The 72,089-nt window shown below is 38.7% G+C and overlaps 3 protein-coding genes across 6 annotated transcripts; 2 read left to right on the top strand and 1 right to left on the bottom strand.

The window, feature by feature from the left end:
- The first annotated feature begins 25,792 nt into the window (after positions 1–25,792).
- Positions 25,793–26,293, top strand: LOC142163205 (zinc finger BED domain-containing protein RICESLEEPER 1-like). Its single transcript, XM_075220466.1, has one exon. It carries the CDS (start codon positions 25,793–25,795, stop codon positions 26,291–26,293), a length of 501 nt encoding a protein of 166 aa, XP_075076567.1.
- Positions 26,294–31,089: 4,796 nt separating this feature from the next.
- LOC107826291 (DDT domain-containing protein PTM) lies at positions 31,090–39,625 on the top strand. 3 transcript variants are annotated; one of them, XM_016653253.2, is made up of 10 exons: positions 31,090–31,226; positions 31,517–32,456; positions 33,144–33,848; positions 34,013–35,258; positions 36,585–36,876; positions 36,998–37,122; positions 37,231–37,694; positions 37,773–37,801; positions 37,904–38,362; positions 38,461–39,625. In XM_016653253.2, exons 2-10 carry the CDS (start codon positions 31,648–31,650, stop codon positions 39,126–39,128), a joined length of 4,797 nt encoding a protein of 1,598 aa, XP_016508739.2. In that variant the 5' UTR covers positions 31,090–31,226; positions 31,517–31,647; the 3' UTR covers positions 39,129–39,625. The 3 variants fall into 3 exon arrangements, with proteins under 3 accessions (XP_016508739.2, XP_075075567.1, XP_075075568.1); XM_075219466.1 differs by having other exon boundaries at positions 36,995–37,122; XM_075219467.1 differs by having other exon boundaries at positions 36,995–37,122; positions 38,534–38,705.
- Positions 39,626–40,797: 1,172 nt separating this feature from the next.
- LOC107826292 (AP-2 complex subunit alpha-1) lies at positions 40,798–53,633 on the bottom strand. Of its 2 annotated transcripts, none has more exons than XR_012694134.1 (27): positions 53,113–53,633; positions 51,119–51,250; positions 50,617–50,742; positions 50,217–50,279; positions 50,039–50,136; positions 49,751–49,958; positions 49,409–49,480; positions 49,201–49,293; positions 48,608–48,709; positions 48,341–48,438; positions 47,653–47,734; positions 47,449–47,537; positions 46,482–46,587; positions 46,316–46,381; positions 45,065–45,171; positions 44,886–44,990; positions 44,661–44,781; positions 44,310–44,489; positions 43,965–44,210; positions 43,542–43,622; positions 43,296–43,460; positions 43,107–43,193; positions 42,847–43,029; positions 42,179–42,259; positions 42,008–42,079; positions 41,466–41,545; positions 40,798–41,378 (listed from the first exon to the last, which is right to left on the bottom strand). XR_012694134.1 is itself a non-coding variant. In XM_016653255.2 (27 exons), exons 1-27 carry the CDS (start codon positions 53,242–53,244, stop codon positions 41,234–41,236), a joined length of 3,063 nt encoding a protein of 1,020 aa, XP_016508741.1. In that variant the 5' UTR covers positions 53,245–53,633; the 3' UTR covers positions 40,798–41,233. The 2 variants fall into 2 exon arrangements, 1 of the variants encoding a protein (XP_016508741.1); XM_016653255.2 differs by having other exon boundaries at positions 42,904–43,029.
- Positions 53,634–72,089: the final 18,456 nt, after the last annotated feature.

Raw genomic sequence — 72,089 nt, 5'->3', positions numbered from 1 at the left:
GCTTGCAATGTGAATCCAGACACCGTCTCCGATCAGGAGTGATATTTCAGGGAAGTTCCTTTACCTCACTGTTCTTTAAATTTTTATGCCATGAGGACATGTCTACATTTTAAGTGTGGGGTGGGGGATACTTCAATGTATGTATGTATTTGTAACAATTTGACTGTTTGATGTTTCTTTGTTTTGCTTTGATTGTTTTTGGTGTTTTGAGTAATAGTTTTATTAGGTAAGTTTAAAGTAGGTAAGTGGCTTGTCCCGACGACAGATCTCTTTCGGCAGGGTTCTTGAGGGACTAAGTCGGAAAAAAAAGGGAATATGGAGACTCTTCCTGATGACGGATCCTTTAGACAATTTTCTTGAGGGAAGTAAGTCTAGAGAAAAGATCAAAAAGATTTTTTATTTTTAGGTAGTGTAGTAACTCTCCCTTGGTTTTTCTTTGGGCCACGGTTCTTTTCCAAGGGTTTAGCTTGAACCGAGTGTAGGTAGCTTTTGTTTAGTTTGTTTTTTTTATTTAGTTTTTATTTAGGATTGATGGGCTATGAGCTGAAATCGAAAGAGAAACCTCTAGCATTGATACACCTGAACACAATAGACACTAGGGTGTAACGCTTGGTCTCAGTGGTTGATTCTTGCTAAAGTGCCTTAAAATTTTATGTTTGTCACTGACTTGAATACTCAGAAGAGAGTGTCTTGATAAGCCAATCTGGAATGAGTCATATCGTGTGTGTGAGTTTTACTATATTCCATGATTCATATTTGATGCCTAGAACTTGCCCCGTGTGTTTCCAAAGCGAAATAGTAGTTTCAGTCAGTCTTAGAAGTGATATAGGCATTTCTTTGTTAAGCCAGACATATAAAGTAAATCCACCTAACTGTAATACATCGTAGTCAACCCCGTTGAGCCTATAAGCCTATTTCTTTGGCAACCACATTGCAAACCTGACCCAATTGTTTGAATGGACATCTGTTTGAACCCCTTTACCTCCCATAAGCACTTGAATGGTATTGAAATTATGCAAAAGTAAAAGTATGGTGTGGTGGTGTGGTTTTTGAGTGGAACCATTGAAATAGAGAAAAGGTGCAGTGTTTGAATAAGTAAAAGAATAAGCATCACTGGAAAAAAATGAGTAAATGTAGTAATCGATAAGTGGTAGTTATTACAATTACACCTAATGGATGGGGATGTTGTAAATAAAAAGTGGTGGAGTGTTCAGTTGACATAAGTATGGTTTTGAAGGTTAATGTAATTGTATTAAAAGTGCGTAGGGAGGTTAGTCACTATATCCAAATATATATTACCCGTCCCTTAGCCTATATTACAACCAAGTGAAGTCATATTGATCTTAGACTGAGTGGTCTCGATTAGTAGAGTAGTACACTACGGGCAAGCCTATGGTGCATCTTTGTGGCATGTGAATGTTCTTTTTGAGAGTGAGTGAATTTTGTCTATCTAAGTTCCTAATTGTTCTAAATATCATTATATGTGAAACTATTCTCTTGTGTGATATGAGGGCATATGATTCAAGAAGGAAAGGCAAGTCTTGACTTCTGTGGAGACTAATTTAAGTAATTATGAATAATGCACAACACGTGAGAGTTGATTTTTTAGGCGAAGATTGTTCACTACTAGGCGTAATTTATATGATATGTTTTTGGTGTGATGCGTTAGGGAATAATGCTTAGTGAAGGAACCTCTATAGAGTGTGGTGGATTGCTCGAGGACTAGCAATGATTTAAGTGTGGGGTGTTGATAATAGGCTAGATTTATGTAATATGGCGATTGTTTATGCCCCAGCTTGATTATGTTTCACTGTGATAATATAGTTAAATGATGATAAATTGGCTCTTCTTTTATATTTTCAAGTGTGTATTCTAAGTATTTAATATCTTTAGTTTTTTGATATTCTTCTATATTTTTTTCTAATATTATTTTTGACATATTTATATGATTTAGAATTTCTAACCAGTACTTAAAATATTTGTAACTATCAATTTTTGATTTGTTCATATTAATACTGAGATGTATACCTGTTGATACATATATCCATGGTTTCTATATTTCTCAGTGTTATTTCCTTTCTGTGTTGATAACTTTCAAGTTTATCTTCATAAAATTCAATTTCATTTTCTATAGTTAATAAAGCTTTATTACGTAATTTATTATATCTAATAATATCTTTGCAGGTTTTAATATTGTATTTAACACAATCTATTTTTCTATTTATGTTACTGAGGTTTTTAAGAAGTTTCCATTTCTGGGTATTATAGAATCTTATATAATGAAAAGTGTTCTCAATGGGATTCGACTCCGGACTTGTAAACCGAAATATATTTGCAACGACCGCTTAATTTTTTTTATAAGGCATAATTGGGCGTGATCAATGATCAAGTGCTTGCTCCAAGCAAATAAATGTAACATGTGTTACGCATAAAAAACAATTTACCAATTAATTGTGTTATATGATATTATTATTGAATTAATTAATATACAATTAATTTGATGTAAACATCATGTGCATGCAAATATTTTTTTAAATCAACTAAATATATACACATGTATGGACGTGGAGTATCAAATGCATATATTATTCCTTCGAAACAATAAAACGAGCTTAGTATTGATTTATACCACATAGGGGTGGCAAACAGGTATCGGGTCGGATATGGTACGGGTCGAAAACGGTTAAACGGGTAATGAAAAAATGATTAAATTATCCGAGCCGATCCATATTAAATACTGATAAAAAAATGGGTTAACCGATATTATCCAATGGCTTCGTGAATATGTTCACTTTTGGGAGAATTCCTAATCTCCCAAGCTTAAGGAATCCCCAATTTGAGGTTTTACAAATATGCGTAAAAATTAAACCCATTGGTTATCCATTTTCTAAATGGATAATGTGGTTCTTATCCATATTTGACCCGTTTTTAAAAAGTTCGTTGTCCAACTCATTTTTTAGTGAATAATATGAATGGTTAACTATTGTTTTAAACTATTTTGCCACCCGTATTCGTGAATATATTCACTTTTGGAAGAATTCCTAGTCTCCCAAGCTTGAGTACACTATTTTCAAAATATTCAACAATGTCTATACTTTGAGCAACAAAAAGTCTGCTCTCATAGTCTCACCCACTATCGAGGATGAACATACAAAATTTCATCTATCTATTAATAGTCTGCTCTGAATACGTCATAGGGTTTCAATGCGCTATTAGTCAATTCCTAGATTAACTTGCCTTTAAAGCTTTAGTGGGATATTTTCGCGGTCAATACTCATAACTTAAAAATACATTTTCTTCAACTATAACAGCGTCACATTACACGATAATGGTTGCACGGTTTGATTTATAATTTTTGCCATATAACACAAATTAGTAACATCTACAAAGAATTAATTTTTCAATCTCGAGGGGTAGAGTTTACTGTAATCCCAATCACACCTTCGTAAAGTTGCCCATTAGTTGTTGCTATGCGATGTACCGTACAGACACAGTTGCACACACTGTTGTAGGGTTAGTTTCGTCTTTTTATTATACTGATGTATACGGTAGAAATCGGGGCTATCCGATTTCATCCTTTGCTCGAGATGGGATTGTCGCGTCAAGGAGCTAGGATGTCGAATCCAGAATCGAAGCCTCTTTTCGGACCAAGGTCGATGTCAATTGCGGCCAGAAAGAGACAGACTCTGAGTGACATCGGTATAGCTTGATAAAGGAAAAGGGCGAGATATCCGCGATTACTCGAGGATCGTGGCGTGAATCTCGGAATAGATCAATCCACGGCGGTTAATCAGATGTTAATATGGTTTCCTACTATAATTAGAAGTGTACCTTATTTAGGACCCCTCTACTATATAAAGAGGGATCTCATTCATTTGTAATCATCATTGTTCACTAAGAAGAATATATACACTCGTTACTTTCCTGCTATTTTACTTACTATTCATCAGAGTTGTTTTATCATTTATTGTTCTTACTATTCTACCTCGAGACTATTCCGAATCGAGGTCGAGACCTGGCTAGCATACTGGTTTGATTTATTTTATTCTCTAATTTATTCATTTATTTTCTTGCTTATCAATCAGTATTGGACGAAATCACATATCCTTCAAAATCATAATATAAGTTTAATTGTTATCCGAATTTGAGGGTAAATAGTTTGGCGACCACCGTGGGGCTAAGTTCGGTGCTGATTCTGATAACACATATTATTTTACGCTTCTTCTTGTCAAGCATCTTTGCTCTCAGGTTAAAACATGTCAAACTCACAAAACGCACCCACACATGGTGACGATGGTCTTGGGTTTCACGGAAAAAATGACACTGTAATTGCTCTAGGAGCCGAGGTGCCACAGGCTAATCTCGGGGGAGCGCCGGTTGCCAATCCAGTCAATGTTTGTTTGCACGTTGCTTTAAATGTGGACCTAAGCGCGGACCCCGAAGGGAGTGTACGCAGAAAAGGCCAATCTGGTAGCCAAGGTACACAGGGCAGAGGAGACGGAGGAGTTAGTCTCCAAGTGATATTCGAGATGCTACAGGCTTTGCATGTCGCTATTCCTCAGCAACAAAATCAACATAGAACTCCGAGTGGGGTCGAGCCAGAAATCACTCCTCGTACCGAGCCAGTACCAGAGAGGCCGAATGGTAACGAATCGGGGACCGATCCTGCAATAATGATTAAAAAATGGAAGCATACAACTCCCGAGTTGATCAGATACCGGGGGCACCACCAATCTTGAAAGGGATGGATTCAAAGAAATTTATACAAAAGTTGTTCCCTCAGAGTGTGGCTCCGAAACTCATTCCAAAGAAGTTTCATATGCCGAACATACCTAAATACAATGGGACCACCGATCCCGACGAGCATGTCACCTCCTACACATGCGCCATCAAAGGTAACGATCTGAAAGATGATGAGATCGAATCTATTTTATTGAAGAAGTTCTGGGAAACCCTATCGAAGGGAGAAATGATTTGGTACCACAATCTACCACCAAATTCCATTGACTCGTTTGCCATGTTGGCGGACTCTTTCGTAGAGGCACATGCCGGAGCCATAAAGGTTGCGACAAGGAAATCGGACCTTTTCAAAGTAAGATAGAGGCATAATGAAATGTTGAGGGAGTTTATATCCCGATTTCAAATGGAACACATGGAGTTTCCACCGGTCACAGATGATTGGGCCGTTCAAGCTTTCACTCAGGGATTGAATGAAATAAGTTCGATAGCATCACGTCAGCTGAAGCAAAATTTGATCGAGTATCCGGCTGTAACTTGGGCAGATGTACACAATCGGCACCAATCCAAGATCAGGGTTGAGGATGACCAATTAGGAGCTCATTCCGATTCAGTGCACCCAAAGAGCTCAGCCGCCAAAAATTAGAGGGACATCGATAGGGATCCATGATCGAACAAACACCGATATCAACCGTACACCTCAGATCGCAGGAACGGTGGTCCGAGATGCAATTTCGCCTGGAATGATCGGAGAAGCGATCGAGGACAGAATTCTTGGGGACTCATGAGCAAAAATGGTTTTGATAAGTATGCCGACCCATAGAGGCACCTTGATTATCGAAGTATAATTTTAGTATCGATACGTCAGGAATTGTATCGGCAATTGGAAGAATCAAAGATACCAGGTGGCCCAGTCCCATACAGACCGATCCTTCCCAAAAGAACCCCGATATGATGTGTAAATATCATGGAATGCATGGTCACAGGATCAAGGATTGCAGGCACTTGAGGGAGGAGGTAGCCCATTTATTCAATGAGGGCCACCTTCGAGAATTCCTAAATGATCGAGCCAAGAATCATTTTAGGGAAAGGGGCGCCAACAGGAAAAATGAATAGGAGGATCCGCAGCATGTAATTCATATGATCGTCGGTGGGGTCGACATTCCATAGGAACCCATATTCAAACGCAATAAGATACCAATCACTAGGGAAAAACGAACCCGAGATTATATGCCTGAAGGCACTTTATCATTCAACGACGAAGAAGGAGAAGGCATTTCTCAGACCCACAATGATGCTCTAGTAATTTCTATCTTATTAAATAAAGTTCAAGTTAAGCGTGTTTTAGTGGATCCAGGTAGCTCGGCGAATATCTTCCAATCGAGGGTCGTGGAGCAGCTCAGCCTACAAGATCAGATCGTGCCCATAGCTTGGGTCTTGAACAATTTCAATATAGCTAGTGAAACAACTAAAGAAGAGATTATCCTACCGGTGAACGTGGCTGGAACTATCCAAGATACCAAGTTTCACGTAATTGAGGGCGACATGAGGTACAACGCCCTGCTCGGGAGGCCTTGGATCCACAACATGAGGGCAGTCCCTTCGACTCTCCACCAAATGATGAAATTCCCGATGTCAGACGAGGTAAAAACAGTGTACGAGGAGCATCATGCTGCAAAAGAAATATTTGCGATCGATGAGATAATACCGATATCGACGCTATCAACATTGGAAGGATCGAGCATCAAGGGTAAACAGGAATCCAAATAGCAATCACCACCACCAGCCTCGACCGAATTTGAGAAGCAGGAAATGGAAGAGGAAGAGGAAGATTTTTTGACCTCTCGAACTTCTGTTGTTCCCGAAGATTCCGATGCCACCAAATCAACGGTCGAAGGGCTGGAACAGGTTATATTGATCGAGTACCTGCCCGAGCGAAAGGTATACCTGGGAACGGAGTTAACCCCCAAACTTAGGAAAAAACTTATTCAATTTCTTATTGATAACATAGATTGTTTTGCTTGCTCCCACTGAGACATGAAAGGGATCCCGCCGGAGATAACAACACATCGACTAAGCCTGGACCAAAGTTCAGACCGGTGAGACAAAAGAGAAGGCCCCAATCCGAGGTAAAGCACGTATTCATAAAGAACGAGGTAACTAAACTTCTCAAAATAGGGTCCATTCGGGAAGTGAAATATCCCAAATGATTACCCAATGTGGTTGTAGTTCCTTAAAAAGGGAACAAACTTAGGATATGTGTGGATTATAACGATTTAAACAAGGCATGTCCCAAAGATTCTTTTCCATTGCCTAACATCAATTGCACGATCGACGCCACAGCCGGCTACGAGATCTTTAGTTTTCTCGATGCCTATTCCGGGTACAATCAAATTCAAATGAACCCGGAAGACCATGAAAAGACTTCTTTTATCACCAAGTATGGAATATATTGTTATAATGTAATGCCCTTCGAGCTAAAAAACGCAGGAGCTACCTACCAACGCCTAGTAAATAAAATGTTCAAAGAACAGATAGGTAAGTCAATGGAAGTACATATTGATGACATGCTAGTTAAATCCCTGTGCATAGAGGATCATTTGACACATTTGCAGGAAACATTCGAGATACTGAGAAAGTACAACATGAAGCTCAACCCCTAGAAATGCATTTTCGATGTCGGTCCGGGCAAGTTCCTTGGCTTCATGGTGTCGAATCGGGGAATCGAGATCAACTCTGATAAAATCAAGGCTATCGATAGCATCACCGTCGTGGACATCGTTAAAGTCGTGCAAAGGCTAATAGGGGAGATAGCTTCCTTAGGCCGATTCATCTCGAGATCGTCGGATCGGAGTCATAGATTCTTTTCTCCACTCAAAAAGAAGAACGATTCCGTCTGGACCCCGAAATGCCAACATGCATTAGAGGAGTTGAAGTGATACCTCTTGAGCCCACCATTGCTTCATACTCCAAAGGCAGATGAAAAACTCTACTTGTACTTGACAGTCTCAAAGTGTTAGATCTGATTTTAATGACGAAAATAATATATCTATGTAGGAATCATGGATGACCATTCAAAGATTGAAGGAATCAATTAGAGAAGATCAAAGAATCGAGGAGTTACTACGAGATAGAAGAAATCAATCAGGAAGCTTAAGGAAAGAACTCAATCAGCAAAGATCACTAAACAGCTACGATGGAAAGAATCAATCAAGCCTAAACTTAAGGCATCAATCAAGTCTAGCACATTCAATCCGAAAGATGATTAAGATGATTAAAGCGGACAAGAAGCATTGAAGATCTTGTAATCGAGCTGTTATTTTCGGAAGGACCAACAATCAAGGAGTAAACCTGCATCATCAAGATCTGTAGAAGGAAAGCTATCAATTCCCTTTCATTAAGGAAGAGCAATGGAAAGTAACCTTATTCTTGGAAAGAATCAATCTCTTTCCAAGTATCAAATATCTTGGGTTGTCAAATCTCTTCAGCAAACGGCCTTCACCAAAGTATTTATACTCAGCATCAAACCTTAGACACACATACTTTGATCGAACCAAACACCCTCTCTTTGTTTTACTGCAAACAAATATTGTAGCTCTCTAAGATCTGATGTGTAACAAGTTAGAGAAGAAAGAGAGAACAACACTGGTGAGGCATTGTATCAAAAGAGACGAGTGATATAGGAACTGAGCTATCTAGTCAATTCCATTGTACTCGAAGAAATGCATTCACTAAAGAGAACTCCCTTGCAACTCAAGGGGACGGGACTAGGATTCACATTGAATCCGAACCAGTATAAAAATTCCGATGTCTTTAATTCTTGTATTTACTTTCAGCATCTTATATTCTATTATTACAATTGTTAGTTTATTGCATACAGTCGACTAATTGAAAAACTAGTCAACTAATAGAGATTAAGTTTAAAAATATACAATTCACCCCCCCCCCTCTTGTACTTTTAATTGGTATCAGAGCAAGGCTCACATTTTTCTTTTGCTTAACAACTTGTGAGAAAAGATCATAGCAAATCAAGTTGTCATAGGAGCTCTCTTCCAGGAAGGAACTTCACAAGTTAGACCACCATACTTTAATGGACAACATTTCTCTCATTGGAAAGTGTGTGTGGAGATCTATGCCAAGGCATATGATGTTAAAGTTTGGAGAGTCATCAAAAAGGGGAACTATCCCCTGCCAGCTGCTACTCCACCACTTGCTAATCCTGAAGATATAGACTCATATACAAAAGAGCAAATGGAAGTGGTACAAGTTAACAATAAGGCGAGAAACCTGCTTTATAATGCCATAAGTGGTGAAGAGTATGAGAAAATCTCTAGCTGTGACACAACCAAAGAAATGTGGGACAAGCTTGAGGTTACATACGAAGGAACCAGCAAAGTAAAGGAAACACATATCAACATGTTGGTTCATGATTATGAACTCTTTTCAATGAAAGAAGGAGAGTCCATTGAAGAAATGTTTGCCAGATTCAGCAAAATAATTAGCAATCTAAAAGCATTTGGCAAACTATATACGAGTGGTGATCAAGTCAGAAAAATTCTCAAAAGCCTACCAACCACTTGGTAGACCAAAGTAGTCACACTTGAATCTCAGGATCTAAATAAGTTATCCTATGATGAACTACGAGGAGAACTCATAGCCTTTGAAAAGACACATCTCAAGAAGACTAGTCAAGAAGAAAAAAGGAAAATAGGCGCATTCAAGGCCTCAACTGAAATAGCTGAAAATGAAATCGATGATGTCCTAAAGCTCTATAAGAAGAGATTGCTATGCTATCAAGAAACATGGATGGCTTAATGAGAAGATTCAGGAATACGAGGAAAGGAAGAATTCCACCTAGGCGATCCAGGAAATACAACGAATAGGACAAGAATGATGGAAAATGCTATGAGTGTGGAAGATTTGGACACATTCAAGCTGAGTGCCCAGATCTAAAAAGAAAAATTTCCAGAGGCTTTAACAAGAACAAATGTTTTGGAAGTTGGAGCGATGAAGACGGTTCAGAACACGAAGAGATAGCAAATCTTTGCTTCATGACAATTCTGGAAAATGAGATGAACAAATCCTCAGGATGCTGGATGGATGAGGACACCTCAAATGACGAATGTAAAGATAACAATGAGAACTATTTCATGGCACGAGGTGAAACAAGTGAGGTAAGATTTTATAACTGTGAAAGATGCAATGAATTGCAGGATATTCTTGATTTAAACTTTGAAAGAGTCTCAAAAAATAATAAATGATCTTAAGAGAATCAATAAAGAAGTTAAAGACTAGAAACTCAAACATGAAGTATGTGAAATTGAAAAAGAAGTACTTCAAGAAGAATTTGAGGAATTGAAAATGCAACTCAATGGAATGCGCAAATCCACTAGTCACAGTTCTGTCTGGTCAAACTAGGCGACTTACAAGTCAACTTGAAAAGGACCAACTAGAACAAAGTCCACTAGTACTAACACTAATGAAAGACCTAAAGGTGGGTCAGGAGTTACGTGTCACTACTATAACAAAAGTGGACATAAATATTCTTTTTGTCGCTTTCATAAAGAAAATGTTTCAGGATAGTTTTGGAAACCAAAAACCGATTCTGAATCTAGTAATACTAACCCTCTAGGACCCAAGCAAGTTTGGGTACCTAAAAGAAAGTAATCACTATGTTTTGCAGGAACACCGCAAAATAAGCTGCAAAGGAAAATAGTACTTAGACATTGCGTGTTCCAATCACATGACAGGTGTAAAAACCTATTCAAAGAAGTTACAAAAATTGATAAAGGAAGCGTTAAGTTTGGGGTGACTCAAAGGGAAAGATAATTGGTACTGGAACAATTCCCTTCAATAATAACTGTGACATCACTGAAGTTTATCTTGTCGATGGACTCGACTACAATCTCCTGAATATAAGTCAACTATGCGACTAAGGATATGAGGTAAATTTTAAGAAAACAGGTTGTGCTATTGAAGACAAGACAAGTAAAACAGTCCTCCTGGGAAAAAGGTATGGAAATGTTTATATCCTTGATGGTTTTGAAAAGATAGATAGTCATATTTGCTTAACATATATGTCTGATGATCCATGGTTATAGCATAGGAAACTTGGTCATGCAAGCATGCATTTGATAGAAACATTGTTCAAACATGAGTTAGTTATTGGTCTACCCAAACTGAATTTTTCTACAGCTCATATCTATGATGCATGTCAAATAGGTAAGCAAACCAAAAACCCTTTCAAAAATAAAGATATTGTATCTACTTCTAAACCTTTGCAATTGCTTTATATGGACTTATTTGGGCCTACTAGAACTGTTAGTATAGGAGGAAAAAGATATGCTTTTGTTATTGTTGATGATTATTCACGTTTCACTTGGGTAATTTTCTTATCTCATAAAGATGAAGCATTAAGAAATTTTGAGATTTTCTGCAAAAAGGTTGAAAGAGAAAAGGGATATCTGATTTCAACAATTCAGAGTGATCATGGAGGAGAATTTGAAAGTAGAGCATTTGAAGACTTCTGTAATGATCAGGGATACCCTCATAATTTCTCTACACCACGATCACCACAGTAAAATAGGGTTGTTGAGAGGAAAAATAGGACTCTCCAAGACATGGAAAGAACCATTTTACTAGATCATTCACTGCCAAATCACTTTTGGGCAGAAGGTGTAAGTACAACATGTCACATTCTCAACCGATGTCTCATAAGGCCCATTCTGAAGAAGACTTCTTATGAACTATGGAAAGGTAAACGTCTTATCAGTTACGTTTATCCCTTCGAAAGTAAGTGTTTTATTCACAATAACGGTAAGGACAACCTTGGAAAATTCGATCCAAGAAGTGATGAAGGTATTTTTCTAGGCTACTCATTAAATAGTAGATCTTTTAGAGTCTATAATAAATGCACATTATGTGTGGAAGAATCTGTACATGTTATATTCGATGAAAATAACCCCTTGGTTGAGAAAGGAATTACTGCAGGTGATGAAGACCAAGCTCAAGAAACTCAGGAAACAAGCAAATCTCAAGAGTTAACAAATAAATCTGCTATGATAGAGTCAACTAATGAAATCAGCAGCAGTGTACCAAATCTTTCGACCGAGTCGAATACTAATGTAGTGTGTCCAAATGAATGGAGAACTGAACCTGAATATCCTCAAAAATTCATCATAGGGGATCCAAATGAAGGAATGAAAACCAAGGGAGCTCTCAAAAAGAAAGCAAATTTAGCATTAATCTCACAAGTTGAACCAAAGAAGATAGAGGAAGCTCTAAAAGATTCAAGTTGGGTACAAGCAATGTAGGAAGAGTTAGATCAGTTTGGTAAAAATCAAGTGTGGAAACTGATATCCAAACCTGAAAATATTTCTGTAATTGGAACAAAGTGGGTCTTCAGAAATAAATTGAATGAAGATGGAAAGGTTGTAAGGAATAAAGCCAGATTAGTTGCTCAGGGATATTCACAGCAGGAAGGAGCCGACTATGACGAAACATTCGCTCCAGTAGCTCGCTTGGAGTCTATACGAATCCTTCTGGTATATGCATCATTTAAAGGATTTAGGTTGTTTTAGATGGACGTCAAAAGTGCCTTTTTGAATGGATTTATTGAGGAAGAAGTATACGTGAAACAACCACCTGGGTTTGTAGATTCAAAGTTTCCCTACCATGTATACAAGCTCACTAAGGCACTATATGGACTAAAACAAGCTCCATGTGCATGGTATGATAGACTTAGTTCTTTTCTTATTGATCATGGCTTCACAAGAGGTAAAGTAGAAACTACCTTATTTATTAAAAGATCATCAGAAAGTAATCTCATTATTCAGATTTAAGTTGATGATATTATATTTGGTAGTGCTAACCCTCTTATGTGCAAGGAATTTTCAAATCTTATGCAAAGTGAATTCGAAATGAGCATGATGGGAGAGCTAACATTCTTCCTTGGACTTCAAATTCAATAATCTGAAGAAGGAACCTTTATATGTCAGACCAAATACACAAAGAAACTGATTCAAAAATTTGGCATGGGCAATGCAAAATCAATTGGCACACCAATGAGTCCTTCAACGAGTCTAGACAAAGATGAACAGGGAATCCATGTTGATAAAACTAAGTATCGTGGAATGATTGGCTCATTATTGTATCTGACTGCAAGTCGACTGGATATTATGTTCAGTGTGTGTAAATGTGTCAGGTTTCAGTCAGCTCCTAAGAAATCTCATCTGACTGCAGTAAAGAGAATCATTCGATATCTCATTGGGACTGTCTCTCATGGACTATGGTATCCTCGCTCTAACTCTTTTAAATTAGAAGGTTTTTCAGATACTGACCTTACGGGTGATAAGGAAGATAGGAAGAGCACAAGTGGTACATGTCAATTATTAGAGATCATGTTCTTAAGGGGGACATAGAAATATCTTTTATTGGAACAACTGATCAGTTAGCAAATATTTTTACTAAGCTATTATTAGAGGATAGATTTTGTGCTTTAAGAAAATTACTTGGCATTACTTGCTTGAATAATAACCTGTAGGACCTATATCTAATATGGTTACTTTTGTAGGTTTAATAATTTTCTTTTACTCTTGCATTAATTACGCCTCTGTTTTCCCTTTCTTTTCTTCTTCTTTCACATCAGTTCCGTCGTTCAAAGTTGGAAAGCCAATCATCACGTCTATTCATCTTACGCCTTTTTCTTTTCTGTATTCAACCGTCAGAAGGTTCTCTTCTTAAGGCGGAGATCTCTTTTCAATCACTTTCATCCATATCATCTAGAAAACCCTTCTCCAAAGCTCTGCTCAAACCACTATCCTTCAATGGCCAAACAACCCAAGAACCCATCTGCCTCCACCAGAAAAAGTACCCGCTCCAAAGCAAAACCCCCTCTATGCCCCTAGAACAAGTAGACCTAGGGTCCGACCACTCTGAGGGTTTTGTTTCTTCGCAGGGAGATTTGTCTAATCATTCTCAAATCTTAGGAGAAAAAGCCCTAGGAAAACGACCTATGGAAGACCCCCCTGTTTCCTCTACTCCAAAGAAATCCAAGACAGATCTTTCTCGCTCTCTAGAATCTGACCTGAATTTCTGGGATTCTCCAAACATGGATCTCTTCATTGCCTTAAAAGACAAGCCTATTGCTCATGGAAGGGTAGTTGACCTTGATGACATGGAAGCCCTAAATTGTAACGTAAAAAATCTTTTTGTTCATCAAGGGTGGTATAAGTTACTCTCTATTCCTCCGCCTAATGTCTATGAACCCCTAGTAAAGATGTTTTATGCTAATCTTCGCTCTAGTAAACCTGATAAGTTGGAATCCTTAGTGTTAGGTAAGTGCATTGTTCTTGATTGTGTAATGTTTGATTCACTCTTTCAGTGTAAATGTTCTGGTTTTCCTATGCTTTTCAAAAATACCTAGCTCGATGATTTTGAAATTTCCTTTGATCAAGCTAAACGGTGTATTGCTGAGTGTCCCTCTAAATCCCTTCCCAACTAGTTAGGCCCTAGTGATGTTAGTTTCGAAACTCGAGTCCTGGCTCACATTGTTGCAATTACTCTACTTCCTCGCACTAGTTCCTTTTCCACTTTCTCTCAAAGAGACACTTTCTTAGTATACTGCCTTGTAACCAAACTCAAAGTCAAGTTATCCTCCTGGGTCATTAATTTCATGATTGAAAGTGCAGAAGATCCCACCAGTTTACCCTATGGCATGGCCACCACTCACATCCTAGAAGCTCACCAAATTTCCCTGTCCGCTTATTCCTTTATCACTATTTCAAAATCTTACAATTCTAGAGCCTTTGCAAGTATGGGATATGTGACTGTGAAGGGATCTTGGGTTAAGAAACATGAAGGTAATGTAAAGCATATCACACCTCCTTTTTACCTACACCCCGTAAGAAGGATGTAAGGGAGATTTTCCAATTTAAGTGACAATCAAAACGGGATTATTTATTTATTAAAAATTAGAGTCGCCACTTGGAATAATTTATGGTGTTCCATGTCACCGGTTTAAATCCTGAATTGAGGAAAAGAATGACTCTATTTACGATCTACGAACACAGAAATCCGGGTAAGGAATTCTGTTAACCCGGGAGAAGGTGTTAGGCACTCCCGAATTCCGTGGTTCTAGCACGGTCATTTTTATCATACTTGGCTTATTAAATTGTCTAATTACTGATTTTAAAACCTTTGTGCATTTACCCTTTTAACCGCTTCTAATCACTTGATTTATTCGTAATTAAAGAATTGAGTTACGCGTACGTATACTCTTTTCTTTTGGCGCGTCAAAAATCATGTCATGCGAATGTGTCCATAATTAACAATGCTTGTTTAATTATTATTATTAAGAAATATTTAGCCGAAGTTGCGCGAACGCATACTCTGCATTAGTTTTTAGAATCGTAATTATGTTACGCGAATGTATACACAATCATAGTAGTATATTAAACGGGCCTACAGCAAACTACGAATATTTGTTGTTTACACCTAAATTATGAAATTAATACGAGGGCCATGCAATTGTCATTTTTGTTTGGCCCGGCACACCTAGATACAACTAAAAGAGTTACACCTAATTAGGCCTAAGAGATATTTCTACTTACAAATGATAGAGGAAAATTAAGGTATAACCATTTGCGGTACATGCCGCAGGTCTAGGCCCAAACTTGAAGCATGCATACGAATCCAGCATTCGTATAGACCTCAGGAATAACATCAGAGTTAAGAACCAACCCATTTCTTTCATTAGTCACATATTATTAGTACTGCAGATGTTCAATCACTATGCAAAACAACAAACTAGAAAAATTGAACTCAACCAATAGCAGAAATTCCATCAAGGCTAACATCTGGATAATTAAAATAGTTGTTGTAGGGAACTTTAAATAGTAATCGCACCAGAATAGATTCAAACCAAACAATCACACTTACGTAAAGCTAAAATTTGGGATAAACCCCAACTAGTTACCATGAAAACCAACTTATGGCCTGCACTAAGCAATTACCATACATGTTACATGACTTCATTCAATTTTCAAATCAGAAAAGACCATAACCCCCTAATTCCAAAATTTACATTCTGTGATGATTCATCAAGAATAGGGGTGATTAATACATGGTCAGCAGAAAAAAAAACTCAAACCCATGAAGGCTAAACAGCTAAACTATAACCTGTTCGGTATTACGAAACCAAGATTAAACTAAAACAAAAGTGAAAAGACATATCCAAATGGAATTAGCTGATTACAGGTTTCGATTACATCCTACTCATTGATAAATATACTAGTTGGAATCTTCCTAAAATTAAGTAGTACAGGTTGTGCACGAAATTGAGAGAAAGAGAAATGAAACTTCAATAACAAACAAAATCAAATTTCATCACATTTCAGATTCAAACTTCAAGCTACACTCAAATGATGTCCATAGTGCTGAAAAATACCTGGAGATTGAAAGGGAACAAAGAAATAATGAATCAGTGGTTGAGCAGCAATGAAACAGTAGCAGAAATCAATCCCAGCAAAACCAGCTCATACCCAGAAAACGATGTGCAACAATCAGCAAAAATTGACCAGAACTTTAACCAAACTCTCAAACTACCCTATTTAAACCATTTCAGCCACAGATAGATCAAATGCCATCTCAAGAATTCGAAATTTAAGAAATCACAAAAAAAAACACTCAATGAAACAGTAACTTTTCAGCAAAATTCTTAGCCTTCTTTGTTTTCTGAATTTTTAATTCCTCAATCTCTGCCTTGAAAGGCAAGGAAACATGCCTTTATAGGAAAGGAAGTAGGGTAGCCTAGAAAAGTTCAGCTTTGCCATTAGGCCCTTTTTCAATTTTTGTTTTTGCCTAGATAGCCTTAGTTAAACATTTGAAATCAACTTAAACCCCCCACCCAGCTTCCTAGAAGCTTCTCAAGCAGTTACCAAAAGATTCCCTATGCCAATTACCCAGACTACCCCCACCTAGACTTCCCAAGTTGCCCCTGAACCCCTGTTAATATACTAGACAGACTGAATGGGCCATGGGTCAATTTGACCCAACTGTTCAGCCCCAAATGAGCCGGAATAGACCCAAAACCCAACCCTCAAGATCAAAAATCTATTCGGCCCAACTAGCAATTATCTAATTAACAAATTGTAAACACCAAATAACACAGGACAATTAAAACTTTAGCCTAAATTATTTACTAACTAAACTTAACCAAACTAATAATTTTAAAACTAATCTGATTACAGCCTAACTATACTAATTAAGAACAAGACTCCAATTACTCATGCATGAATAAATAAACTCCAGAACAAATGAAGAATGATTCAATAAGAGGAGAAGAAACAGAAAACCTAAAAACAAACGAAGAACATATTAAACCAAAAGAAGAAAAGAAGAATACCTAAGAAAAGTTCAGAAAATGAAAGAGGGGGCCTAGGTCTTCAGATCCTCAGATTTTCCAGCCAAATCTGATGTTAATCGTGCGCTCTTACGAAGAACACACGAATAAAATCGGATACGACACGAAATTTCGCCAAAACTTGACTTGGGATTTCTGGGGTTCGTTTCTGACCTAAGATTCGAGGAACTAGGGAAATATTCGAGGGTAATAGAGTATGGATTTGGAAAGAGGGGAGTGGGGAGGCTATAGGGTGTGATTTTGGTGGTGTTTGGAGATGGCGCTGCCACCAGAGGGCGGTGGGAAAGGGTGGCGGCTATTAGGGTTTAGGTTTGGTCTCCGGTGTGAGAGAGATGCCTGAACTAGGGGGGAAGGATTCGGACCTATAAATATTAATGGGAACCTAGTTCCCGTCCGTTGGATTAGGAACGATTAATGGCTCAGATCAAAGCTTAACGAAACGATGTCGTTTTGATTTAAGGGGGAACCTGGACCGGGTCCGGGTAGTTTTGGGCCGGGTAAGGGTGATGTGTAACGTTTTGGGCTTCGAATTAATGGCCCAGATCTTATTCTTTTCTTATTTTATTCCCTTTTTCCTTTTCAATTCAATTTTCCAAAATTCTTTTAAATTAAAATTTAAAAATAAAACCTAAATTAATCTCTAATCAAATAATCCTTATAAAATTAAATTAACTAACTCTAAATAATTATCACGACTATTTAATTCGCAAATTAAAGCAAGCGACGAAATTCAAATGCGCAAAAATAAACTATTTTTGTGATTTTCTTTTTCATAAAGAAACTTAATTAATTAATTAATCCTAAAATGTCAACCTAAATCCTAAATGTCAATGTACGTATTTTTGTATTTTTCATTAGTTAAATAAAATAGACATGCACAGACAAATGCAAACATTTAACATAAAATGCCACGACAATCCATAAAATTGCAAATAATGAAAAGAAATTATTTTGTTTTTAAATTATGGGAGCAGTTCATATAGGGCAAAAATCACATGCTCACAAAGCATGCTCCTATAGATCCCAAACCTAAACCCTCTACCTCTCATCCCAACCCTGGTGATCCTGATCTTGGTGAGAAGCTTCGTGCCATTGACATTCAACTCTCTGAAATCAAAAATCTCCTCACAGCCACTCAGTCAAATATTGGTGACATTCATGCCATCTCCAAAGAAACAGGGTCTGATATGTCCAAGATAAGAGTTGACATTCTCAAAGTAAGGAAGAACGTTGTCAAGGCTTTCAGGGAGATTCATGACAGGTTGGATGGAGTGAGCATCTCAGCCAATGCTAGTTTTGAACAACTGAAGAAGGCCATCTGCAACACTCTTACCTATTTTCTGCATCGTTAATGTGGTTGCTTAAGACAATTTTTTTGCTGTGCTATTTTAGGCTGTTAACTCAGCCATTGGACAATTTCTGTTTTTGTTTTGTTTTGGTTGTTTTTGGACTATAACTCTGTTGCATAATGCTATATGTTCTGTTTTAGTTCGTGGTTTGTTCTATCTATTCCCTTTTTGCTGATGCCAAAAAAGGGGAGAAGAGTATATGTATTTGTATACAGGTATAGTCGACTGAAGGATAAATGTACGCTAGCATCCTCTACGGTAGGAGTCGACTAAAACATCTATACCCATGGACTAGTCAACTGCATGAACTGAGGGGAGTACCGCATACATTAAGGGGGAGTAAAACACGGGGAAGTCAACTGTTGTTTATACATTTATATTATTTTATCATCATCAAAAAAGGGGAGATTGTTAGATCTGATTTTAATTATGAAAATAATATAGTTGCGTAGGAAATCATAGATGACCATTCAAAGATTGAAGTAATCAATTAGAGAAGATCAAGGAATCGAGGAGTTACTACGAGACAGAAGAAATCAATCAAGAAGCTTAAGGAAAGAAATCAATCAGCAAAGATCACGAAACAACTATGATGGAAAGAATCAATCAAGCCTAAACTTAAGGCATCAATCAAGTCTAGCACATTCAATCCGGAAGATGATTAAGATGATTAAAGCGGACTAGAAGCATTGAAGATCTTGTAATCGAGCAGCTATTTTCGGAAGGACCAACAATCAAGGAGTAAACCCGCGTCATCAAGATCTGTAGAAGGAAAGCTATTCTCATTAAGGAAGAGCAACGGCAAGTAACCTTATTCTTGGAAAGAATCAATCTCTTTCCAAGGATCAAATCTCTTAGGTTGTCAAATCTCTTTAGCAAATGACCTTCACCAAAGTATTTATACTCAACATCAAACCTTAGACACACATACATTGATCGAACCAAACACCCTATCTTTGCTCTACTGCAAACAAACATTGTAGCTCTCTAAGATCCGATGTGTAACAAGTTAGAGAAGAAAGAGAGAACAACACCGGTGAGGCATTGTATCAAAAGAGACAAGTGATATAGGAACTGAGCTATCTAGTCAATTCCATTGTACTCGAAGAAATGCATTCACTGAAGAAAACTCTCTTGCAACCCAAGGGGACTGGACTAGGATTCACATTGAATCCGAACCAGTATAAAAATTCGGTGTCTTTAATTCCTGCATTTACTTTCAGCATCTTATATTCTATTATTACAACTGTTAGTTTATTGCATCCAGTCGACTAATTGAAAAATCAGTCAACTAACAGAGATTAAGTTTAAAAATATATAATTCACCCCTCTTGTACTTTCACAAAGATCGCGGTAAGTGGTGTCCTAGTTCGAGAAGAGCAAGGTACGCAATTCCGTATTTATTATGTAAGTTGAACTCTAGGAGAAGTAGAAACTAAATATCCACACTTAGAGAAATTGGCACTTGCACTGATAAGCGCTTCTAGGAAGCTAAAATTGTATTTTTAGTGTCACCCCATATGTGTATTAACACTTACCCACTTCGTAATGTTTTGCATAAGTCCAAACTATCGGGCCAATTCGCCAAATAGGCCACCAAACTCAATGGGTACAATATCGAATATCAACCCCGAATGGCCATCAAGTCTCAAATTTTAGCAGACTTCGTAGCCGATTTCACGCAAACCCTCGTACCCGAAGTCGAGAAGGAACTCTTATCAAAATCAGGTACATCATCGGGGTTGTGGACCCTTTTCATAGACGGCGCCTCGAATGTGAAGGGGTCCAGGCTAGGTATCGTTTTGAAGCCGCCTACGGGCAACACTATTAGACAATCCATCAAAACTTCTATGTTGACTAACAATGAGGTCGAGCACGAGGCCATGATTGCAGGCCTAGAACTAGCTAAAAGCTTGGGGACGGAAGTCATTAAAGCCAAGTGCGACTATTTGCTAGTAGTAAACCAAGTAAACAAAACCTTTGAGGTTTGAGAGGACATAACTCAAAGGTATTTGGACAAGCTATATGTGACTTTGCACCATTTTAAAGAATGGACCTTGTAGCATGTACCTCGCAAGTAGAACAGTGAAGCCGATGCTCTTGCAAATTTGGGGTCATCAGTCGAGGAGGACGAAATCAGCTCGGGGACTATCGTTCAACTCTCGAGATCCGTGATCGAAAAAGGTCATGCTGAGATAAGATTTACAAGCTTAACTTGGGATTGGAGGAATAAATATATCGAGTCATTGAAAAACGGAAAGCTCTCATCGGACCCTAAAGAATCGAGGGCCTTACGAAAAAAAGCAGCTCAATTCACATTGGCTGAAGATGGAACATTATACAGAAGGATGTTCAACAGACCATTAGCATTATGTTTGGGACCAGGAGACACCGATTATGTTCTACGAGAAGTCCATGAAGGTACTTTTGGGAACCACTCCGATGCCAAATCACTAGTTCAAAAAATCATCAAAGCAGGATACTATTGGTATAGTATGGAAAAAGACACTAAGGAGTTTGTTCGAAAATGTACTAAATGCCAAAGGTATGCACCGATGATCCATCAGTCTGGAGAACAACTTCATTCGGTCCTATCCCATGGCCATTAATGAAATGGGCGATGGATATCGTCGGCCCTCTGCCATCGGCTCCAGGTAAAGCTAAATTCATTTTGTTTATGATTGACTACTTCTCTAAATGGGTGGAAGCACAAGGCTTCGAGAAAGTTAGAGAAAAGGAAGTTATAGACTTCATCTGGGATCACATTATATGCCGATTCGGGATACCTGCCGAAATCGTATGCGACAACGGAAAGCAGTTCATCGGCAGCAAGGTAATGAAGTTTCTTGAAGAACATAAAATAAAAAGGATCTTATCAACGTCGTATCATCCAGTACGGGGGCAACGCCGTTCTCCTTAGTATATGGTGTCGAAGCTCTGATCCCGGCCGAAGTCGAGGAACCAAGCGTCAGGTTTTGATACACAATAGAAGAATCAATCATGAAGCTATGAGCACAAGCCTCGAATTATTAGACGAAAAATGGGAAGTCGTCCTCGTTCGAATGGCAGCCTAAAAAAAGTAAATCAAAAGATATTATAATCGAAGAGCCAATCTTCGACACTTTAAAATAGGGGACTTAGTTCTAAGGAAAATCACCCTTAATACTCGAGACCCGAATGAAGGGAAGCTTGGCCCAAATTGGGAAGGGACATATCAGGTCCTTAGTGTCATCGGAAAGGGATCTTACAAACTTGGCACAAATGGAGGGCGAACAATTGCCAAACAATTGGAACATATCACTCCTCAAACGATATTATTGCTAAGGTATGACTTTCTCCCTTTCAATTTGTATTTGATACTAACTTATTGCAGGTGTTCGATCAAAGATGTTGAGTAGCTCTTCAACACGAAGACCTTAGGTTTTAAAGCACACGTTGCACTCTTTTTCCCCTAGATCATTTTTTATCCCAAATGGGTTTTTTCGGCGAGGTTTTTAACGAGGCAACAATTATATATGCTACTTGGGGACAATTCAATAGTATCTGAGGCTTCTTTACATTCAACCTCGAATACTGGGGGGCATCACCCTCAGATGTTATGTTTTCAAAGAAAATGCTTCGTGTCAGCATGGTCTCAATAGGGAAACTTTGTAATGGGCCAAACGGTCGAATGAACTGTGTCCATGTAGATTAATCGAGTCCCAATATCAAAACATGTACACATGTATAAATTATTCAAAGAAGCATTTTTCCTTATCAAATATCTTGTGCCTCAAAGAAAATTTTCTTCTATACAAGCTTCATGCTTACGATTTTTGTAAAGAATGTCTCAAGGGCCAAGTACAATTACACCTTGAACGGTAAATGGCTCAAGGTCCAAGTATAAATACACCACGAACGGTCAACCCCCTACTCAGGGACTACCGTTGAAATCAACATGTTCGAATTATCTAAAGATCTCAAAGAGGCACCCCTCGATGTATAGGCCAAAGCCATCATTCTCGGGGACTAACACTTCAAACAAGTTCGAAGTGTTGTTGGGAAAATAAGACTAAGAGTCACACCCAAAGTCTACGACCAAACTAACGCGGCTCGGAGACGTCCGAACCCCGCAATAAAAATAGGCCTTCGAATTCTTTAAAAACAGGTTAAAAATGGCTACCCTCGGCAAAATAATCAAAGGGATTCGATAAAATCATCCCTCGAAAACCTTAAGAGGTATCGAATTATTCAAATACAAACTTGTGCTAAGGCACAAAAAACAAAGGGGTTTCAATCAACACTAAAGCCTAAAAAACCAATGGGTACAAAAAATACATGCTAAGACATAACAAAACTTTACTAAGTCTTTGAGCTAAAAGAGGAAAAAAATATCCATCCTTTAGAGTCCATATCAGCCCAATTCAAAGAGCCTAAGGGCCAACACACTTTGAGTTCGAGAACACGTTCTCACTCAATTCGAACCTAAGGGTCCCGCTATCTCGAATTCGAGTAAGAACCTACTCGACTACAGATCGTGGGTTTGTTATCAATCAAAATAAACCTAAGGGTCCTTTTGCTCCAAATTTAGGTTTCACTCGAACCCGACTATAAAAGCAGTATTATTATGGCTTCGATCAAGTCATTTAAAACCAAAGTCTCAAACATATTGTTTAAAGCATAAAAATGTGCTAAATTTTTACAAGGCACGAAGCATGATTGAAGACAAAATTTGAGAAGGCATCCGAAAGAGAAATTTCTTTATATATATGGACAAAAATATGTACAAGAGACCGGCAAGGGCCTTACACAAAAATACAAAAAAGAAGGAAAAAATTCTAAGTGCCTAATCTTTCCCGGGAGATTCATTTTCATCTTCTTCGCTCTCGGATCCGCTCACACTCCTGGAGTCATCATCATCAGAGAGAAAAGCTTCGGCCTCGGCCTCTAGCACTTTTGTGTTCTCAATATCGGATGTTAGGTCAAAGCCACGAGCATGAACCTCCTCGAGAGTCTCTCTCCGAGATTGGCATTTAACATGCTCGGCAACGCGGGATAATCGAACCTGAGCGGCATCGAAAATTTCCTTTGCTCGAGCATTAGCAGCTTCAGCGTCGGCTCGGTAGACAGCCACGACCACCTTCGCATCGGCCTTTGCTTTTTCCGCTACAGATGCGGCCTTTGCAAGCTCAGCAACTAGTCAAGTTTCGAGCTCTTCAATTTTCTTAGCTCGAGCCAAGCTCTCTTCCCTCGTGCTTTGGAGTTAACACTCAACCAAAGATAGTTGGGCCCGAGCGGTATCTTTCTCCGAGGAAAGATGGTCCATGCTCTGCTTTCACCAGAAAGTCTCTACATCTTTCACTTCAACCTTCTTGCGAAGCTGCTCGGTCTTTTTGGCCTTCTGCTGAACCTGCAGGATCTAAGTATTAGTTGCCATATCAAATTGCTATGTCAAGCTCCCCCAAAAAATTTACGTTACCTGCTCGATGAGATCGGTCTGCTCTCTATGAGCTCTTACCAATTCAGCTCGGAGGTCCCTGATCTCCTCTTCCTTTTGCACATAGAGGCGTTTGAGGGCATCTCTCTCCTCCGTGAGCCACTTGAGATTGGAGTCACACTGGTTCAGCTCAGCTCGGGATTTTGGTGAACGCTTCCCGATGAAGCGTCATAGCCTATGGAGAAAGGAAGAAAATCAGACAGAAGGAAATAAAAACAAACGTAATAATGGGGGATGAAATTTACCTGGTTCATGAGTCGTTGAGCCTCATAAAAAATGATCGTTGCATCTAGGTTGGAAACGTCATCGATCCCCATGAGGCATCCAAGAAATATGTCTTTCCCTTCATGTGTCATTCCCACATCGGGGATCTCCATAGACAGTGCCTCCCGAAATTGCCCTTCAGAAAATATAGGGCTGAAAGTCGAATCGTCAATATTGATTGCCCCAAAGGAATGATAAAATTTATCAAGTGGTTGATGAAAGTAGAGGTTCTGAGTCTACTACTGCAATTACTCACTCGACAGTTACAAAACAAAGAAAAAACGATCTCGGGCATGGGATTTTTTTGAAGAAAAAGTTGATGCTAAAGGAAATAATAAATATGCATATAGATTTTGTGGACAAGAATATTTTGAGACAAAAGGCAAAAGTACGACACAAATGAATAATCATATCAGTAAATGTCCAAGGAATGCTTATAAAGTTGAAAAATGTCAAAAACTATTACAATATCAAACAGTACCGGGGGGTAATAAAGGTGATCTTATTCCATGAAAATTTGATCAAGAAGAGTGTAGGATGGCTTTGTGTCGTATGATGATTGTTGATGAACTTTCATTAAGTTTTGTTGAGAAGGAAGGCTTTAGAAACTTTATGAAAGTGGCACAACCTTGTTTTCATTTTCCTTCCCGTACTACTGTTACACGGGATTGTTTTGCTCCTTTTAATATGGAAAAAAATAAATTAATGAAGTTTCTTAAAGGAACAAGTCAAAGAGTAAGTCTTACCACTGATACATGGACTTCTATTCAAAAAATTAACTATATGTGCATCACAGCCCATTGGATTGATAGTGAATGGATTATGCATAAAAGAATTATTAACTTTTCTCCAATTACTAGTCATAAAGGTGAAGATATGGCAAGGTGTATTATTGATTATTTGCGTGAGTGGGGTTTGCAAAATATTTTCACTATCACAGTTGGCAATGCTAGTTCAAATGATGTGACAGTGGAGAAGTTGTCTGACAAATTAGATGATTGGGGAACCAATTCCATGAATGGTCAACACCTTCACATGAGATGCATGACTCATATTGTAAATCTTATTGTGAAAGATGATTTAAAAGAGTCAAGTATTTCTATTACTCGTGTTAGATGTGCAGTTAGATACATTAGACAGTCTCATGCTAAGTTGAGGAAGTTTCAGGAATATTGTGAAAGTAAAAATATTGTCAAGAAGTCTCTATGCTTAGATGTTCCTACAAGGTGGAATTCCACCTGCTTGATGTTGAGTAGGGCTATTGAATATGAGCGTGCAATTAAAGAATATTCTAATCGTGATACCGGCTTGTCACGTTATCTTATGTTTGATGCTATTTCAGATGGAAAGCCTGTAGGTATGCTTACAAGAACTGATTGGGATGATGTAAAGAGAATTGCACAATTTCTTGAAATATTTTATAATCTCACTTTGAAGGTATCCGGATCACTTTATGTAACATCAAATGCCCATTTTCTTGAAATTGGTCAAGTTGTTGTTTACTTAAATTGATTAATAACAACTGAAGATGAACTTTTGAGTGAGATGGCATCAAGTATGTGCAAAGAATTTGAGAAGTATTGGGGTGAACCAACAAAAATGAACAAAATGATTTTCATTGCTTGTGTTTTGGATCCTCGCTACAAGTTTACTACTGTTAGTTTTGTACTTAAGAAGATGTTTGGAGATAAAGGGACAATTATTGAAAAAGAGGTTCATACTTATATGAGTTCATTGTTTAATGAGTATGTCTCTAAGTTTGTTTCAAAAGATATTGGCGGTAAAGTTTCTACCTCTTTGCCAAGCTCTTCATTCAGCACAATGGAAACTTCAATTCCTGGATTAGGTGAACATTTAGATGAAATAAGGAAACATAAAGCTGCAAGTGGAGGTGTAGATTCTAAAACAGAATTGGAAAAGTATCTTGCAGAAGATCCTGAAAATGAAAGACCGGACTTTGATATCTTGGCTTGGTGGAAGGTGAACTCACCTAGATTTCCTATTCTTGCTAAGATAGCTCGAGATGTGCTTGCTATTCCTATTTAAAGTGTGGCATTTAAAAGTGCATTTAGTACCGGATGACGTATTCTTGACCAATTTAGGAGTTCATTAACTCCTAAATTGGTTGAAACTCTAGTGTGCCTTCAAGATTGGCTTCGGAGTGAATCGCTTCCTATAAATGTTGAGGAAGATCTAGATTTTCTCGAGACACTCGAGGAAGGTATGTATATTTTAATTAATATTATTGTATTATTTAAGATAGTTAAATAATATATTAATTGCTTGACTTGTTAATATATATTCTTATTAGATTTTACTAATCTTGGCAAAGAAGCTTCCACCGACGATGTTTGCTAGAGTTTGTTAGCTTCTATGTAAGTTCTCCATTTTAAATAATATACTTGTAAAAGAATGTGATGTATTACAAAGTTTTTAATATTTTTCTCTTTAATAACTTGAGGGTTGATTCTTGATTTGCTGCCCATTTGCAGATGGACTCAATGGCTCTTCTTCAGCTGCTTCCATGGCTAATTTTGCCTTAGTTTGAATTGGTTTCAGACTCGGTTTTCTCCATCTTATGGACTCCATCAATGTAGAGAACTTGTTCTCAATAACGTTTCTATTTTTCTGGAAAATGAGTTGTTGTTATACTCCTATATGTTTTTGTATTACTACTATAAAAGTTGGAAAACAACGGTGGTAGCTAGCTTTTAATTTTGTCTTACGTTGGATACTTCTGTCCCATATGAATATGGCTAGTATTACTGATGGTACACTTTGTGTTGGGTAAGCTCCAAATTTGCATGTGCTAAGTGCTAACTATCTGAGAACTTGGTTATAGTTTTAAAATGTATGCACACTTTAAAGTTCAGAAATACTCTGGAGGAACAAGATAGTTCATCGTCATCTGAGACATATAATCTGCCTTTATAGAGATATTAAGAAGCCAAAATTAACATAGCAGTATGAGATTCCAGTTCAAATCTTAGCAGTCTCGTGATTGCGGTTGTCTAATTGGGTCCTTCCGTACTATCGATTATGTTACAAGAAAATCGATAATCTTGACTTTTGTTTTGTTTGCTATGTATATTTAGGTGAGGAATAATTTCATGATGCAAGTTTAGTCAGGTACCCTTTTTTCTTTGATGTAGAAACGAGTATTTTTCTTTATTTGTGTATTCTTCTGTAGTCATCATAGCGATATACTTTCCCTTGAATCCCGCAAATTTTCTTATTGGTGTAATCGATAACCGAATCGATAAGCCCCAAAAATCGATAAATCAAAATCGAAAAAATCGAAACCTTATTGAAACGATAACGATAAACATATGTACAAATCGATAATAGATAAGTAATTCTCGATAAGGGTCAAAATCGAATCGATAAATCGAATGCGCACCCCTACATTTCGGTCACCTCAATCACTTACGTAACATGGATGACATCATTATCGGGGTCTCTAGAAAATCGAGGTTCAAGTCCTTTCTGATCATTTTACTCTAAGAAACAAAGAGATTATCTGTATACGGTAGAAATTGAGGCTACCCGGTTTTATCTTTTGCTCGAAATGGGAATGTCGCATCAAGGAGCTAGAACGTTGAGTTCGGAACCGAAGCCTCTTTTTGGACCTAAGCCGACGTCAATCGCAGCCAGAAAGAGACAGACTCCGAGTGGCATCGGTATAGCTTGATAATGGAAAAGGCGAGATATCTGCGATTGGTCGAGGATCGTGGCGTGAATCTCGGAACGAATCAATCCACGGCGGCTAATCAGATGTTAATATGGTTTCCTACTATAATTAGAAGTGTGCCTTATTTAGGACTCCTCTACTATATAAAGAGGGATCTCATTTATTTGTAATCATCATTGTTCACTAAGAAAAATATATACACTCGTTACTTTCCTGTTATTTCACTTACTATTCATCAGAGTTGCTTTATCATTTATTGTTCTTACTATTCCACCTCGAGACTATCTCGAATCGAGGTCGAGACCTGGCTAGCATACTGGTTTGATTTATTTTATTCTCTAATTTATTCATTTATTTTCTTGCTTATCAATCAACATTGGACGAAATCACATATCCTTAAACCCACAATATAAGTTTAATTGTTATCCGAATTTGAGGGTAAACAACTGATGTTAACTACTCCATTCTAAGGTGGATTTTAAGGACCCGTTTGGCCATACAAAATTATCATTTTTTTTCTTTTTATTTTTTTATTTTTTTATTTTTTTTGGAATCAGTGTTTGCCCAAAAATCAAAAATTCACTTGAAGATGAATTCCAGAACTTTTCGAAATTTTAAAAATTCTTAAAAGACGTTTTTAAAATTTTCACTTCAAATCACTCAAAAAAATTCAAAAATAACTCCAATTTATATTCATGTCCAATCACAACTCTAATTTTCAACTTGAAGAAAAAATATTTTTTTCGAGTTTTCACAATTCTTATGTCTAAACGCCCATTAAGTGTTTGTTTTAGAAATACAAGGAGTTTATAGAAAAGGAAGGGATATTATAGGGATGATCAACATAATATTCCCTGAATTAGGCAACTCAACAAAATGTTACTCTATAGTCTATCCTTTTCAATTTAAGTGAATCTATTTGATGGACACATATTTCAAAAAAAAAAAAGATTTTTGGTCCTTGGGTTTACATATCATAACATTTATGTGATTATAAATTTTTTAAAATTTGCAGTCTTAAGCATATCATAATATTTGTATAACTATAAATGTTTCTCACTACAGATAAATTTGAAAGTTTAAATTAAAATAATTTTGAATTTAAAACAAAGTTATTTTTAAAACAAACTAAAAAGAAAATAAACTCACATAAATTTAAAATAAAAAGATAGTGCTATCATTAATCATTGTTAGCTGTTTCACATTTGCCTTTAAAACATATATTAGCTTGCGAAATCCAATTAGACATCGGGAGCATTTGACCCTTTTTTCTTCTTCTTCAGTTCTTTGTTTATGTGTTCTTCTTTCTCTTCCTTGGAGCACTAGGCCGTTAAAAGCAAAAGTTGGTTTCTGGCTCTCCGCAACACTTAGTAGCCGTTTGGACATAAGAGTTGTAAAATTTTAAGAAATGGTGAAAAAAGTGAAAATGGTATTTGAAAGTGAAAATTGTATTTGAAATTTAGAGTTGTATTTGGACATAAATTTCAGTTTGGATTATTTTTTGAAGTTTTGTGAGTGATTTGAGTGAAAATTTTGAAAAACAGTTTTTTGGAGTTTTTTAAATTTTTGAAAATTTTAAAATGCATTTTCAAGCGAAGATTTTAAATTGTATGAACAAACGCTGAATTCGAAAAAAAATAAAATATTTTTTAGAAAAAAAAAAAATTTTGTATGTCCAAATGGGCTCTTATTTGAATGCGAAGTTAGTTTTGGCGGCTAACGCAAAATCACTGAATCTTTCCCGTCAATACTTTTTCTTTTCCTCTTTTTTTTCCGCTGCCGCCAATTCTTCTTCATATTCCGTCATTTGTCCGTGTCATTAGGAAAACATGCGTCCAAAAAGTAAAAGATTATCTAAAAAAGAGAAATTTAGTGAGTTGAGTTCCCGAGTCAACTCAGCACTCTACAATGCTCTCTCTATGTTTTTTCTTTCTTGCTGCTACCTAGTTCGGTGTTATCAACATTGTCCTTAGGAAAAAATATTGTCCTTTATTTTATATATATATATATATATATATATATATATTGGTAGGATTATTTTTCTTTTCTAAATAAATTATTTATGTGAAATAATATAACTGCTCAAAACAAATGACATATTTTTTTTATAGTACTTCGATTGCAATACTATCATTTTATATGATACATTATTATTTGCAGAGCAAAATATTTTTATATTTTATTTGAAAATCTTTAAATATTTCTTATAAGTATTCTTACCGTAAATTATGATTTTGTAGTGCTTATGACTACTAATTTTATCTAAAACGTCGAGGAATTGATGTTCGAATTTATACAATAAAAATAATTTGTTGACATTTGTACTATGAATCTTGAATTTTTAGGACAAAAAGAAAACTATTTCATTGACATCTATTCTAAAAGAAATACCATTTCTTATTTAACATCATATACAATTATATTTTCATTGTAATGTAGATGAAGCACTCTTTAACGATGTTGTAGGTTTACATATTTTAGTAGTTCATCCCATACACAATCATGCTTAAATTTTTAGATTATTTATTCATAATTCTACAATTGTAATCGTCTAAAAGTGGTTATTGATGAAAATGATGGAAGTTTAATATTTTTGGAAAGGAAATAAGTAGCAAAATGGTGGCATAATACATCATAATTAACGTAAATGAGTATAATAGTGATTTAATACTTTTATTATAGTTTAAATTGTAAGCAACTCAAATGATTATTTTCGATGACCAACTTAATTAAATGATTTTAATTTTTTTATTATATAAAAAGAAATAAATAAACGCATTGTCGGAAAAAAATATTTAATTTTTTTTGGGTACATCAGTTCACTGTGATTTCTAAATTATTGAACTAAAAATGAACACAATGCACTTATAATCCTAGGGAATTATATATGAGCAGTGTAATTTTCTACTATGAATTTGTTTATGTTCACCTATGGAAGTGAAAATGGAAATCGAGTTTACATTTTGCCTAATTTGAAATTATAACTTCCCCCCTTTATTTCTCAAACTTCAACTGCTCTTTATTTTTCCAGCAAAATTCAAATTCAAATACACTATCACACCGCCAAATCGTCCGAGTCAACAAGTTTGAAACTCGGACATAACTGAGTTTCCATTTTACCAAAGCCCACAAAATATTATGGAGAAAGCCCTATTACTATAAACTTGGGTAGCAGATTTTGATTTAGGGCATAATTAAGCCTCTTCACACCACAGCTCTTCTCAGCGTTCTATCCCTAATCTATCCCTAATTCATTCATCATTCCTTCAATGGCGCTGCATTAACAAGGTAAACATTCAAATTCACACACACGTATACTGAATCTAAACATTATGTGTATATATATATGTGTGTGTGTGTGTGTGTAATATGTGTGCGAATACTCAATTTATAAATCAATATAGGTGTGTACGGATACTCGCGTATGAACATATTCCTCCCTGTAACTTAAGCTGAGTTAAAAACTTAATATCGACAGTGTACAGATTGAATGCTTCATATTCTGCTGATTCCTTTTTTTTTAAGTTACTGCGATCTGATAACAATGCCCTAACATATGCATTGAATATGTGAATTAGGTGAGATTCAAATCGGTAAAGCTACAAGGCTATCATTATTGTGGTGATAACTGGTTGTTTTATGTGTATTTAAAACGAAATAAATTGGTCTATGGTGTGATTTGGATCGGATTGTGAGTTGGTTTGGTGGAATGGATGCTGCTGTGGACAGATCAAAGAGGCGTGGTAGAAAAAGGCGTAGAAACGATGTTCACAATGTTCAGGTGGATCGGGATGGGAAGAAATGGGTGGTGGCATTGACGTCTAAGGCATTGTTGGGTAGATATGTTAGGAAGGAGTTCAAGGACAATGGGATATACTTGGGCAAGATTATATTTTATGATACTGGTTTGTATAAGGTTTTTTATGAGGATGGAGATTGCGAAGATTTCGATAGCACTGAAGTGAAAGCAGTTTTGTTGGAAGACGATGACTTGAATGGTCAATGGTTGGACAGGAAGAAAAAGCTAGACGATTTAGTAGCTAATAGGGAGGTAAAGGGTATTAATTCTCGAGCTGAGCATCCAGCTGAGCCAGTTAACGATGTAATTGATAAGTTTGAGGCGCCAGTTTTAAAAGATTTGGATAAAGTTGAGGTCAACCAACTAGGTTGTGATTCTAATTCAGCGAGTGATATGTCTGAAGATTATAGGGAGCAGGATTTGTGTCCAGATGTGGAAGTGCCTCTATTTCCTGCACCTCAACTGCCTCCTTCATCTGAAAGTATTGGTATTCCGGAGGAGTATGTATCGTACCTTTTGTCTGTCTATAGCTTTTTACGTTCGTTTAGTATCAGATTATTTTTATGTCCCTTTGGACTTGATGATTTTGTCGAAGCACTCAACTGTTCTGCTCCAAACACATTGTTGGACTCTGTTCATGTAGCCCTTATGCGTGCTTTGAGGCGCCACCTCAGAAAGCTGTCATCCGATTGTTCCGTGCTTGCATCAAAGTGCCTAAGGTACACATATCCAATTATTTCAGAAGGAACCGTCTTCATCTAGTTGATTAAGTCACTGCTGTTTGTTGTAAAAATTATGTTTTGATATTGTTTCACTCGAGATGTAAGTGCTGCTACCAGCCTTCCACAAAAATGTATCAAGCTAGAATAATGTCTCGAGCTCTGTTTGTGAAAAGAAGCTAAAAGTTAGATAGATAGCAGAGTTATCAAATTGGTGATCCCAATTTACCTATTGCCATTTATGACAGAATAAAGTGTCATTATTACTTAGTCTGCACGCACTTGGACAGGTTCATCCGATTCTGGTGCTGCTGCCCACCTAAAGACATTGGAATGCTTGATTTTCTTGTGGCCCATGCTAAAAGATTAGATCCATACATGGCATTGCTCTTCTTTAGAATATGGATGAATAATTTCCACAATAACCATGCATCTTTATAAGCAGTAGCCAATGTTACCTTTTTGTAATGTTATTTTATTTTGACTGCCCTATGTCATCCTTATTGAAATACATTGCTGATATGTTTTTTTTCCTTTTTTTTTTGAATGAGCAATAGTCAGGCCATCGGGCACTTCACTTTGCATTGCATATTTAGGCTTATACTTCTTCGATTATTTCATATTAGGTGCATTTTTGGACACTCACTGATGAAAGGTCTGAATTTAACTTATGCTGCTTGCTGTTAGGAACATCGATTGGAGCTTGCTTGATACAATAACTTGGCCAGTTTATCTAGTTCACTATTTAAGAGTAATGGGATACGCAGATGAACCTGCTTGGAAAGGTTTTTATCCTCATGCTTTGCAGAGGGAATATTACTTGTTATCTGCTGGCAGGAAACTCATGATTTTGCAGATCTTGTGTGATGATGTTCTAGATTCTGAAGAACTAAGAGCAGAAGTTGACATGCGTGAAGAATCAGAGGAAGGTACTGAGGCAGATATAAGTACCGGTGTTGCTCTTGTCAGTGCACCAAGAATAGTTCATCCCAGATATGCTAAAACTTCTGGCTGTAAGGATCAAGAAGCAATCGAGCTTTGTGAAGAAAATCATGAAAGAAACAAGTGTTGTGGTACTGATATTTTAGGATCCAAAATTAGTGGACAAGATTCTGTGTCTGATGTAGATCAACACAGTAACAGTGATGAATGCAGTCTCTGCGGCATGGAGGGGACTTTGCTTTGCTGTGATGGGTGTCCATCATCTTACCATGCTAGGTGCATTGGAGTTAGCAAAATGTATATACCAGAAGGAACATGGTATTGCCCTGAGTGTAGCATCAATGAAATCGAACCAAAAATTATGAGGGGCAAAACTCTGAAAGGAGCAGAGCTTTTTGGTGTTGATTCCTATGGACAAGTCTTCATGGGTACTTGCAGTCATTTGCTTGTGTATGTCCCTTAACTTCCTTTCCAACCTACTCTGCTCAGTTGCCTTACTTGGCTGTGGGCTGATTTTCTATTTGGAGATACGAAATGCACTTAATCCTATGTAGTTTAGGCTGAATCAGCTTTAGACCGTCTCTTTATAAAACACTTTTTTTTTTGTATTGTAGGTTGAAGGCCTTGGCTGGGGCAGATTCTATTTTCAAATACTACAACGAGAAGGACATTCCCAGAGTCCTGCGAGCACTTAATGAAAATCTGCAGCACAGTACTTTATATCTAGAAATATGCAAAGGAATTATGCGATACTGGAAAATTCCTGTCAACATCCCATTCCCTAATGGTGAACTATCTGAAATGGGTTCAGAAAGACCAAATGGAACAAAATGTGGTAGTTCCTCTACACTCTCTCCTAATTTGTTGGTTAAGGGAAGTCCCGAGAGAGAGACTACTGGAAGCTGTGTCACTGAATTTGGTTCAGAAGATGCTACTATGAGTAATTTCTCAAAGGAACCTAAGCTCAATGAGACTTTTGGTGCAGTTATCCAACCTGATGGTATTTGTAACCAGGTGAATAGTGATTCTATGGCAAGCCAGAGTAACACACATATAGACTTGCTACCATCTGAAAAAGTTGGAGTGGAATACATAACTTCTGCTGGTTCAGTTGGTCAGCAGGTGATTCCATCTGAGTGGACTCAACAAGGCGACATAAAGTTGGTAGAAATTGCTCCTTGTACCTCAAGAAGCAGCAGCAACTCTGTGGAAAAAGCTAATAGTAATTGTGCTGGAATTTCAGTGTCTCTTGCATGTGAAAAGGCTTGTGGCAGACCCAGCAGAATAGGTTACAGAAAACCCACTGGTGGCTGCTTATTCATGGGGTCATCCTTTAGACCTCAACAATACATCAATAATTATCTGCATGGAGATTTTGCTGCATCGGCTGCTGCTAATCTAGCTGAACTTTCATCCGAAAAAAACCAAGGTGCTCAGAGTCATGCTTCAGACAATAGGCGGAAACTTTCTGCTAATGTTTTGCTTCAAGCAAAAGCTTTCTCATCAGCAGCGACACGCTTTTTCTGGCCGAATACTGAGAAGAGGGTTGTGGAAGTACCAAGGGAAAGATGTAGTTGGTGTCTTAGTTGTAAAGCTGCTGCTACTAGTAAGAAAGGATGCTTGTTAAATGCTGCAGCATCAAATGCCATTAAGGGGGCAGTGAAGATACTTGCTGGTCTTCATCCTGCAAGTGGTGCGGAGGGAAATCTACGTGGTATTGCCACATATATTGTATTGATGGAGGAGAGCTTAACTGGTCTGACAGTTGGTCCTTTTCTAAGTACAGCTTTTAGAAAACAATGGCGCAAACAGGCAGAAAAAGCTTCTAACTTCAATGTGATAAAGTCTCTTCTGCTTGAAGTAAGTTATTATGGAAATTTATTTATGCTGATTTTGTTAGCACCTTGTGCAAGTGTTTGCCACATGCTTTCTCCATCAATTTCGATGTCTCGGTTGATTAGATCTGTGGTAATAGTTATACCTTGCTTATTATTTTTAAGCATTAAAGTTTGCATTAGTAATATTTTTTGAGAATATTCGAGTCCTGGGTTATAAGATGTTTGGATTAAAACTACGTTTGTTTCAAGGTAGGGGATGTGAAGGCTAAAAGAAGGAACAAATGGTTTAGTTCTCTTAGAGGTCAGTATTTATATTTCACTTGTTTTTGGTATACCAGAGATGTCTGTAAGTTCTTACGAGGAGAGCTGTATGACCATCTAGTTCTACTTCCTTCTGCTTCCATAAAAACAAGGGGAACAGCTGTTATCCCCTCTTCTCTTACTTCTCTCCTCTTTCCTCTTCTTTTCACCTCAGTTAAACTTTATTACTTTAATGGAGTGTAAACTACTAGTATTAGACATTCTAGTGGTTTTGAAGATCATACAACATTAGCATGGATAATAAACAATTGCCATTTAATAGTACAGGCAAATCTAGTAAACTATTGTTATTGCTCAAGAAAGCGATGTTTATTCTACGATTTGTTTTTAAGACAACGTAATAGCAGTTAAATAATGAGAATTGCATGTGAAATAAATGGGAAGAAAAGTTACCATTTGACAGCAGCAGTGAATTCAGAGGTACATCCACATTATTTGCACATGTAGTTGTTGTCTCAACTTTACAGTTATTTATTGGGAGATACTCTTTCTGCTGCAAGTGCGGTAATGATTTGAGCCTTGTGCATTGATCACACTAGGGGCTCATCAAACTGAACTTGAATTTTGAATCTGGCATAAATACAAGGTTGCAAAATCCAATTTGCTTAAGTTGCACTCTTGATTTGATAGTTTACAAATTTATGGTGATAAGAACTGAATGCTTGTTATTACTATTTTGCTTGATCCCCAAAAAACTGAATGCTTGTTATTTATAAACTAGTGGAATTTCCAAGTGATCGGCAGCAAATTTGCTGCTTGTGGTAAATTTGCATTCAAATAAAAAGCCTTCTCCTACTTCTGAATATTTTAATAAGTCCTCCAACTTTTAAACTGTCAGAGTGCATTACTGATTCTCCAGTGTTGCATGTGTGATATTGGATTGAAAGTCAGATAGCATACTACAAACCCTTCCATTTGGCAAACCTCTATTGGATCCAATTGTAAATTATAGCTAGTATGTATACGTATGATCTTACCTATAGATAATATGTTCTTCATGCTCAAGAACAGATTCTATGCATTGCAGTTTGAGGAGAATATCCGGTTTGTTGCTTTTTGGGGGGACTGGCTTAAGCTTGTTGATGGTGGGGCATCTGAATCTTCCATCAGTCATTCAGCTGCTGGTGCTGCAGAATCAACTCACAAGCTTAAACCAGGGAGGCGGGGTAGGAAACCATTGTCAATGGTTAAAGTAACTGCTGCTGATTGCCCGGATAAACTGATGGACTTCACTTGGTGGAGAGGAGGCATGCTCTCAAAGCTTATCTTCCAGAAAGCGACTTTACCCCAATCAATGTTGAAGAAAGCAGCACGTCATGGTACTTGCGTATCCAATGAGCTACTTTTCTCCTTAGAACATTTTGATTCTTTTTGCGTTGAAATAAATTCATTGGAATAAAGGACGCAGAGAGAGTCCACTAACAACTTTCAATGTAGCAGGTGGTCTGAGAAAGATACCTGGTATTCATTATGCTGAAGGGTCCGAGACTGCCAAAAGAAGTAGGCAGCTGATCTGGCGAGCTGCAGTTGATGTGTGTAAGACAATGTCACAGCTTGCACTTCAGGTGATTTATGACATATTGTGATGGATGATTTAATTCCTTTCTTTCTACAGCAAACTTTTCAGTGGGGATGAGGATTTGTATTTTTTCTAAAGTTCGATCTTGCAACAGGTTAGGTACCTAGATATGCATGTGAGGTGGGATGATCTTGCTCGTCCTGAAACGAGCCTCCAGGATGGAAAAGGACCTGAGACAGAAATATCTGCTTTTAGAAATGCTTCCATACGTCATAAAAGAATTGTTGGAAATGAGGTTAGATATAATGTAGCTTTTGGGAATCAGAAGCATCTCCCATCTCGTGTCATGAAGAGTATGTTAGAAGTAGAGCAAAGCCAGGAGGGAAAGGAAAAATATTGGTTTTCTGAGTCACGAATTCCTTTGTATCTAATAAAAGATTATGAAGAAAACTTGGGAAAAGATCTCCTTTCAGCCAACAAGTTCACTAATGGACTTCCCAAGTTGCAGAAAAGGTCCTTGGTGGCTTCTCATAAAAATATATTCTCATATCTTGTGCAGAAGAGAGATGGTAACGAGAAACATTGTTGTGCTTCATGTCAAGTGGATGTGTTATTTAGGTACCATTTAATGTATATTTTGAAATTCTTTTTCATCTCTTTACACAATCCTTTGTTGACGTGATCTCCCTCTACCAGGAACGCAGTCAAGTGCAATACATGCCAAGGTACCACGATATATATATATATAAAAGATTGTTATTTGAGCTTGCTGATCAGTCTGCGCATCAGCGATTGATCTATTGAACTTTCGGGAATTTTTCTTACAGGTCTATGTCACAAGCAATGTACAATTAGTTCAACAAATGTTGCTAATGAGGACGTTGAGTTTATGACCAACTGCAAACAGTGTTACAAGAATAGAACTTTAACCCAAGATGAAAGTAGCAAAGAATCTCCTTCAAGTCCTTTACTCATGCGTGGACAAGATTTCGGGATTCACATGTCAGCCAGAAAAGGAGGAAAGGTTGGTAGTTGTAGTAATCCATCAGCATCCTGTGCGACTTCTAAGATGAAAAATTCTAGTTCTTCAAATTTGGCAACAAAAACGAAACCCCATTGGGGTGTTATTTGGAGAAAGAAGAACAACAATACTGGAAGTGATTTTAGATTTAAACACATTCTTCTGAAGGGCAATCCAGACATGGATTTGTTAAGACCTAGTTGCTACCTTTGCCATAAGCCATATGATCCTTTTCTAATGTACATCCGTTGTGAAACGTGCACACGTAAGTTTTGTTTCTATGCAGGACCTCTTGTTGTATTTTGTCTTGAATTTGTTGGTTACCTTTCTTTGGGTTTTGAGAATTAATTTTTTGAGTTGCAGATTGGTACCATGCTGAAGCTGTAGATATTGAGGAGTCCAAGATTTTTGAAGTTGTGGGGTTTAAATGTTGCAGGTGCCGTAGGGCTAGAATACCAATATGTCCTTACTTAGATCCGAAAAGCAAAAGGCAGTTAGAGGAGAAGAGGATTCGCTCAAGGGCTTCAAAGAAGGATAGCCAAGGAATGGAGCCTAATTTTTGTTTCATCTCAGAGCTACAGAAAGATGAAGAGATGACCAGTCCTGTGGTGCCCTTGCAGGGAACCACATCTTTAGAGGATAATAATCCTCTTGTTTCTGTTGAAGAATTCACTGAGCACTCTCCAGGGGGTGGTTGTGAAAAAAGTGCTGCAACTTTGTCTCTGCCGGGGCCAAGAAAACAGCCAGTCAGAGATGACTCATCAGCTACTTTGACCAAGAATGTCAAAACATCATCAAGGTTTCTACCTGATAAGAATGCTGATACGTCTTATGTCAAGCATGAGCCTGCAATTAGCACAATATCTGCTGCTATTGCAGTTCCTTGTAAGATGTGTTCACATGCAAAACCATGCCCTGATCTTTGTTGTGATACATGTGAAATGTGGATCCACAGACATTGTTCACCTTGGAATGAAGAGGAGTCTGGAGAAGATTGTTGGAAGTGTGGTAACTGTAGGGAATGGAGATAGTTGATGCTTAATCATCTGTGTAAGGTGCATCTTTCGCATGCATAATGGCTGATTGAAGGGGCTTGCCGTTGATGCTGTCACAATTGGAGAATGAATCAAAATGAGCAAGCCACTCGTGATGTCTGCCCAAGTAACTTAGTCTCCTACAATTCTGATCAAGTTTCCATCATTTGGTATCACCGCTTTTGCCATCAAAAGGAAATGATTTTCTCGTGATAAAGGAGTAGTTGAGCTGATTCAGGAAAACTAATTATGCACAAATACCTTTAGAAAAGATTACTAGGAGAGGTTGTGACATTTGCTCCAACCTTGACCGATAAGCAACCTTTTTTGTTGATGCTTATCTCATTTTTTACTTAAAAAAATACCAAAATTACCAATTCTTTTCCCTAATTTTTTAGCCTTCAACAACTATCCGCTTAGTGAAATGTCACTGGAAGAACTAAAGTTTACCAGTCAAATGACCAGGTGATGATCTCTCCTCCCACCTGTTGCGAGCATTCCTGTGTGATTATATTAACTTTGCCTTGAATAGTAAATACAATTGCATTGCTAAAATCTTGAAACTGCTCCTGGATATAATGAGAACATCAGCTAGTATTACGTTGTGGCATCTTTTGCTTGCTGCATAGCTGGAGACCTTATCAATTTATTTTTCCTGAGAGAAACTACTGAAATGTCATTCATACCATGGCTCAGTGCTACCTGTAGATGGCAAAATGGATTTTAAAAATAATTATTCATTCATATTATCCACTAAAAAATGGGTTGAATAATAAACTTTTTAAAAAGTAGGTTAAATATGGATAAGATCCGTATTATCCACTTAAAAATGGATAACCAATGGATTTAACTTTTATATTTGCAAAGACTCAAATTGGAAGTTCCTCGAGTTTGGAAGACGAGAAGTTCTTCCAAAAGTGATCATATTCAAGAAGCCATGGATATTCATATTATCTGCCGGTTAACTCATTTTCTATCCATATTAGATATGGGTCCGATCGGATAATTTATTCGTTGTTGCATTATCCGTTATAAATCTGTCATATTCAACCCGACCCGCCTGTTTGCCACCCCTAGTGCTACCTCTAGAACTAAGTAAGAAACTTCTGTGGCTAACAAGAAGATCATTTATCCGGTTATGGCTAATTTGCGTCACATAATTCAAGATGACAACCATACTATCTTTCGACAATCTTCGCAACTTCGTTAGAGGACTTCTAAGATGATGTACCTATTTCGACACTCATCGCATACAGGAAAGTTCAACTTGTGAGGATTTTAGTATTTCTTTCACCAAGCTAAAGACATTGTTGAAATTCGAAAAGGCACTCATGCATACGTTTGAAAATGAAATTCAGGTGTCACTATCCACTTCCATATATTGGATATTTTACCATGCACTTTCATTCATAATCTGGACCAAACAAAATGAAAATACTGCGTGGTTTAACCCAAGCGACGATGTTAAAAAACTGATAGCGCAAACCTAAAATTAATTAATTTCTTTCACAGCTCAAGACAGGCAATATCTTGAAATGAAAAAAAGAACCCTGTATGAATATATTGTATGCTGCTATAAATGAAGAGTGTTTCGGCTGCTCATTTAGATAGTTGAGTTATCATGTAAAAAACTTTTAATACATCTTCAACACATCATGGCAAGAAGTTCAATCAACGATCAATTTCTTCTTTTTTCTCATTAAAATCGTAATACACTAAAATACATAGGGAGGAACAAACCAATGCAACACTTACAATCACCCTGTGCTACTGATACTACAGAACCAATTGTGTAAAGCCTGACTAAAAGCAAATATAAAATTTGAGGGAAAGAAGGAAAAGAACTAATAAGACCCTAAAAACTGTAGACCTCATGAAAGCACAAGATATTTGTGCAAAAGAATCTCAAAACTGACTCAACGTCCCAGAAAACGAATGATGTGCTATGCCAATCAGAAGTCTCACCCTCTCTTCCGCCAGCTCTGGCATCCTGGCATCCTGCTTTTCAATGTCCATCTTGACTTTTGGACGTGTCGGTGTGCAATATAAACAAATTTTACAGCTGTCGTTCCTGGACAAATTCGTCCTCAAATTAAAACGACTTAAAGCAAACCAGCAAGCAGTGCCCCAGGATCTGACTCTGCGGGAGGTATAGGGGTTGGCTGAGTTTGGGGAGGCAATGGTGGTCCAGCAGCAGTGGGCTTTGTAGGGACAATAACCAATTGTTCCTTAATGAACTCCTTCAACCTGCATAGTGTGAAGGAAGTTCAAAAGTTAACTATAAGTTGGTAATGAACACCAAAAGTCACATTACATATCAGATTTCAGTCGTACTCGAATGTCAGAGTAGGATCTCCAGAAGCAACAGTCATACGCAGTTGAGTTCTATCAGCTGGATCTGTTTCTATTCTTACCTGTATAATTCAACCACAGATGTTAGATAATAGTTGCACAGTTTAGTAGTTTCAACTAAATGATACATTACTAATGCTGAAATCCTTGGAAGGTACAATAATTTCCACCTCTATCAGAAGGAAATGAGAACAGGCTAGTGTAAATATTTGTAAGACAACAGCTTTAAATCAGTCAAAGTTACAAATTCAGATTCAACCTCCCACCTAAAAAAGAACTAAAGAAAACATTTGAACAAAGATAATGAAAAATGAAATAGAGTGAGGTACAATTCCTCTTCTGCTATATTCTCAGCATACCACAGTTGTATTATTTCTCTCACTTAATGACACAAAAATATACCAAATTAGCAATGAATGGTTATGTTGAAACCATACACGTAACGATATTTAATTAAATCAATTTTCCATTCAGGACATTCTATTAAATCAATAAGGCACTAAACCATAAGACTACTAGCTTACCAAACACAACATGGCTCGTGTACTCTCGGAGTAGAAAGTTGTGCTAGCAACCAAATTATTTGCATTTGGATCCTGAATAAGAAATCAGAAAGTGAAACTTAATAGTTATGAAGCCCAAAATCCAACATGGACGGAGCCATACTAGAAGAAAGCTAAAAGATAAAAACTTACAAGCCCTGGACAAACCATTAACCGTAAACTGTTCAACGAGTTCGCCATTTCTGGAAGCGACATTGGTCTTACACCTCTAACCTGAGCATGGTAGCCAAATAAGTTTGAGATAGTAGTTGGGATCTAAGTTGCTCGGACTCGGGTGCGGGTATCCAATACGCGGACGGATCCGAGTATCGGATTCGGCAAAATCTAAATTTTAAAATTCAGGGTTGTGGATCGGGATATGGATACGGGTGCGGGGATTCGGCTAATAAAAAATAGAGCTATAAAATATTGTAAATTTTGAGAGATATTCTGTGAAAAACTTACATGAATATTGTCCTTATCAAAAAAAAATAAAAAAATACATGAATATTGTAAAATTCAATCTTTCATTCTCCAAGATGGACATTATTCTTTCATTCTCCTAAATTTATTTTATTTTTTATTTTGAGAAATCAAAATCTCAAATTTTCTACCAAATTTGTCGATGGACTCCGGTCAAAGTGTCCGAAGTCTGTTGATCGAATCCGGGACGTATCCCGCTCCCGTCCCTGTCGGGACGGGGACGGCACCAAAATCGAAGAGTCCGCGCAACTTAGGTTGAGATCACAATGTAGGATACGTATACATATACAAGATGGAAAGAAGTCCAGGATTTTACTATTAACGTTCTTAATTCTTACACACAGTTAGATAGGTATGCTAGTCCCAAAGTCGAGCAAGAACATAAAATGAAATACCACTTCTTGGAGCTTCAGTGGAGGCCCAGATAGTGATCTCCACTGTGGAAAAAACTCTTCCGCAGATATTGATATAGGCTGAAAAAACTTATTCAAGATGGCAGGAAGTCGAAGTTTAACATTGACCTGTAAATGCTCAACAAGGTCAATACACATATTTATACGAATTGTGGATAGACGAATAGAAAATAAATGTTTCATACCAAATGCATCCCAAACTTATAGGAGAAGTCCAGGACGGCCACGTCCCTACTTGGATGGAGGTTGACTACTTCAAGAGGGCATTGAACCTGCAGAAGTTCATATCACTAGGTAATCACAAGTTGAAAGAAGACTGACAACAAGAGAGTGAAAGAAGTCCACTCCTAACAAAAGCACAATAATAACCTAACCTGTGCACGAGGAGGAATTGTCTCGGGTACTAGTGACAGTTCCGATCTCAGATGAGATGGGGGCAATATCAGAGCCTGAACCGAAACAAGTGGAGACGTATTCTTATTTCCCAAGAAGAGGACAAGTCGTCCATGATGTGCCCGCCAATCTGCTTTTATGCCAATCTGAAATTGTGCCAACAAACTAAACTAAGCGCCAAAAGGTCCACCAGTGACAGTAATAGCAAACAAGAAAAAAGTAAGTACCTGAATATAAGGATCCTCATACAGTATACCGCTGTCTTTGAGGCACAAGGCAAGAAACCTTTCTGCAATATTTCCTATTGGCTACAACCATGAATTGTAAAACAAGATGGTCAGAAGCATGAAACTAGAGAAGATCAGAGGAATCATAATAAATTATAAATGGAAAACAAGCTCTCTGATTTTGGAAATGTGATCACATCAGACTTTAGCTGGAATCAGTTAAAAGAACTTACACTGGCCAGTAACATATGTTTGTGGTCATGGCATAAATGCCCCTATTTAGAGCTTATTTTAAATTTAGTAAAATGACCATGGGAACCCCAAACAGAAGGAGAGGGGAACCATCTTTCTTTCAGAACATTAGAAGTCATTACATGAAAGCCAGAAGGTAAATCATATTCACCAAGTTGGACTAAGCAATACCTGGACTGTTGCAGTCTGTTCTTCAACAGGTGCAAGTGCTAGCGCATCCTCTGCATTTGGAGCAACGCCAACACCAGAGCCCAAATTATGGACAGGTTGGGTAGCAGCAGGTTGATGGCCTTCAATAGCTAGTGGACCTAAAAGATCTCCCAGGACATCAGGTGAAGGTGCTGAAGGAGGTTGAGGATCCACAACGGTCAAAGTTCCATTCGGCTCAATCTCCCCTTGATCTGCTGAGTTACGATCCTGACCATGCAGTAAATGTTAATTACGGTCTTATATTCACAGAATAAGCAATTAATCCTCAATTTTAAGTTCAGCATAATGGCGCTGGAAACATCTTACCACGTTGGTCATGCTTGGAACCTTTACTAAACCAAGGTGATTGACTGGTGGACTACCATTAGCAGGGCGCTGGTCTGTTACTACTAGAGCATTAGAGGTCTGCTGGTGTGTGCGCAACTTGATTGCACTTTGTTCAGCAGTATCAGCCTCAGTATCTTCTGCTTTTTTGATCAATGAGGACTACATCCAAAGAGTACTTGTGACTCAAATCAAAAAGGAAAAGAACAAAACGATATATTGTGCACTTGAGACGGCAAATGATGCAGAAGAAGGCCAGCCCTCAAACCAAAAGGTTAATTATGCAAATATAGTGCAGATAATAATTAATCAAATGCAAAGTTGCTTAAATACCTGTCGCTCAGGGAACTTAGGCATTTCAGCTAAGACATCCATTAAAGCTGCACCTTTCTTGCTCAACTCTAAGTATTCCACAGCCCGTTGCTGTATTTCAGCATCGATGCAGCTCTCATATCTAGGATATATGTGCAGTTCTATCGATTAGCTGAATTAATCTGGATATCTTGGCACAATTAACTACATAAAGAATGCATAGATTACTACATTGTAAAAACTTACTTTCTGAATATTGTCCATATTTGATTCTGTAGCTCCGGATCCGGTGGTTGTGTATGCATCAAAATTTTTGCGTATGTCGAAAGAAGAATTGGAATTGTTGAAGTCCTGAATGATATAACTGGTATAAGATGAGAAAAGAAATGATGAAAAGACGAGATCAAATGTCAAAATGCCCTTACGAAACAGTAGGAAGCTTCTCATGAATGAGGCTGAATATTTCCTTCGGACTACATCCTGGCCTTCTAGCAAGAAGATGGCTGTATTCTCCAAGGATATATGCACTTACCTGCTCCATCATACGACAGCAAAATTAAATATTCCATTAGATTCCAAATAGTGTTTTGTTTCCATCATTGACATGAGATAGGACAGCCCACAGATCAAAATGTAAAATAGGAGCTTGTGCAGAAGAATTTTTGCTCTTTGGGAGCTTATGCTTGCACTATTGCAATTAACCAGTAAAACTTGAAAAGAAACTGAACACTCAGCAAAACTCTAAGAGACTTTTTTTTAATCAGTTAAAACTCTATGACAGGGTTAGGTAAAGTAGCCAAGAACGAAGTACAAGACAACCCATGTCAGTGTGAGAAGGCAATGCAAGTGTTATCTTTAAGTGCTATATGCTTGAGATTGCAATCTTGGACCAATAGAAGGTCCATGTAAAACAGAGGCGTGCAAAACCAGGATCTAGAATTGATAAGGACATGGCTCGCTTAACTTTTGAACCCTCAAGAACCAAGCCTATTCCTGGTATGAGGTATGCACTAGATCAAGGTGCAACACAATTCTCTAGATCAAGGTGAAGTTGTTTTCAGTGGTATAATGGAATGTTACAGACATCTCAAGTCAATCTCTCTCTACATTTTTTGGAAGGAACATCTTCAGCCATTCTTCCACCTGGGAGTCAGATATCCAAGACTTGGTTTTCACTACTTGTTCCATGTGTCTTCAGGTGATAGGAGACAACTTCTAATCATTTGTCCTTGAGTATGTTATATGCCAATACCAATGTTAAATAAAATAAGATGTTGAGAAATTCAGAACTGGAAGCTCATGAGTGTTTCTCTAATAGGTAAAAGCAAAATACAATCAAGCATATGCAAGCACAAATTCCAAAGTTAGATTAATCCCTCAGTACAATTCTTTTCCAGTTGTTAGATTTCCATAATTATCCATGTCATAGTTGACGATAGCACTGCAGACATACAAAGGCTTATTTGAGGATGGATGTGCACAACAGCTATGTACAAGCAAAGAAAGATATAACAGCAGTTCCATTTTTTTCTGCAGTCTTCACATCCTATTTACAGCTCATGCGTATTCACTATATCAAATGACTGGGCTAGCCACAATATGCAGCAAGAACATACAGAGGGTTTATAATTTTTTGCAACACTAACAGGGTGTAGTATTATAGCAAAAGAACGCACCTTGACCATTGTTTCATGAATGGCAGGCTTATCAAGATATTCTCTGGCTTTCAAAGCTGCATAAGGCTGAGGAAAGAGGTTCGGAAATAAGACATAGAGTAGACTGAATTCCACCAATAAAGAAGCTGAGACCACATTGCAGCAATGGAAGGACATCTATAGTTACCTGAAGATCTTCATTGTTAGTAACAAACTGCACTACGCGGAACCAAATGTCATCACTGACAAAATCGCCAGCTTTATCAATTAATTGAAGGATGACATCGACATACCTGCATGTGAACCATGAGTACACTCTTAGATGTCATCACACACGTAGAGCAACAAGGAAACAGTTCTCGTGGACATCTAGATCTTGAGTGCTTAAAAACACTAAAGGTGCTAGAATCAGAGTTATGAATATGCAAAGATAAAAACACGAGATTTTGCATGAAACAATTTTTGAAGAGTGATTTCAAACTTCTATTCCAATTTGATATATTTTGATTGACTAGAAAAATTCCCTGGGAAGGTTCCCGTTAATGATTAAACTGAAGGACTAAGAAGACAAGATTTTTAAATTTTGACAGCCTTAAAAAAAGAAGGTAAGGTGAAATTAGGCAATTATATATTAATATATAGTTCAAGAAAAGTACATTTTCATTTAGTCGATAAGAAATCTGATGTCTCATTTTCTTTTTGAAAAGGTGAATCCAACGTCTCATTTCCAAAATATAAATCACGTCTTCTCTCATAACCTCTCCCAACATAAGGCACTTCTGATTTAATAGATTGCTTACTGCGAGCACCATTTTCACATGCAGGAATTCAATCAATCAACATGGGAGCAGAGATGCAATACATGTGATTGTTACATTGAGAATCGAAGAAGTAGATTGGCAACTCATGAACATCAGTTTACGTGTTTCAAGTAGTAGAACTACCCTAGGCCTGTCAACGGGGAAGGCCTAGACCCAGTTTATTTTGCACCTTGTCCATCTGTAAGGTTATATATCATATTGACTAGCTGAAGCCATTAAACAACATACCCTACATTGACACAGGTATACATCATTTTGTGACGCACCAACAGTTTTCGTGATACATAATACATGACAACAATGTGCATTTCACATTGCATATTAATTTCATACCATGAGAGATCAGGAGCAAACTTCTCCGCGAGAATTGCTATTTTAAGTGACAATTCTTCACGCATCACAAACTCTGCTGTACTGAGATACTGAAAACACATAAAGTTAGTTGCATATTCTTCTTTACCTTCTCCAACATAAAATAGCATTGAAAAGCAAAATTCGGAAAAAAATTGATCTATCCACAGTCAGGTGGTAATATACCTGTAATAATTCTTCTACGATGTCTTTTGCATTAGAAACATCACACATGCCATATAGTAAATCAAGGGCACGTCTCCTAATACTGTAAGGAGTAATTAAAATCAGTAGAGGAAGCAATTGAATCCTCTGATTAGTACGAACATGTGATAGACTGAGTGGTGCTAGACAGAGTTTCAAAGTACCAAAAGAAAAAGGGAAACAGCAATTTGAAGAAAGAACACTGCAGACAATCAAATAAGACTCCAGATGTATTATCAGACAATTGATAAGCAACTAAATTTCTTTAAGTGATCAATTTCCAAAAGGGTTTTTGTTGCCGTGCGAAGTATATTTTACTAAATTATATTTTTCAGAAAACCAAACAAAATAAAGAGATTCATAAAGCCAACTCCAACTTATTTGGAACTGGAAAAAAAAAAGGCAGCCCGGTGCACTAAGCTCCCGCTATGCGCGGAGTCTGGGGAAGGGCCGGACCACAAGGGTCTATTATACGCAGTCTTACCCTGCATTTCTGCAAGAGGTTATTTCCGCGGCTCGAACCCGTGACCTCCTGGTCACATGACAACAACTTTATCAGTTACAAGGGTCCGCCTTCCTTATTTGGAACTGAGAACTGATTAATTCATATTTTGAAAACCACCAAAGATTTGGGGCAGAAGATAGGGGAAAAACAAGACTCAAAATCTACCTGATATCAGGATCCTTCAGTGAGGTAATAATCTGAGCTTGATGTCTTTTGATAATGTCCTGTACATCTGTGACCATCAACATCCGAGTCATATTCTCCTGCATTTCGGCAATAATAACATAAGGAAATCAGAATTGTCTAGGCGGCATGCTGTTAACTGGAGTTATTCACAAATTAGTTTGTCAAAAATTTGGCATATACACGTTACACAGTGCCACTGATGGACTAAAAGACCTCGTGCATAGCTTGTATGCTGCTACGACTTACCAAGCCAAGATAACGAATATTTGGCTCACGGACAGCAATGAATTTCCCAAGCAACGCAACACACTGAGACATCATTTCCTTTTCGGCATCAAGATGCATGACCTGCAGTAAAGCAATTAGAATTTAGCTGTCAAGTCTTACGAGAAAGCAGGGGACAGAGAAGAACTTAAAACAGCAGATCAAGTTTTGAAAATCTTAATAATGCAAAATAGCATGTCTTAGCACATAATGTTCCCAAAGGGTTAAGAGTTGCGAATTTTCTTGAGGAACAAGCAGCGGCTTTTTGATAAAGGAGTAGCTATCAGAGTGGCAAGAATAAAAAGAATGCACATAATTTCATGGAGAACGTTTCAGGTCACTGAGCTGCCAAATATTGATTTAGCAATTTGTCAGAAATCAGAATGCTTTCCAAGAAAACATGACTCTAGAATTTATAATCACCAGGCACTTGATTTGATGAAAACTGTTCTCCATAAAGAACTAAGTTACTAAATGTCAGATTCCATAGCCATTAGCACTGAACTTCATAGAAAGCATGAGACTGTATCTCAAGAACACGCAAGAAGAACGACCTGTTACAATTAGAAACTTACAAGAGCAAGGGCTTCAAATAGGACTGCATGTGACGCATTGTTTTTGTTCACATTTTTCACCACATCAGTTCCCATCAATATCCGTTGCAAAACCTAATTGAATGAAATGAAATGAGTTTTGGGATTTTACTCCAGATTCTTTTTTTCTGGCATGTACAAATAAATGATATGTTTGCAGTAAACGAGCATCTTTTACAGGTGAGAATACCTCAAACAATGATCTTCTAGTGCTCGGATCTTCAATTGTCGGAAAATATTGAAGAGCCCGCATAGTCTTCACCTAAGATCAAATCAAAAAAATTAAAGATGATATGTGAGCAGAGATCACCATTTTGTTCTTAAGTTGCTGGCGTCGGTACATCAAATTTATCATTTTAAGGATCAGCCTACCCACTCACCCAATTTTTAACGCCATGCACTGATGTGCATATATTGACTATAATCCAATTGGAAAGCATATGTGTGTTTCAAGGTTCATCGGCAAAATATGCAGTTTTTTCCACAGACAATACTGGGTTCGGTAAAATTCAACAGTAAGGAGTAAACAAACCTGAAGCCAGGGAGATGGGATCCCATAGTACGTATATTCTTGTGGAATATCTTGGTTCCTGGCAAGCCTTTCCAACACTTTAACACATTTTGGAAGACAACTCCAATATGCTTCATGGTTACTAGCCACTAATGCAACTAGAAGGCTCATGGAAGATGTCAAAACACCAAAATCCCGTTCATCCAGCAGTTGTGCCATCCTATCTGACCTGGAATATGAGGAAACTCCAACCGCTGAAACACGAATGAAGTCATTCCATAAACCATTCAAATACATAATTACACATACCAGCCATCAACATTCACGACGTCAGGATTTTTCCTAAAAAGACGCAGGAGACATAGGGCAGCCTTCTTCCTCACAAGTGGCCTGCAACTGCTTGATATCTTGCAGCACAAAAAGAAGGTCAAAAAAGAGTCAACCTCAATTTTAAACTCACACGCTCAATGCTGTAAGTATCACTTACGAGTAACTTCTGAACATCAGGTGCCAGAGATTCAGCAAATTCCCTTCCCCCAATATTTCCAACCTGCGTATATACATGAACATTTACAATTTGAAATACAACACAACAACTACCCAGTATAATCCCACCAAGTGGGGTCTGGGTATATACATGAACATTTACAATTTGAAATACAACACAACAACTACCCAGTATAATCCCACCAAGTGGGGTCTGGGGAGGGTAGGATGTACCCCTACCCTTTCCAGGGTAGGGAGACTTACAATTTGAAATATATGGAAAAAAAAAAACAAAGCTTCAATACATTGCAGGCAAAAAATTCCTTTCCAGGAAAAGCAAATAACAACACAAGATTTTCATATATGAAAGTAAAGAGCAACAAAACATCTGTGACCCGTACCAAAGTCAATGCTAGACACTGGAAAGTCTCGTTGCGGCCTATTATGTCATTGCGTACTGTATTAATTGCTAATCTCAAAAAATCGTGGTTCTCATTGAGCAAACATGATGTGACTATGTACCCAACCTGCAAAACACAAAAACGCAATCAGTCAAACCTCAAAGTCCTTGCTTCAAATATTTACACAAAATAGAAGCTGCAGCACAGGGAAGACTAGAATGTGCACCACCTCCATCTTGAACTAGTATGTATGTATGTATGAAGATTACCAAGTACAAAAAAGATGTATCACACAATAACATTCTCCAACTATTTCTATAAAGCCGTGGTTTCAATAGTTTTAAGAGAAAGTACAGCTGAAAGTATAGATATCAACTTCTAGAACGAAATAGGAGTACCTTATTTTTTTTGATAACCGAGAAATAGGATTACCTTAAGTTACCATAATTCCTAGGTGATTACTTATCCATGTGATTGAATGAAAAGAAGAACGAGGACGCACCTGCTTCTCGGGATACTTTGGAGCAGATATCAGAGATACAGCTTCCATGTGACCAAAATCCACATCATAACCAAGCATATAAATGTAAAGCATTTTCCAGACATATTTCTTCTTTTCATAAGGTGTCAACCCCTGTTGCAAAAAAAATAAGTATAAACTCCATCCCCATGGTTGAAGCAGATTAAATTTTACAGCCAAGGCAGCTCTAACCAAGCTATATAGACAGATCAAGAAACATAGAAATTAAACAAGCAACAAAGTAAGGAAACACTATGATGGAGCATCTGCCATCTGGTCCCAGTTATTCACTAAAAAATATTTGAGTATTACAATTTCACTAATGCATTTGCCTTGTATATATCTGACTATGTCCTCCAATTCCACTATTTATTTAGGAGAGTATCAAACAAATATGAACAAATTAGGCATCTAAACTCCTTCTTATCCAATTTTTGCCCCTTCTGGTTGATTAATCGCAATAAGTAGTGTCACTAAAAATAGGTTGAAAATATCTCTCTTTTCCTCCTCCCTTCATCTATAACATCCCCTTTGATTGAACAAGCAAAAAAGAGGCTAGATGAGATGTTTCATCATTTTGAGAGAGAGAGAGCATTTGGAGACAATCCAATGTTCACAAAAATGTCATATAGTTAGCTCCTTCCCCTCCTTTGAATAGCACCTCAATAAAAAAAGCATTTGAGATATCTTCATTGAAAATCTAATTCTACATCTTTCTTTGTTTTACCGCTAGTTCAATGTCCAACTTGGAACACATAGGATCTAAGTTCAATACCTTACATATGCAAAAAACCTGCAGAAACCTCAATAGATTTTTTTTGTTAGTACAGCATCCTCAGTACTCAGTAGATGAATGCATATTATCATGCATCTTAACAAAACTATGGGACCCTAGTTAGAGCATTACCTTGTATCAACAATATGGTGGAAAGAACTCGATACTATTCTGGTTGTAAAGCCAACCCTGCTCATATCCCTTTTACCATATAGAATATTCTTGTAAAGGCTTAACAATTGCAGGATCACTGCACCCTCAGTAGACAATAACTGTTATAGATGCTAATTCAAAGTCCTTAACTATGTAGCATCTTAATCGAACATCATCTCTACCAACTCGGATAGTTCTACAGCTTATACCTAGAGTTTGTTTCGAACTTCTATGCTTTACATGATAACACATAAGGAATTCAGCTATCACTGTAGTTTATATAAACAAGCAGTCTTTTGTTTCTTCCTTTCCCGCCTTAGCCAATCTAATAATGTTAGGGGCATAGTTCTTAAGGGCTTGAACAGATACATCACCAAGAACAATTCAAAAGTTAACAACTGTCACGTGGATATATGGATCCACATTTAGACAGGATCAGTTGACACCTGCATTTACCACAAAATTGTTCAAGTTGCATGATAACACAAAGTGATTCCTCACAACTCTAATTGTTATTCAGGCTAATGAAATCATCTCAATTCAATATCATCCACTAGAAAATATAAAAGATACGTATATCTTTTTCTGACCTAGACCTTCACACTGCTATCTTAACTAGCCTAAATCGGGCATTCTTTACCTAACAAGCAAATAGTAACTAAGTATCTAGTAAATTCAAAACTGGATCAATCTTAATGATTTCTTACAATGCATTCAAATCTTTCGCGGAATACTTATACTGTTAAAACACAAGAATGAATTCAATAAGTGCATACGGCTTCAACTTAACTAGCAGATACCTCTTTAATACCCCGTTCCCAAGCAGTTTAACCTAAGCCCAAAATCAAACAAAAGGACCTACTAGTTAAACCATATACACAGCATAGCTCATAGTAATAAAAAATGCAATAACATTTCAGCTGAAGATATAAATCAAAACAAAACCCAATATTGCAATTACGCGATAAACAGAAAGCAAAACCCTTCGCATACATTTACACATCAATGAAAATTATCAAGGATTCACATATATAAAGAAAGTAGTGACCTTTTCGTTTTTGAAGCGAGTACGAATATTGCCAAGCTCTTTATCAACACGAAGACGCTCTGCCTCTTTGTTCTGGCAATTTCGAATGTCGCTTATGAACACTGACAAACCTCTCATCCCCGATAACGCCATCAGATCCAAACCCAAGAGAGAGAGGCTTTGACTATCTTTCTAGATCCCTAGCAAAGAGAGATCTTCTCCTATAAGATCGAGCCTCACAATTCACCTAAATACGCGTATAAATTTCTTGCTTCTCCTTTACATACAATATATGTGGATATATGGTGGGGAGTGGAGGTGGGGTGGGGGGTAGAAGGTGGACTGAGAAATTTGGAAAAGCCGTCAGGGCAGCGGAGGAAGACGACTTTTAGTTTAGTTTAATTTGACGATACAGAGAAGCATCATTTCCATTTCCATTTCCCTTTCCGTTTCCGTTTCCGTTTCCGTTTCTGTTTCCGTTTGTTTCATTTGAATTTCTGATTTTAATTTATTTGGAAAAAACAAAATGATTTTGTTCTCCCTTCTTTATCTTTCCATTTATGAGAATTAATTGCGCACTGTTGGTCATGTCAATGTAACGGTGGACCCAAGTTTTTGAATTTTGTTGGGTGGGTTTTCGGGTCTTCTCTTTGACCCGAAATACACTTAGATGTATTGATCCACACAGGCTGTAATTCTCTTTTTAGTTTCCCACCCAGTGTTCGGTGCCCGCATTGGAGCCCAACTATATCCAAATTCGCGCCGGGTAAGGCCCAGCGCTCCCTACCAAGGATTTTTTCATACCTAGGGCTCGAATTCGATACTTCTGGTTAAGAGAAGAGCAGCATCATCCACTGCACCACTATCACTTGATGGACACATGCTGTAATTCTGTTATCTCCTAAAAGACATTTCATATTTTAATTTCAAAAAATGCTGCTGCAAGTAGCATACATAAGATTTTGTAAAAGTGATGCGCTCATAATTCCACTTTTAGATGAATTTGAATCTAGGATGATAATCTTCATTCTAAATTGATACTCCGTTTTTTTATTTTATTTTTAAGTGGTATCGACCTATTAAATATACATATTGTTTATATATATACACACACTTTGAAAAAAAATCCGTGAAAATATATTAGATTAAATATATATTCCATTAAAATCTTTAATTCAAGTTGAGAATAATAAGTTGTTAGTTGGATATCTATCAGTATGAAGAACCTTCAAAAGTTTAAGATGGGTGCCTGTGCCTCCAATAAAAGTAGTGGCATCATGTGGTAGTTGGATTTCGTCGCAATATTTGTAGTGGAAGGTGCCAAATTAAGTTTAAAAAGGCAAGTAAAAAAGGAGTATAGCAGTAGGATTGTAGAAAAGATGATTATTCTTTTCTTCAACTAGTCTTTAGCTGGCTTGCTAAATGATAAAGGCCACCTAGCCTAGCATCATTATATTTTCTGAATGCCTCCTTTGGGTGTGATTCGCATATTGTCTTTAATTACTCCCTAAAGATCAGAAAATAAAACGATCAACTTATTCACAAAAATAAAGTGGGACGTCTTTTATAAATTCGATTTTCCTTATAACAAGGCACCACAACCTTTGCCTGTATTAATCAAATCATAAACGTTATAAACCTCCATAATATTTGAAGTTCCTGTATTTGTTTAATCAATCACTTATACTGACACGCTCATTCATTTGAGTCCGAATAAACAATCACTAATATTGAGACTAATTTTTTAAACCATTTGAGGATGTAAATTTGTGCTTCTAATGAATGGAAGCCCTTGGCATGCTTGTTCAAATAGCTAAAGTAGTCGCTCGTCCAAACGCTTAAATTAAAAATAAAAATAGTACGTGGATATATAATATATACATAATTTATATATTATATGTGTATGATTGTATAAAATCAATGTATAATCTATGTATATGATTAGAAAAAGTAAATAATGAATATAACCAGATATTTGTGTAGATATCCCATTTAAATATTGGTGCTCTAGATTCATCCGCAGCTTATGCTTTTTTTTTGTTGGTTGAATGGATATTTATATAGCTAGCAAAAGACGTTATACAATTAAGTCACTGTTTGGGGTACTGTAGTACCCCTTCTGCAGCAATGTTTTGGATAATTGTTTCCATATTACAACCCACAAAAAACATAATCAAATTGGTTCCTAGGATGTCTGCCCAAAATACATCATTGACAAACATCAGAGGAACTGCTGGTATGCTAGATCTATTCAAAAAGACTGCCTTTGTTGCTTCATTGGCCAAAGCATCTGCCACTCTATTCTGCTCCCGGTAAGTGTGCTTCACCACAACCCTGTCCATCCTGCATATTAAGGACCTACATTCACAAATTATAGGATCGTAAGTGAGGTTACCTGTTAATAGCATTTGTATGATTTCAGTTGAGTCAGTATTACTTTCAAGAGGAACCAAATTATTTTGTTCCGCAAGTTGAAGTCCTTTTAGGAGGGCCTTCAGTTCTGCCATAGTGTTGGTTGTATGAGGGATATTCTCCATAAACCCCATTATCCAATCTCCATTGTGATTTCTGAAAATCCCACATATTCCTCCTATTACTGGGTTCTCTTTAGCTGCTCCATCTGTATTTAGTTTGTAGGATCCTCTTTTTGGTGGCTCCCATTTGATTGTGATTTGGTGTTTTATTTTGGTGGAACCATTTTTAGTCAACATGAGGTATTCTGTGGCTTTGGAGATGGTGTTGGAAGAGTTGATAAGCTCCTTTTTGTCATTAAAGAGGTTGTTGTTTCTGGTTAACCAGATATGCCAGAAACAGAAGGGGATGATGTTTTCCTAGAGAATGAGGCTATGAAAGGCTTTTTCCTAATTGAACTCCCGGTTGATGGCCATTGTTGGGCTGAAAATATTGGGGTTTTGTTGTCTATTTTCACTAGATGCTTTGGAGAGCATGTCATTCCAAAAGCGTACTACATTGGTGCACTCAAAGAAGATATGGTCGATTGTTTCTTGACCATTATTGCAATAGGAGCACTCGGGATCACAATTGACCCCTATTCTGTGGGAATAACTCTTTGTGGGTAGCCTTTTGTGGGTAAGCAGCCAGATGAAGTTCTTAATTTTGTTGGGTGCTTGGAGTTTCCATACCCGTTTGAAGGATCCTTCATCATCTATTTCAAAGCTGTTATTTACCTTGCTTAGAAGAGAGTAAGCAGAACTGTTTGAGTAGTAGCCACTGATAGTTAATCCCCAGATGAGGGTGTCCTCTTTTGTTGGATTTGGAGGAACGAAAACAGAGTCTAACAAGTTGAGGATGCTAGGGGGAGGTCCATGGATAAGGTGGATAGGTCCCAAGCCCCTGAATTGTAGACTGAGTCCACCTTGGCATTTAGGTCATTATGGGACAGTAGGCCCTCAATCAATTTCCTAATTGCCGATTGATTGGGTATCCAAGCATCATTCATAAAGCTGACCCTATTTCCTTTGTGAACTACCCATCTGCTTGCTTTGCTGCAAGTGTTCCATCCATTTAAAATGCACTGCCATGTAGGGGATTTGGGGTATATAGGATATCTTATGGTTCTAGTTGTTCTATGTGGTTGGCTCAGGTTGCAGTGCTTATGAATGAGGATTTTTGCCCATAAGCTATTGGTATTTTGGTAAGTCCTCCAGGCAAGATTTGCGGGGGCTGCTTTATTTTTAAGGTCAGCTTTTTGAAGCCCTAATCCTCCATCAACCTTCTTTTTTGTGACTTTATCCCAGTTGATTAGGTGCAGTTTTTTCTTATATGGAGTAGTGACCCATATAAAGTTCTTTTGGATTTTATCAATTTGTTTGGTAACTTTGGTGGGCAGATTGATATATTTCATGACATGGCTTGGAATGCTGTTTAAGGAGGACTTGGTCAGGACAGTTCTGCCAGCCATGCTTAGGTAATTAGTTTTCCATCCAGCCAGTTTGGATTGCATGCTATCAATTATGAATTGAAAGTCTGCACTTGTAGATTATTTGTGGAAGATGGGGAAACCAAGGTATTTGCCAAAATATGTGGTGGCTTGAATAGATAGTGGATTAGTGAGGCTCTCTAGAGAATCCTGGGATGTATTGGAGGAGAAGAGCACTCTAGACTTGGCAAGGTTGATTTTTTGGCTTGACTGCTCATTGAAGGTCTGCAGAATAGAGAGGATGATATTGTAGTTTCTAGTGTTTGCTTAGGCAAATAAGGTGAGGTCATCTGCAAAGAATAGGTGAGATATTCTTGGGCCAGCTCTACTAATACTTATAGGTTGCCAAAGATTGTCCAGGACAACCTTATTAATAGACCTGGATAATCTTTCCATACACATTATGAAAAGGTAGGGAGATATTGGATCTCCTTGCCTTATGCCTCTTGAAAGCTTGAAGGATTCATTTTTCCCACCATTAACAAGAATAGAGATGGTGGAAGAGCTAATGCATGACATAATGAGTTTGGATAAGCCAGGAGGGAAATTGAAGGCATGAAGAGTGTCCTTGATAAAAGACCACTCCAGCCTATCAAAAGCTTTTTTAAGATCGATTTTGAGGATTATGTTGCCATTTTTCCCTTATATTTTCCTAAAGTGGGTGATGTATTCTTGCACGATGATGGCATTATCACATGCTCTTCTGTTGGAGAGGAAACTAGCTTGGCTATGCCCAATGATATGTGGCAACAGTGTTTTTATTCCGTTGACAATGATCTTGGTGATGGACTTGTATATTATGTTACACAGTCCAATTGGCCTGAAGTTTTTTCGCATTGATACTTGGGGGCATTTTGAGATTAGGCATAGCAGGGTTTGGTTCATGGTTTCATCCATGGAGTTGGAAGAGAAACATTTCTTGTAGAAGTTTATGACTGAGCTACCCACTATGCTCCAATATTTCTAATAGAAGAATGGGTAGAGACCATCAAGGCTAGGAGATTTGAAGGGCTTATGGGAGAAGATTGCCCTTTTTATTTCTCCTAACTCAAGAGGCATGTCTAGTATATCCCTTTGGGAGTCAGAAAGAGTGTGGGACATAGAAAGATGACTGGTGGTGACCATTGGGGCTTGAGAGTGGGAAGAGGTATAGAGGTATGTGAAGAAGCCCATTATGGCTGTTTGGATATCATGTTGGTCATGGAGCCAGTTTCCATTCTCTTCTTTTAGAGAGAGGATTCTGTTCCTTCTTCTTCTTCTTCTTCTTCTTCTTCTATTGAGGGTGGAAGTGTAGAAGAATCTAGTGCTAGCATCACCCTCATTGAGCCAGTTAATCCTAGATTTGAGCTTTCTGAAACCCTCTTCATTTTTGAGGATTGAGTTAAGCTCATTGACCATATTAGTTTCTGGATTTAACAAATAGCTACTGAATTGGTAATCAGGAGATTTTTGGATTCTAGCAATTCTAGCTAGAATTCTTCTTTTCTGGTGGAAAATGTTACCAAAGGTATCTCTATTACACTTAGTAACAATTCTTTTGAAAGAGTCAGTGGATTGGAGGAGAGTGGAATATTTAGTGAAACCTCATTGATGATGTTAGGAAAAGATGGGTGGCTAGCCCACATTGATTCAAATCTAAAGGGTCTAGTCAGATTATTGGATGGTGTCCCTACCAGGCTTACTTGGATGGGGCAGTGATCAGAGTGGGTCCTAGGAAGGTGCAACACAGTGGCCTCAAGGTACTGTTTGATCCAATTTTCATTGGCAAAGGACCTATCGATTCTTTCAAGGATCAGAGAAGCCCTATTACTGTATCTCTTATTTGACCAAGTGTATTTACTCCATTTGTAACCTAGATCTAGCAGATTCCATTCATTTATACAGTTCCAAAATAGGTTACTATGACTAGGGCTTATGGGATTGCCCCCAAATTTATCCCTTGCCTTTAAGACTTCATTGAAGTCTCCTCCCACAAACCAGTTATTTGTGAGAGTTTGGAAATTGAAATAAGGTTATCCCACAGTATTTTCCTATCAGCTAAAAGATTACTTGCGTAAATTGCAGAGAAGAGCCAGGGAGTATGATTAGGTAATACCTTCACCATTGCATGGATACCTTGAGGTGTGATGGCCACCTCACCGACACTCAACATTGTCCTCCTTCCACATAATCACAATCCCCCCCAGAAAGGCCGATTGTCGGTGATTGAATAATCATGTCGAACTGAAGTTCTTCTGCCAACTTCTTATGGTCTGCCATTTTTGTTTCAAGAAGAACAAGCATGATTGGCTTGTGCATTTTTACCATCTCCATACAATGCCGTTTGAACTCAGCATTGTTTCCACCCCTAACATTCCATATGATGTAATTCATTAGGGGTGGTGGGGATGGTTAGTGGAGGCCTTCCTGAGGGTTCCCCGTACCTTGCTGAGCCCTCGTCAGAGATGGTGGGTTTTTTCTCTTGAGACTGAGGACTGGAGTCAGATTCAGTAATGGCTTGATGGCCAATATGTCTGAAGGGACATTAGGATTGGACCGCACTTGATCATTGATCTGGAGCACAGAATCACTAGCACCTCGCTGATGTCATGACTAAACTCGATTGCCCTGACCGAGTCCAGTAGGAGCGAGTCTGTTCGTAGGGGGCCGTAGATTGTTCCCTCCTCCTCTAACGTGCTTTTCTTTTTGAGAATTTCTAGGGCCTTACTGATTCCCTTTTTGATGTTGCTGAGAGGCGGGGAAGTGCTCTTCTCTCATGGTGCAGAAGATGATAGAATTTGATGAGTTTGAGGGTTGATTGTTACGAAGATCAGGTCCGCCGTTGCCAGATCAGGGAAGAAAGGTAGAGACTGGAATGTTTGGAACATTTGGTTGTTGAGTATCTGAGGGTCGATATTTGGTGAAGCACTATTGTCACTACCCTAAACCCGAACCCGGTCGTGATGTCGCCTCTCGTGAAGACAAGGCCAGCCGATACTTCCCATTTCAATATTTAATAGTTAAACAGTAAAAAACAGTCTAAAGCATGATAAAATAATTCAAAGTTTAAGCAGTTAACAACATAATGTGCGGAATACAACCCAACACAGCCCGATACCGGGGTGTCACTAGTCATGAGCATCTAACAACCTGGAATACTCAGAGAAAACTACAGAGTTTAATAAAGTAACTAAAAACATAGAGAAATAAGATAGGGAGAAGCTCCAGACTGCGAACGCCGACAGCTACCTAGAGACTCCTCGGATCCGCTTGAGCTGGGAAGATCAGCACTTGAGAGCGGGACCAGATGCGCCTTAATCTGCACACAGGGTGCAGGGAGTAAAGTGAGTACTCCAACTCAGTGAGTAATAATCATAAATAAAGACTGAAAGCAGAAAATCACATAAGGCATATTACAGGCTATAACGAGGCAGTAAAACTAGTAAAAATAGTAAATCAGTAGAAGATATGTGAAAGTCATTTTAGTTCGAATTACGCTTCATGAAAAGCCTTTTTCAACAATTAAGCAGGTAAATGAAAGGCAATTAAGGAAGTTAAACACATAAAGGTTCGCCCCTTGGGCACAATATCAATAAATCCGCCCCTCGGGCAATATCTCAGAATAATACTAGCCCCACGGGCTATATCTCACATCATAATGGGTACCTGCGCTCACTGGGGGTGTGCAGATTCCTGGAGGGGCCCCTTACGGCCCAAGCGCAATATCAAGTCATCTCGTGGCATCATAATTAAGCCCTCAACCTCACATCAACAAGCCACCTCGTGGCGTACATATCTCAGGCCCTCGACCTCATAATCAATATCAAATATTTTCCTCACAATATAGGCCCTCAACCTTACTCAGTAAAAATCCTCACAAGCCGCTCGGGCAATAGTAAAACATCATTCTCAACCCAAAATATCATTTAGAAGAATCATTTAAGTGTTAAAACAGAGTAAACCTGGTTGAGCACGAAAACATTGAAGTATAACATGACTGAGTTCAAGTATAAAGTCAAAACAGTGAGGAAATATCAATGAAAATCCCCTAAGGGTTCAAATAGTTGGCACGAGACCCAAATATGGCATTCAACCCAAATAATGACGATAGCAAATAGATTTCAGTCAAATACGCGGTAAAATAGTCATTCGGGATGGACTAAGTCACAATCCCCAATAGTGCACGACCCCACGCTCGTCATCAAGCGTGTGCGTCACCTCAATATAGCACAACGATGTGCAATCCGAGGTTTCATACCCTCAAAACATCATTTACAATCATTACTCACCTCAAACTGGTCAAATCTCTAGCTCGCAATGCCTTTGCCCCTTGAATCGGCCTCCACTCGCGTCGAATTTATCCAAAATCAGAATCACTGCATCAAAATATGCTAAAGGAATGAAGCCCAAGCGAAAATAATCAATTTATAATACAAATCCCGAAATTACCAAAACTCGACCCTCGGACCCACATCTCGAAACTCGATAAAAATAAAATCAACGGAATTCTTATCTTCCCACGAGTCCATACATACCAAGAACACTGAAATCGGAGTCCAAATGACCCCTCAAATTCTCATTTTAAAGTCTCTTAATCTCAGGCCCTAATTCCTCAATTTTTGGCTTAGATTCCATGATTTGTTAGGTAGATTTCACAATAGAATCGAGTTTTAAGTCCAAAATTCTTACCTCCAAGTGATTCCCCTTGAATCCCTCTTCAATCCCCTTAAAAACTCCAAAAATGACCAACAATGGAAGAAATAAACCCCAAATTCGCGGACAAGACGACTATTTAAATCTTCTGCCCAGGCCTGAAATCCTTCTTCGTGAATGCGGTCAAAGCCTCGCATTCGCAAAACACAAAAATACCTTGGCCAAAATTCCTCTTTCGCGATCGCGACCACCTCATCGCGAATGCAATGCTTTACTCAGACAGACCTTCGCGATTGCGTTCGCCCTATCGCGAACGCAATGAATTAAATTCCTCTGAAGCTCAGTTGCCCATTTCTTCTACGCAAACGCAACAACACCCCGCGAACGCGATGCACAGATGCCCAGCCCTTCGCGAACGCAGAGCCTTCCTCGCGAACGCGAAGTCTAAATTTCCAGCTTCCTCAACTGACCCTTCGCGAATGCGAGGACCCTCTCGCAAACGCGAAGGTCATTTTTATGCAGCACTGACCTGCAATTTTCTGCAGCTCCAAACTTCATGGAATGGCCCGATTGACCACCCGAAACTCACCCGAGGCCCCCGAGACCTCAACCAAAGGTACTAACATATACCAAAACCTTATTCAAACTTGTACCAATCTTCAAAACACCTAAAACAACATCAAATCAACCAATAACACATCGGATTCAAGCCTAAGTTTCCAAAATTTTCCGAATTCCGCTTTAGATAAAAAAACAACCAAACCACGTCCGAATGACCTGAAATTTTGCACACACATCCCAAAGGACACAACGGAACTACTGCAACTCTAGGAATTCCATTCCGACCCCTATATCAAAATCTCACCTACCAACCAAAAATCGCCAAAAATCCACTTTCACCAATTCAAGCCTAAATATACTCCGGACCTCCAAAACTCATTCTGATCACGCTCCTAAGTCCCAAATCACCTCCTGAAGCTAACCGAACCATCGGAACTCACATCCGAGCTCTCTAACACATAAGTAAACAAAGTCCATAGTGAAAGTCCGTGGAAGTCCAACTACAAAGTCCATAGTGATCCTCTCCCACTTCCACTCTGGAATATCCATCTGCTGAAGCAAACCACTCGGTCTCTGATGCTCATATTTCACCTGTTGACAATTGAGACATCGAGCTACAAATCCCACAATGTCTTTCTTCATTCTTATCCACCAATAATACTGCCTTAAATCTTGATACATTTTCGCGGCACTTGGATGAATGGAATACCGCGAGCTATGGGCCTCCTCTAGAATCAACTCCGAAGCCTATCCACATTGGGCACACATATCTGGCCCTGCATCCTCAACACCCCATCATCACCGATGGTCACTTCTCTGGCATCATCATGCTAAACTCTGTCCTTAAGGACAAGCAAATGCGGATCATCATATTGGCGCTCTCTGATGCGATCATATAAGAAAGACCGAGAAACCACACAAGCCAATACCCGACTGGGCATCGAAATATCTAACCTCACGAACCGATTTGCCAAGGCCTGAACATCAATTGCAAGAGGTCTCTCCCCAACTAGAATATATGCCAAACTCCCCATACTCACCGACTTTCGGCTCAAAGCATCGGCCACCACATTAGCCTTCCCCGAATGGTACAATATAGTGATATCGTAATCCTTTAGCAACTCCAACCATCTCTGCTGCCTCAAATTAAGATCCTTTTGCTTGAACAAGTGCTGGAGGCTGCGATGATCAGTAAACACCTCACAAGACACACCATACAAGTAATGCCTCCAAATCTTCAATGCGTAAACTATGACAGCCAATTCCAAATCATAAACAGGGTAGTTCTTCTCATGGGGCTTCAACTGACGAGAAACATAAGTAATAACTCTACCCTCCTGCATCAAAACACACCCAATACCAACTCTCGAAGCATCACAATACACAGTATATGAACCTGAAGCTGATGGCAAAACTAATACTAGAGTTGTGGTCAAGGATGTCTTGAGCTTCTAAAAGCCCTCCTCACACTCATCCGACAATACAAATGAAGCATCCTTCTGAGTCAACTTGGTCAAGGGCGATGCGATGGATGAAAATTCCTGAACAAACCGGCGATAATAACCCGCCAAACCGAGAAAGCTGCAAATCTCTGTGGCTGAGGATGGTCTGGGCCAACTGTGAACCGCCTCTATCTTCTTCGGATCAACTTGAATACCCTCACTGGACACCACGTGCCCCAAGAAAGCCATTGAACTGAGCCAAAACTCACACTTGGAGAATTTTGCATAAAGCTTCCCCTCCCTCAACCTCTGCAACACAACTCTCAAATGCTCCGCGTGCTCCTCCTAATTACGCGAATATACCTGAATATCATCAATGAAGACTATGACAAACGAGTCAAGATAAGGCCGGAACACGCTGTTCATCAAATGCATGAACGTTGTTGGGGCATTGATCAGCCCAAAAGACATCACCAAGAACTCATAATGACCATATTGGGTCCTGAAAGCTGTCTTAAGAATATCTGAGTCCCTGATCTTCAACTAGTAATAACTTGAACGAAGATCAATCTTGGAGAATACTCTCGCTCCCTGAAGCTGGTCGAATAAATCATCAATATGAGGCAAATGATACTTGTTTTAATTGTTACCTTGTTCAATTGCCTATAATCAATGCACATCCTCATAGTGCCATCCTTCTTCTTCACAAATAGAACCAATGCACCCCAAGGTAACACACTAGGCCGAATGAACCCCTTATCAAGGAGTTCCTGAAGCTGCTCCTTTAATTCCTTCAACTCCGCTGGTGCCATACGGTACGACGAAATAGAAATGGGCTGAGTGCCTAGCACCAGGTCAATACCAAAATCAATATCTCTGTACGGTGGCATGCCCAACAGGTTTACAGGAAACACATCGGGAAAATCCCTTGCAACTATAACAGAATCAATACTAGGAGTCTCAGCACCGACATCCCTCACAAAGGCTAGATACGAAAGACAACCCTTCCCAACCATACACTGGACTTTCAAGAATGAGATCACTCTACTGGGAACATAATCAGTCAAACCTCGCCACTCAATATGTGGCACACCCGGTATAGCCAATGTCACTTTCTTAGCATGATAGTTCAGAATAGCACGACTCAGAGATAACCAATCCATGCCCAAAATGACATCGAAATCCACCATACACAATAATAAAACATCTACTCGGGTCTCCAGACCCCCCAATAGTCACAACACACGACCGATACACACAGTTTACAATAACAGTATCGCCCACTAGGATATATACATGAACAAGTGAAACAAGAGACTCACAAGGCGTACCCAAATAACGAGCAAAGTATGATGACACATAAGAAAAGGTGGAGCTAGGTTCAAATAATATAGAGGCATCTCTGTGGCAGACTGAAACAATACTTGTAATGACAACATCAGAAGCAATAGCATCGGGTCTAGCTAGAAGTGCATAAAAACAAGCATGACCACCACCTGATCGACCTTCCCCTCTGGAGCAACCCCTAGCTGACTGACCTTTACCCCTAGCTGGCTGGGCGGGTGGTGATAAAGTAACTCGCGCTGAAGCCACTGACTAACCCCTTTGCTGAGATGAACTTGTAAGATGACGAGGGCACTGCCTCCATATATGACCAATCTCTCCACACTCATAGCAACTCCCAGGTGCTGGAGAAGGGGACTGAAGGGAACCCCTTGCACCAGAGTGACTAGCAGATGCACCTGGCATAGAAGAGCCCTGAACTGATGGAGCACGGGACGAACTTTGAGCTGGAAGGTCACTAAGTGATGACTGGCCCCGATGAGAACTGTGAGAACCATGATCCGATAATGCCCCACGATAACCTGGGCAAGCTGGCTGAGCATACCTGAATGGACGGCCTCTACCGTGCTGAAACTAACCTCTCGAAGGAGTACCACTGTAACTACCAGATCCTCGAGGCCTCTTGGCCTCCCTCTCCTCTCGCTCCTAGTGATGAACAGACTCAATTTCACGGGCAATATCCACAACTCCTTGAAAGTAGCACAGTCACCCTCTCCTTGGTCTAAGAATATGAAGCTGATAAGTGAGGCCATCAACAATCCTCCTAATCCTCTCTCTATCTATCAGAACCAACTAAATAGCATGACAAGCTAACTCGGAGAACCTCAACTCATACTGCGACACAGTCATCTCTCCCTGATGCAACCACTCAAACTGCTTGCGCAGCTCCTCTCTGCGAGACTGCGGCACATACTTCTCCAGAAAGAGAATAGAGAACTGCTGGCAGGTAAGGGGTGCTGCACCAACAAGCCTACACCTCTCAAAATCTTCCCACCAAGTGAAGGCAACTCCAGAAAACTGATAAGTAATGAAAGCGACCCCGCTGGTCTCCAAAATTCCCGCTGTACGAAGCATCCTCTAACATTTATCCAAGAAACCCTGGGCATCCTCGCCCTCTGTACCACTGAAGGTCGTAGGCTGAAGTCTACCAAACCTCTCCAATCTATGCTACTCGTCCTCTAGCATGGCAGAAACTACATAGTCCTGAGCAGCTACAACCAGCTGGGATGGATGTGCCCCCGGCGTTTGAAGTCCCTGCACGACCTGCTCAGGTGTACGAGCGGCAGGAGTCTGATTGCCTCTCCCGGCCTGAGAAGTAGCTGCAGCTGTAGTGGCTGAGACCGCCTAAGCGAGGCCAGTGCAAACTGATAGAATCTTAGCCAAGGCCTCCTGAAGACCCGAAATCACAATGGGCACAGCTGATGCCTGAGCTAGTACTGCTGGAACGTCCATAACTGGGACCTGATCCTGAACTGGGGCGGTTGGTAGATCTGCAGGTGCTGCCTTAGATGCTGTGCGGGCCATACCTCTACCCCTACTGCGACCATGACTGCATCCTCGGCTTTAGTAGCCACAACTGGTGGTACTGATGGTCGTCCATCCTGACCAGTAGTGCGTGTCCTCACCATCTGTGAGAGAATGGAATAACAAAAGTTTAGTACTCAGATCAACAAATTCGCATGACAAGAATTTCAAGAATATGAAGTTTTTTCTAAAGGTTCTACAGCCTCTCGAGGACAAATACAGACGTCTTCGTACCGATCCGCAAGACGCTACTAAACCAGCTCATGACTCGTGAGACCTATGTAACCTAGACTCTGATACCAACTTGTCACGACCCTAAACCTGGACCCGGTCGTGATGGCGCCTCTCGTGAAGACAAGGCCAGCCGACACTTCCTATTTCAATATTTAATAGCTAAACAGTAAGAAATGGTCTAAAGCATGATAAAATAATCCAAAGCTTAAGCGGTTAATAGCATAATGTGCAGAATACAACCCAACACAACCTAATATCGGGGTGTCACTAGTCACGAGCATCTAAACAATCTAGAATACTCAGAGAAAACTACAGAGTTTAATACAATAACTAAAAACATGGAGAAATTAGATAGGGAGAAGCTCCAGGTTGCGAACACCGACAACTACCTAGAGACTCCTCGGATCCGCCTGAGCTGGGAAGATCAGCACTAGGGAGCGGGATCAGATGCGCCTGAATCTGCACATAAGGTGCAGGGAATAAAGTGAGTACTCCAACTTAGTGAGTAATAATCATAAATAAATATTGAAAGCAGGAAATCACGTAAGGCACATTACAGGATATAACGAGGTAGTAAAACTAGTAAAAACGGTAAATCAGTAGAAGATATGTGAAAGTCATTTTAGTTCGAATTACGCTTCATGAAAAGCCTTTTTCAACAATTAAGCAGGTAAATGACAGGCAATTAAGGAAGTTAAACACATAAAGGTTCGCTCATCGGGCACAGTATCAACAAATCCGTCCCTCGGGCAATATCTCAGAACAATACCAGCCCCTCGGGCTATATCTCACATCACAATGGGTACCGACGCTCACTGGGGGTGTGCAGACTCTTGGAGGGGCCCCTTACGGCCCAAACACAATATCAAGCCATCTCGTGGCATCATCACTAGGCCCTCAACCTCATATCAACAAGACACCTCGTAGCGTACATATCTCAGGCCATCGACCTCATAATCAATACCAAATATTTTCCTCACAATATAGGCCCTCAGCCTTACTCAGTAAAAATCCTCACAAGCTACTCGAGCAATAGTAAAACATCATTCTCAACCCAAAATATCATTTAGAAGAATCATTTAAGTGTTAAAATAGAGTAGACATGGCTGAGTACGAAAATAGTGAAGTATAACATGACTGAGTTCAATTATAAAGTCAAAACAGTGAGGAAATATCAATAAAAATCCCCTAAGGTTTCAAATAGTTGGCACAAGGCCCAAATATGACATTCAGCCCAAATAATGACGATAGCAAATAGATTTCAGTCAAATACGTGGTAAAACAGTCATTCGGGACGGACTAAATCACAATCCCCAACAGTGCACGACCCCACGCTCGTCATCAAGTATGTGCGTCACCTCAATATAGCACAACGATGTGCAATCTGGGGTTTCATACCCTCAGAACATCATTTACAATCATTACTCACCTCAAACCGGTCAAATCTCTAGCTCGCGACGCCTTTGCCCCTCGAATAGGCCTCCACTCGCGTCGAATCTATCTAAAATCAGAATCATGGCGTCAAAATATGCTAAGGGAACGAAGCCCAAGCAAAAATAATCAATTTACAATACAAATCCCGAAATTACCAAAACCTGACCCCCGGGCCCATGTCTCAAAACTCGATATAAATTACATCAACGGAATCCTTATCCTCCCATGAGTCCATACATACCAAGAACACTGAAATCGGAGTCCAAATGGCCCCTCAAATTCTCATTTTAAAGTCTCTTAATCTCAAGCCCTAATTCCTCAATTTTGGCTTAGATTCCATGATTTATTAGGTAGATTTCACAATGGAATCGAGTTTTAAGTCCAAAATTCTTACATCCAAGTGATTCCCCTTGAATCCATCTTCAATCCCCTTCAAAAAGCTCCAAAAACGACAAATAATGGAAGAAATAAACCCCAAATTCGCGGATAAGACGACTATTTAAACCTTCTGCCTAGGCCTGAAATCTTTCTTCGCGAACGTGGTCAAAGCCTCGCGTTTGCGAAGCACAAAAATACCTTGACCAAAATTCCTCTTTCGCGATCGTGACCACCCCATCGCGAACGCGATGCTTTACTCAGACAGACCTTCGCGACCGCGTTCACCCTATCGCGAACGCGATGAATTAAATTCCTCTGAAGCTCACTGCCCATTTCTTCTACGCGAACGCGACAACACCCCATGAACGCGATGCATAGATGCCCAGCCCTTCACGAACGCGGAACCTTCCTCGCGAACGCGAAGTCTAAATTTCCAGCTTCCTCAACTAACCCTTTGCGAACACGAGGACCCTCTCGCGAACGCGAAGGTCATTTTCATGCAGCACTGACCTGCAATTTTCTGCAGCTCTAAACTTCATGAAATGGCCCGATTGACCACCCAAAACTCACCCGAACCTCAAACAAAGGCACTAACATATCCCAAAACCTTATTCAAACTTGTACCAATCTTCAAAATACGTCAAACAATATCAAATCAACCAAAACACATCGGATTCAAGTCTAAGTTTCCAAAATCTTCTGAATTCCACTTTTGATCAAAAACCCAACCAAACCATGTCTGAATGACCTGAAATTTTGCACACACATACAAAATGACACAATGGAACTATTGCAACTCTCGGAATTCCATTCCGACCCCTATATCAAAATCTCACCTACCAACCAGAAATCGCCAAAAATCCACTTTCGCCAATTCAAGCCTAAATCTACTTCGGACCTCTAAACCTCATTCCAATCACGCTCCTAAGTACAAAATCACCTCCCAAAGCTAACAGAACCATCAGAACTCACATCCGAGCCCTCTAACACATAAGTCAACATCCGCTTGACTTTTCTAACTTAACCTTCCTCAAAAGAGACTAAGTGTCTCAAACCTTACCAACTCCTTTCCGAACCCTAACCAATCAACCCGATCATATATAGAACCATTATACAAAGTAATAAGAAGTAGAAATAGGGGAAATGGAGTGGTAACTCATGAGACGACTAGCCGAGTCGTCACAACTATCTTTGTTCACCATCGTCTGCCATAGGCATGGACCAAAGGCAGCTAGGGCTTTGTTCAATGCCTCCATAGTAACCCACGCTAGGTGAGCTGGGTTTTGAACAATTAGCATCACTTTCTGGTTTCCTAGGGTGAAACTGTAGGTTAGGACCTACCCCTGTAATGTCGCTTCCAGCCAAAAAGCCGGTAGATGGTCCGGTGGTAGTGGCAGTGAGGTGACGAAGGTTGTCGTTTGCTCTTTTTAAATTTTTGTGCTTTTTGGTTTTACTACTTTGGGTAATGAGGGGATTAACTTAAGGGATTGATGATCCATTATCACACCTTTTTGTCAAATCTCGGTCAGTGGAGGGGTTGCTGTTAATTGTGTCTGGGAGGGTAGATTGAGCATTAATTATGGTTCTTTTGGAGTTGACTGAGGGTGTCTTTTCACTTGAAAATGAGAGAGGTTTCAGATAGAGCACTTGATTATTCGTGGTGACTGTTGAGATTTCCCCATTAGAGGTTATCTTAGAGGAAGTGGTAGGGGAAGCGTAGGTGAGAGGGTTTGGGTAATCTGTTGGGCTGACATCCTCCAATTGGGTAGGGGGACCTATTGGAAAGGCGTGACTGGCCCCATGATGTCTTACTGCAGATTTGGGGTCTGTGGCCTCGATATATGGGCCAGAAGTGGCAACCTGATCTAGGGGGCGTGATTGGGGTCAAGGGAGTGGGTTGCGTCAGGCTCATCAAGCCCCGATCCAGCTTTTCGTTTTGTACTTGTATTGGGATAGGGCCGCGTTGGGGTGGTAGCCCGGTAATGAGGGGTGGGACTTAGTTTACTATTTGGGCCATTGGGCCTGTTTTGGGGTTTTGGGTTGGGATTGGCTTTTTTTGAATTGTACCGAACGGTTTGAGTTTGAAGGAACTTACCTGAATTTGCATCGAACATATTTACCTGGATATGTTCAGCCTGTGCATTTTGACGTTGGCTATTTGACACAGTTCCATTTTTGTCGTTCGATTTTGCATGTCCTTTCTTTTTCCTTCGTGGGAAGGTGATTTCCACTCATTTTCTTCCATTTGTTCCACACTTTTTCCAGATGTTTCTGATGCTTCTGGTGGGGTTGTGGGTTGGAGGTTTTAGGTAGTTGCATCCTTTTGAGGTGTGGCCAATTTTGCCGCAATACGTGTAAAGCGTCCCTTCCCCTTCATAGATCACTGCTTGTTTGTGATCTCCTAACTTGAATGCTTATGTAAAAGTATCTTCCTCTGAGGGCTGAGGAGGTGCATTGGTCAATTTTCAATAATTTGCCTAGCTTTCTTTCCACTTTTTCTAGAATTTCTTTATCGTAGAACTCTATTGGCAGTTATTGGAGGTGAATCCAAATGGCAGTGGATGAGAGGGTGGCCTCTTGTGGGACAAACTTAGGTTCCCATTTCCGTACTAATAGGAAGTTCCCTAAGATGAACCATGGTCCTAGGTGTAGTGCCTTTACCATATTTTCCTCTAAGCTGAATTTGGCTATGAAGAAGTTCCATCCTAGGTCAATCAAAATTAACTATTCATATAGTTTTCATAGTTCAATCAGTTTAGAGCGAAGATAGTGTTGGGGCATTCTACGTCTAAAGACATTTATGATTACAGAGTAGTGCCATGGGAGGTAGAGGCGGTGTTTATCATCATAGGAGAGGGTGATTGAACCTTCAACATTTTTTCTTTTATCATTCTATGAGTTTGTGGGAATATCGTCCTTGTAATATTCGTTTTGCTGGCTTGCCAGTTTGTCCAATACCATTTTCTTATAGGAGTGAGTTGGTTGAATCATTTCAATGTCCATTTGGTTGGGGTTGTCCGGTGGTTCTGGGGGATATGTATCGTTGTCACGACCCATTTCCATAATAGGTCATGATGGCGCCCAATACCATTGCCGGATAAGCCAACACGGAAATTACTAAATAAGTTCTCACTTACTTTTACCAAAATAGTTGCAATAATTCCTTAAGTTAAAGTAAAAACTAGAAATGAACAGTAATGTGCCAATAATAATCATATAACCCCAAAATACTAGTCTACTAATGTGTGTACCAAGACCTGTTGTCACAAGTTGTGGGCAACTAGTAGAATATACAAAAGAATCAATCTATTCTACTGTCCGAAATAGAATAGACAACAAAAATAAATAAGAGAGACTCCTTCAAGCTGCTGAACGATATGGGAAGGGAAGCAGCTCACCGTAGAAGTCTCAAAATCTGCTCAGGGATGCGCACCAGACTGATAGTCAGAGACACCTGCCTCATATCCTGTACAATTAAGTACAGAAGTGTAGTATGAGTACATAAATAG

Source organism: Nicotiana tabacum, chromosome 8 (genome assembly GCF_000715075.1).
Source record: "Nicotiana tabacum cultivar K326 chromosome 8, ASM71507v2, whole genome shotgun sequence".
NCBI classification, from domain to species: domain Eukaryota; kingdom Viridiplantae; phylum Streptophyta; class Magnoliopsida; order Solanales; family Solanaceae; genus Nicotiana; species Nicotiana tabacum.
Note: the sequence above shows the minus strand (reverse complement) of the source record. Positions and strands in the feature narration are given on the sequence as shown.

Bases quoted from the DNA above. Each gene is read 5' to 3' on its own strand.
- LOC142163205 (XM_075220466.1), top strand. From the start codon at position 25,793: ATGGCATCAAGTATGTGCAAAGAATTTGAGAAGTATTGGGGTGAACCA.
- LOC107826291 (XM_075219466.1), top strand. From the start codon at position 31,648: ATGGATGCTGCTGTGGACAGATCAAAGAGGCGTGGTAGAAAAAGGCGT. The intron at 33,849-34,012 runs GTATGTCCCTTA...TTTGTATTGTAG, and splicing joins ACTTGCAGTCATTTGCTTGT to GTTGAAGGCCTTGGCTGGGG. The intron at 36,877-36,994 runs GTACTTGCGTAT...CTTTCAATGTAG, and splicing joins GAAGAAAGCAGCACGTCATG to CAGGTGGTCTGAGAAAGATA.
- LOC107826292 (XM_016653255.2), bottom strand. From the start codon at position 53,244: ATGGCGTTATCGGGGATGAGAGGTTTGTCAGTGTTCATAAGCGACATT. The intron at 44,490-44,660 runs GTATTTAAGCAA...CTTTGGATGTAG, and splicing joins CTAAGTTCCCTGAGCGACAG to TCCTCATTGATCAAAAAAGC. The intron at 43,461-43,541 runs GTACTTACTTTT...GCACAATTTCAG, and splicing joins ATGAGGATCCTTATATTCAG to ATTGGCATAAAAGCAGATTG.